We start from the raw sequence: 72,089 nt of genomic DNA, 5'->3' as shown, positions 1-72,089 counted from the left end.
TTTTTTTACAAATAAAGATTTTTTTTTTGGCTCCCAAACTACGGAACCGATTTGAAAAGTTCTTTAATTCCTAGAAAGTTACTGTAATATAGGCTGTAATTTTCCCCCCGTGGCGCGTGTGAAACCGCGGGAAAACAGCTAGTCTGAAATAAGGAACTACCCAGGAATCGAACAAGGAACGTCGTATTGTACCACAGCACTAACTGTAGCTCTTGCGACCATACTACTGGCCTCTTCTCACAGGACTCTTTTAAGGGTTCTGTACCCAAAGGGTAAAACGGGACCCTATTGTTTTCGCTCCTCAGTCCGTCCGTCCGTCTGTCACCAGGCTGTATCTCATGAACCGTGATAGTTAGAGAGTTGAAGTTTTCACAGATGATGTATTTATATTGCCGCTATAACAACAAATGAACTGAAAACTAGAATAAAATATATATTTTGGGGGGCTCCCATACAACAAACGTGTTTTTTTGCTCATTTCTGCTCTGGTACGGAACCATTCGTGCGCGAGTCCGACTCGCACTTGGCCGGTTTTTTCTATTTAACAAAAACAGAATTATTAAATAGCCAGTCTCCTACCAATAATCTTTACCTAAAACAATTGCTACGCCATTTCTCTCAATTAACAAAAGAAAGAACAGAGTATGGTTTGTACTGTTAATTCTTAGTCCGAACGTTTTGGTTGGTTTCCCAACCGTGACCTTGATGCTGGGCAAACAACTGTGTCCTTGGAGACGAAGATCAGTATTGTATTCGTAAACAAACTATGTTTGTTTTTTTAACTAGCTTACGTCCGCGGTTTCACTGGTATCCGGAGGGAATCACTTCTAGCGCATTAATAAACAGTGGTTGTTACGTTGTTAAACTGCCAAGTTTCATCAAAATCCATAAAGTACAGTTAGCGTAAAAATGTCACAAACATACACAATTAAATTCTTACTAACTTTATGAATAGGATAAAAGATTGGATACGATAGGAGATTCATGAGTTAAGTTAGTCTATAATTATATCTTTAAATCCTAATACCTCACAATAAAGTAAAACCGAAATGGCTGATGATAATGCTAGTAATAATATAGAAAACAAAAGCCTACCGAAACAAAACAAGTAAAAACATAAACGACCCATTTAATAGTCCTTGTCGTGAATAAATGGCGCCCAATAACGGAGGAAAGAAAGTTAGCGGAGATGCCATAAAGAAGGTAGGTCAGGCGTCTTCTTGTAGGTCAATGTACGGTAGACGTGATCACTTACCAGAACTAACAAGTAGTTCGGGTTCCTTGTCAAATCAAAACCAATCTGTCAAACTTTGGTCTTGATTGATTGGTGATTTTATTTTGAAAATGATGGGGGAGTTTCATAAAAGCCAAAGAGAGGAGCTCATAACGTTCCCCATATTTTGGCGTGCTTCTTTCTTAGGAGATTTTGCGTAGTGACATCTCCGCTAGTCATTTTGTTCTCCATGCACCCAACACAAAGCTAGGCATAGGGGAGTTATAACCTGTAACTGTAGTGCGTAAAGGGAGCAACGAGGTCCGTTTGTTACCTATTTCTTGAACCGTGAACTTTGTACTGGGATAGGGTGTTGATTCTATTGTATATGAGTGTTTGTTAAACTGGAATAAAGTACTGACGTATGTATTTCGGTAAATCCATAAAGTGATTTCTACCCGACTCAGGAATTGCACCTGGGACTCTGCTGCACGTAATACGCACAACTATTGATTATAATTAGATGATTTTGCCTACCCTTTTCACAACTATGAGGTTGGCTTCCAGTCTTCTGCATACCCTTTTCACGATGAGGTTGGCTTCCAGTCTAACCAGATGCAGCTGAGTACCAGTGTCTCACATGTAACGACTGCTTACCTGACTTCCTCAACCCAGTTATCCGGGCGACCCGATACCCCTTGGTAAGACTGGTTGTCAGACTTTCTGGCTTCTGACTACGCGTAACGACCCGATATCCCTAAGTAAGAATGAGTATAAGTTAAACTGGATTCAAAAACTTCTTCTTCTTCTTCTTAGCGTTTATCCCGTCTTGTGACGGGGTCCGCTTTCCGTATCTTCTTCTTCCACTTCGCTCCATCCTGGACATCTTCCTCTTCGAGTTCACAGCTTACCATATCTTTCTTTACGACAAACTGGATTCAAAAACTAAAGTGCAGAAATTGCTATTATATAAGACGTTTATCCCTAATGAACAAACTGTGCACTCAAAAAGATGATTTACTGCGGTAAGAGCAAATCATGTAAAATTATGATAAAATAATACTGCAGGAAGAAGTTTGTTCCGAACTAATAATAGGTGTTTCCATTAGACATAAGCTCGCTGTGTGGGAGTTAGGGTATTTATAAGACGAAGTTATTTATAACTGAAGATGGAAATTAATTCACGTAGGTTCGGCCGAAATCAACATTGGTATGGTGAGGGTCGAACAATTTCTATTAATGTGCGTATTTTTTCTTAAAAGGTATCTAAGTGCGTCATCCTGACTGTCTAGCTAGCGAATACTCATCATAGGAGGGGTCCTACCAAATTCTTTTAGAGAGAACAGCAACAGTGTGCTCTGCGTCTCTTCACATAAGTATTCTTACAAAATAAATAATGCTAAATTGGTGTCAAAGATTACTTCTAACTCTACTAGTCCTTTGTTAAAAAATCAACGATGGTTCAATTCAGAAAAGGCAGCCCGCGTGAGTATGTACGAAACAAATGACGGCCGAGCGGCAGATGACAGACATCAGCCCATACAAGTCACGCATTGGCACTCGACAGATGGTTTTGGATTATACCTTTAAAAGTAGAGCAACTATAGAACAAGCCACACATAGCTGGTCTCATTCATACTCCGAGGCTTGGAACTTGAGCAGCTTCAGTTTGATTCACAGTGGAATCCAGCGATTTAGCTCATAACTAGTATTAGTATGACTTAGTCGTTTTCTACTGTAATTGAGTTTGTTTGTTTGTTTTGATTTTAGAAGATAAAATATTGACGTACATATTTGACAATACAGTAGGTACTTGTGGTTTTATCATGCACTAGAGTTCGCTGGATAAAAATTATTCCCTATCTATGCTTTTCATCCCAATTGATTCTTTAATTTCAGCGTGATATCGAAATAAACTCTTTTTCGCATTTTTATTTGTAAGAATTTATTTTTAAGTCCTTAGTCACATATTATTGTTAAGGAATTTCACAGAATTACCTATGAAATTTTGGGGCCATAAGGCTAGATATCAAAACTCAAATAACAAATTAATATTTTATAAGCACTCTAAAAGCACAAAATTACCCCTTTTATTCCTACCAAACCCAAGCAAATCCAGCGGCTAGACATTTCCCATGATATATCTTCTACGAGCTACGATCCGAACCGATCTTCTCGCAGTCCGGGATAACAGATTGACTTTAAAAACAATTTTCATTAGGTCCCTGACAGTCCCGGGAATGGAATCCCGGGATTTTACAGACTGATACTTATTGTAAGCTCGGATGAGGATCAGTAATGTTGTAAAACGTTTTGTTGAATGCGAGTTGTTTTAATAAAAATCTTGGTTTTGTTTAATTTATGAGAGATAGACACTGATTTCGGACTTTGGGCGTTTATTTCAGAAATTAGGTACTCCGGAAGTGAATATGATGACATAATAAGGTTATGCTTAACGAATTTATCTGACAGATAAACTAAGTATAGAATTTTGCTCCACAGGTCTCGGATAGCAATATCCGGCTTAAGAGCAGACTTTATCTGGCGGATAGCTAACTATCATATAACCAAGAGACACCTTTCCGGTAACCAGTGAAACAGTGTCAACTATTTAGGGGCTACGACGCTATAGACACATTTTTAAATGCTAATTTATAAGTGCTTTATATTAGAATAACTTTATTGGGTTATGTTAGACCTTGTTTGCATGCTGCTAAGAATTGAAAGTTTGATATAAAGTATATCACTTCTGAAACACGTTTTCCTACTTTCCAAAATTGTGTTGGTCTTACAATTTCATCTTCCTAACTCATTCTTAAGTTTATACAATAGAGCTGGTCCGCGAGTAAAGGTTGTATTTTCATGAAGGTCAACTTTACATATACATTATTTTACATATATGCACTGTAACAAAAACATTGTTAACATAGTCCAAGAGCACATTTCTCGTGAAAACATCCCATGAAATTCTCAAAATTTCACAATGTTCATTGTTCACTTTAAAAATATGTATTTATAAATATGTATATATTTATGTAGCCATATGTAGTTTATCAGTTGTGTTAGCACCTAAACACAAGTTAATTAATAACTTACCATGGGGCTAACCGACCGTGTGTGAAAAGGTGTCCCGACATTATGTCCCGACATTTTTACCAATTTTCATGCTCATGTTTTTTATAAAAGCTGCACAATTTATGCGAGCTACAGATTTAAGTATATTTTAAAAACAGATAATTTTGACGACTTTACTTTCTATACAAGGGTTGCCCGGGTAACTGGGTTGAGGAGGTCAGATAGGCAGTCGCTTCTTGTAAAGCACTGGTACTCAGCTGAATCCGGTTAGACTGGAAGCCGACCCCAACATAGTTGGGAAAAAGGCTCGGAGGATGATGATGACTTTCTATACAAGGGTATATTTCGTTCATGCCCAGGTTATAAAAATAATTGTTTCATATAATATGAACATACGAACTCTTTGATCGCTCGGAAGACTCAAGCGGAAAATTTTCTAGTTTGTCATAATCAATTGTGTGGCACTAGGCGAGTAAATAACATGGCACAAAGAATGATTTCTTTAACAACGTTGTCGATAAAAAGCTTTTATAAAAATATAATTATCAGAAAAAAACAATATTCTATCAACAGTTCTTTATGTGCTTAATAATTTAAATACTTTTTTCTTGCCTTTAGATGGTCTTCCAATCTGGTTAAATGAAAAATTAAAGTTTAAGTTTAAAAACTGCAATTCCAAATAATTAAGTCACTCTTTTACCAGATGACTAAATAGATCTTAAACCTGAAAAAAAACACGATCCATAAAATAGGAATAACTAATAAAAATATACTAATAAATAACTAATAAATAATACTCCGATATCATAGCAACCACAGTCTTACTAAAATACAGTTTTAATAAAAACCAGAAAAAAAAAACTTATCATTTCGTCCCTAAGATGCGAGATTTTATCAATTATATTTCTCATAATTGGTCGACGGAGACCGCTGGGCTAGCGTTTTCGTCCCTCAACAATTCAAATTCATGAATAAAAATTACTTCACCCCTTAAGATTACCCACAAACTGTTTACTAAAGAGTCGGCCGACAGTTGGCAAAATATTTCAATAAGAAAATCTAGGTTCCAGTCAAAGTTTTCAGTCGGTTTGATACCGGTTTAATACCAGATCTTTGTAATGTGCGTACTACCTACGTACGAAGTAAGGGAAGGAGAGTGAAGATGACATAATGCAGGTAGATCAGGTGCTTTCTTCTAGGCCAAATAGGTACGGTGGGCATAACCAAAACGATTCTTTGAAAGATCTGTCAAGGATTTTTGGTATTACAAAAAATGGTCGGGTCCGAACAAGGAAGAACGAAGACAATAACGTTCTTCGTCCCCCACATACCCGCATTTTGCCGTGCTACTTTCTTAGGCGATCAAACAATCGGCCGACCAAAAGTTTCCAGTGTACGGCAGCTTCTAAAGTAAGGGGCGTGAATATTCTCGGGAAACGCGTAAACGGTTTGTGACTTTTTAACTTTATAAGTGTTTTAAGAGCCTTTCTTTTTAAATATTTCTGGTTAAGTGAGTGGGAATTATTTTATGTGGGATGAAAAGGTATTTTGGTATTGTTTTAGATAAGTGGGCGTGGGTTGCGTTGACGATTTAATGACTTTAATGAAGTGTTACCTTCCGCTTATGGCCCGTGGGAATTGTTTTACGCATCCGAATAAATAGAATCTAACTTTCTTCCTCAATAAATGGGCTTACGATAAATGAACAAAAATTGATAAATCGGGCTACATAGATGCTTGAGATTAACGCGACCAAACAAACAAATTGTGCAGCCTATGGCCGCTGTTTAAATATACATATCTATGAACTTTCTCAGCTTCTAGATTATCTGTATACCTTATCAGTAGTCAGTAGTAAGACCAAGGACTAGCAAGCGCAGCGTAGGACGTCCACCAACAAGGTGGACAGACTTATAAAGGTCGCCGGAAGACGCTGGATGCAGGTCGCCTCCAGCAGGTATCTGTGGAGATCTAAGGGGGAGGCCTATGATCAGCAGTAGAGGTCCTATGGCTGAGATGATGATGATGATGAGTAGTAAGGGCATTATAAACAGAGTCACTTTCGCATTTGCAATATATCCGTAAGGATATTAATACTTACTTCAACATCAAAAAGTCTAATATCCACCTCTCGCAGCAATCAAGCTCCCACGATATCATGTCAAAGTATAAGAATTTCCATTTGATCTGCAACACGTACGATTTATGATCACCCTGATACGTGTCACTTTGACATCGACTTTGTATTACACTTTTCAAATACTAGTTGTTCCTTGCGGTTTCACCCGGTTTACTAGGGAACTGCATCTCCCGTCTGGATAAAAAATAGTTATGTTGTGTATTTTTCAGGCTCTATCTAGACTACGTGATTACGAATCTAATGTAAATTTGGAGTAAAAGCACTATAGAAGGATTTGATTTTAAATAAATTAGTAAGGATCTTGGTCCAAAAGTAGGGAGCTAAAGTAGTAGTAATTTATCATGGCATGGCGGTCAGATGGTCACCAAACCACCGGTCGACCGCCCCAAGCTTTACTTAACCTTATTGTTGCCACGATCTTAATTCCAATGACAATTTCGACATAACTTAAAAAAAAAATATTATAAAGGTAAAAAGATATAATACTTAAGTGTAATACCTCCCTAAATAAGGTAAGGTGCAATTTGAAACTGGTAGTGTTCGGTTTGGGAATTGCAAGTTTGACGAGATACCTATCTGAATTGAATTGGGGAACAGTTTTAACCGACTCGCCAAAAAAGAAGGTGTTCCATTCCTCATAGTGATCACTTGGTCAATTTGAAGAGTGTTAAGTATAATTTAAGGGATGATTTTAAACGAATTGAACCAAACAAACCTTTTACAACCCCAAATTAGACTTAACAATAGTTGAACTTTTGGATAGTTCGAGAAATCACTATATTCTGATACCTTACAGCGCTTCACACTAGCAGGCTTATGAAGTCTTTCTTTACTTCCACATTATATCCCAATAAAACATTAGCCTGATACTGACTACTCGTTTCTTTGACGTGTAAAAGATAAAAAAGATCTCCATAACAAAGGTTTCACATTATTTTCGTTAGGGGTACTGAAATTGCCAATTTTGATGATCTTTTATACTCTGATGGTTTTTTATACTCTTATTATTGAATCATCTTTTATATAAGGAAAATGGTGAGAGTAATAAGGTAAATTACTACTGCATTATCACACTAGCTGCATCGTTACTAAAAATAATATCCAGTATTCTGATTTCAAGCAGCCCAAAAATTATGGCTGACAGCAAAAACCTTATTTTACTAGGGTTCAACGTCAACTCGGGGAAAAACCGACCATTTGAAAACAAAACAGGTAAAAATATGTTGTCCCCGACCTTATCTACGTACCAAGGCAACTACGTCCTGCACCTGGATAAAAGCCTATTTAGACCATTTGTGTCTTAACAGTATCACCTATCTCCATGGTAAAAAATATCACTAAGTATTGGTTTAGCCATTTTGAAGTGAAAACGACCAAACTCACTTTTGTCTTTATAATATTAGTAAAAATCACTTCTAGCCACGCAACTTTTTACAACAGAAAAACCTCTTCTTAAAGTCTAAAAAGCCACAAAGCTGCTGATAAAATATGAAAGTGTTCACAATTTATATCACGTAGACTGCCGTGTAAAGTGGGGGCTTCGACAGCCGAAGGATTTTACAGGAAGCTACTGATTTCACAAAGTGACAAGAACGATCGTGGCTGCAGAACTGCGAGCTGAAAATTGCTGAAATTCTAGTGTGCTATGGTCGATTTGTTGCACGAGAAAAGGTATTAAAATGACACTTTGTAAGCATGCTTAATACAAACCTGATGACTAATTTCATGGTGAAAATGCTTAAAATAAAATATTTTGGGTGTTCTCAATCTATACCTACTGTTTGTTTGTACCCATAAGAAGGCGAAACTGTTGTATCGATTTGAAAAATTCTTTCACATTTGGGCAGCTGAGCTATACCCGAGTAACTTCGGCTATATTTTTGTCAGAAATGGTAAGTAGTTTCCTCAGGATGTGAGTGAATCCACGGGGAACAGGTAGTATCAAATAAAAATTGATTATCTATTTAAAGCTTTTTTGATCGAAAGGGATTGCTTTCGACTTATTTTCGTCAACCCGTGGGAAGCTGCCTACTCCAAAGTATTTGTAGATATCGACAAAAGTTTATCGATATAATTAATAATGACGCCCATTATGATATTGATTAATTTTGACGCAATAATGGGGCTTTCACCTATTTTATTTTTGGTGGGCGAAGACCTTTTCCTTAAGTATGAACAATTAAAAAGTTATTTGCTAATAATTTTAAAACCTGCTAATTTAATTTTAAAATTCTTTGTAAACAAAGTTAATAAAGGGAAGTAAATTACGGGGAAAATATACTTTATTTCTTTTAATTGACAAGTTTCAGAGAAAATGAAATAAAGGAAAAATCAGATTAATTAAAAGCAATCCTTTTGTTGGGTATTAAGCGCCTAGTGAAGCAGTCATAGCAACTAGTAATTATTTGCACAGACATGATTGCTTTGTCTAATATTATAGGACGTAAGTATTCGTTTGAAAACTATGTGCTTAGCTTTTTCTCGCATCCCGAGAGAACTCCTTATTACATCAGGATAAATAAAAAATAGTTTATTTCCTCTCGCTTAGTCTAGACTATTCGTGTACCTAATTTTATATAAATCTGTTTAATAGTTTTAACATGGAAGCGCGACATAGGTACATTATAGTTACATACTTTTGCTTTATAAGAATTAAATTGATTTAAACAAAACCTAAATCAACGTTATTAGATAACGAAATAGTTTCTACCTAATTAAATTGAAGATCTAACAGAAAACATTATCCATTTCAAATAACTAAACTAAATAATTATTTCAGCAGGCAAATAAGTTTATCTTGATACACCAAACGTTAAGTTACGTTACTTAACGAATCCCAAATAGATCGCAACGTCATTTAAAGTTAGCGTTTATGTTCAAAACACAAACTTTCTAGATTAAACTAGAACGATTACACGGGTAATTAGTAGTTTAATTATTTTGATTGGTCCTTAGTGACAGCTGCGCTAAACTAAAATAGCTTAATTAGTGTAAAAAAGCTAAATTAGTATAAAAGTTAAGTTGAGGTCGCAGCTTCGATGGGTGACCATGGCGATCATGCTACAGTTGAAAACTCGTACTCAAATAGTACTAGTGTTTTACATAGACTACACTCCATTTTACATAGACTGCCTATCTGAATTCCTATATCCAGTTACCCGGGCAACCTGATAGCCCTTGGAAAGACCGGTTGTCAGACTTTCTGGCTTCTGACTATCTGTAACTACTGCTAAAGATGTTCAGTAAATGACGTACAGTTTATCCTGCCCTCCGAAACACGGTCATTGTTACCCAAGATATACTTAGAAACTATATACCAACTTATAAAAGTTACATTGGTACTTGCCTGACGTGGAATTGAACTCACACACTCATACTTGAGAGGTTGGTTTACCCACTTGGCCGTTTATTAGTAAGTACATACAGTCGACACGTAGGTATTATAAAAAAGGAATTTGAAGCATATATATGTTACCGTAAGATTACAAACATCGTTAGATTACAATCTATCTGGAGAGATTGTAAACTGTCGAATTATTGTGAACCGTAACATCTGATTGCAATTTAACGCATTATTTTTCGCTATATTATAATCTATCGATGAAAAATTGTGTTCCCGTAGAGTTAGGAATGAAATAGAGGTGTCAGTTAAATAAAATAAATGCTCTTCAAAAATTCTTCAAGTATTCAATTTATATAAAAATCACTCTTATAAAAATACAGTTAGGTATTTTGTCTTCAAATACAAACTAATATTTAAAAATAAAATAAAAGGGGTGCTAATTAAACAGGCTTCTTTTTAATATCATTATTCGCCCCCAAAAATGTATGTTGCCTTCTAAATTACTAAGTCAGCCACAATTAATAAAGCGTCGAGCATCTAAATAATACTATCTTAGCCACGAGTTATCTTCCACTCTAAATACAACTCAGCATGATGGTTATTTTTTGCATCTAAATTTGTAGCATGCATTCTAACAGTAAACTTCTTAAATATAATAAAAATATTTATTTACCTTCTAATTTTTTAACTCGTACCTACTGAGTTTTTTGTTTAAAATATAACACATCCCATATTAATTGACCCAGCATGGAAGTAAGCATGCAACATGCAGCAAGCATGACTTCTGTCACAGCTCCGGCGCTGCGGGGCTCCGGCGGTCCCATGCGAGCTTATCGTCGCAGATGGTTTTCACGCTCACCAGGCGAGCGCTGAAACTACCTGCGCCTCAGCTCGCAGGCCGCCTCGCCCCTCCAGGCCTACGCGGTTTTGAATTGCACTCTAGGGGTAGGGCAGACAAGACTACGTGGAGTCGGTTTTGCAGCGATTCGTTTTCGTCACTAGCTTCAATTTTTAATACAATGTTTTTAATTGAAGGTTATAAATGGCAATATGCTAAATGTGTTAGAAGATGTGTTACACACACAGATGTGTTACAAATTAAATTCAACCAAAAAAAAAACGAGCCAAGAAAAACGTTGATCTCGTTTTTCTTGGCTCCTTTTTGGAAAAATGAGGCCGAGTTAGTTATTTAGATGACAATGTATAAATAAGAAGGACAAGTTACAATAATTGATGATCTTTTATTGAAGCTTTCTAGTAGTTGGCGTTATAAAAAAGACGAATTAGTTTATTAGAGGCTATGTCATTTCCCCGTTGCTTAGTTATAAAATTAGAAGTTTAATCATGTGTCCAATAAATAATTTTGTGGCTACACTTATTATTTCCCAAATAAAAGCCTCTTAAGTAAAAAAGGTAATTTTGGCCTCAGACAATTTAAATTGGACAATTATAAAAAAAAGTTAAAAAAAAAACAATTACTTTGTCTTGTAACACAAATTAAAATTAAAAACATAAAAACCTCAAACGCAAATTAAAATAATGTTACAAAGGACAATGGGCACAAATATATGGGACCTGGTATACCCCACCAATAGGAATGTCATATATACCATTGGATAGGTCTTTTTATGTAGAACAATATTTACTATGACAGCTTTGTTGAAATGTTTGTCCGTTCTGAGATATAGATCAAAAACTGTGCAAAAGTTAGAACTAAATAATCTATTGATAACTCAAGTTTTTAAAGGAAAATCTAAGTACTACCAAGTGTAAGTCTTGTAAGTGCTACCTGCTGTGCCCGTTAGGGTCCATAATTGTTACTATTAGGTATGTAGCATTTCAACCTTTTATAACGGACAAACAATAGAACAAAGCTGTCATTGTAAATATTGTTCCAATTAAAAAGACCTATCCAACGATATATATGACTTTGCTATTGGTGCGGTTTCTCATTACGCCCAAAATCCAGTTGATACAATAAAAGGTTGAAATGCTACATAATAGTAACAATTATGGACCCTAACGGGCACAGCAGGTAGCACTTACAAGACTTACACTTGGTAGTACTTAGATTTTCCTTTAAAAACTTGAGTTATCAATAGATTACTTAGTTCTAACTTTTGCACAGTTTTTGATCTACATATATCTCAGAACGGACAAACATTTCAGCAAAGCTGTCATAGTAAATGTTGTTCTACATAAAAAGGCCTATCCAATGATATATATGACATTGCTATTGGTGGGGTATACCAATCTGCCCATTGTCCTTTGAGTCTTAAAAATTAAGTACAATTTTTTTTATAAAAAATTAAACCGTCACTTATTTTTGCACGTCAAAGAGCTGTGACACCGGGAGTTGCAAAGAACATTGGCTTTTTTGACGTTCTACCAATCAGCGCGCAAGATGCATTCCGTTCTACGCCAGTTGACAATTTGACCGCTCTACATTGATAGATTATAATATAGCGAAAAATAATACGTTAAATTGCAATCAGATGTTACGGTTCACAATAATTCGACAGTTTACAATCTCTCGAGATAGATTGTAATCTAACGATGTTTGTAATCTTACGGTGACATATACATACCTAGTTATGCTCATAGGTATATGAATCATGTAGTTACACTGCATCTTCCCTAAAAACAAAAGACAAACTAGGTACAACAAATGTCTCTTCTTACAGTATATTCTTAAACAAATACACACAAAGCTAGTTTTGATCCTGCACTCTTTAAGTTAAGCCCACCTGTTGTATTATGTATTATGTAAATAAGTTACTAACGACTCTAGTTGACGGTTGTCTGGGCATTAGGTTTTTAAGTTAGGTAACTTATTTTGTCAGGAACTTTGTGGGAGTGCAGTTGTGTTATATAGTAAGTTCTGTCCAGGAGTTAGATGTCTTAAAAAAATGGTGTAGAGAGTGGTAGTAAAATAAAAATAAGGAGCCATATAACCGATGTATGTACCAAGTTTTAGATAATGATTGTCCGATGTCCGTACTTTGAATGTAATTGTAACCTATCTTGAAATGTAAATTACAGCGTTCAAGTTAAACTTTTGTCTAATAGCAGGGAATATTTTTTTGTTTGTGTTTACCTGTGAGAAGTCGTGGTGGCTTAGTGGGTAAAGGACCAACCTCAAGTATGAGGGCACGGGTTCGATTCCAGGTCAGGCAAGTACCAATGCAACTTTTCTAAGTTTGTATGTACTTTCTAAGTATATCTTAGACACCATTGACTGTGTTTTGGATGGCACGTTAAACTGTAGGTCCCGGCTGTCAGTGAACATCCTTGGCAGTCGTTACGGGTAGTCAGAAGCCAGAAAGTCTGACACCAGTCTAACCAAGGGGTATCGGGTTGCCCGGGTTACTGGGTTGAGGAGGTCAGATAGGCAGTCGCTTCTTGTAAAGCACTGGTACTCAGCTGAATCCGGTTAGACTGGAAGCCATGACATGATTGGGAAAAGGGTCGGAGGATGATGTGTTTACCTGAAAGCTCCGAAACTATTGAAACATTATTTCACTGTTGAACATAGGCTATGGGAAGAAGTTCTCCTTGGGCGTCAAAACAAACAGTACCTACCTACATATGTGTAATGGGTTATATAGGTAACACTGATAACTAACACTGATATACATATGTATTTTCCAGTAGCTCAAAAGATAAGTGCATTCAAGCAAACTAACAAACTCTTCATTTCTTTTACGTTAAAGAAATGTAGATTACACCGTCAAAGTCAAAATCATTTATTATTTGTACGTCAAAGGTGCAATTCAAAAACATCTAAGCAAAACCAAGTCTTTTATATTTTCATACGTCTCACAAATACGACTATTTCAAACAAAGCGAGACCCACCCAAAACAGCATTAAGCATCATTTACTTCTGTGAAAGGAAAGTGAGAAGGTACTGAGCTCGAGAAAAACGTTGACACGTCGAGGGCTCTACAGTCCTGCAGCGGTAGAATAGTGTTGGGAATAACTGCGGGATTTTTGATGATTTGTGGTAATCCCGGGGTGGTCACGTGAACAAAACATGTTTTTTGACTCTTTAGCTTGACTATTTGGTAAATAGATTAATTTGAGTGGGTCACAAATAATCAACCAACAATTTTGTTGCTATTGTGACGCTGTAAATTGTAATCTTAACCTATAGAACCACGTTACGTGATACGTTCCCAAATGCGGGTGAAACCACGGTAAACAGCATGTGTTAACTAAAAAAATCTTATTCCCTCCAGGTTGGTACATCTTTTTGCATATTGAAAGATGGCTTATACAATATATTAGATTCGAATTAATTATAAGTAATTGATAGGCAAGGTTGTTCTCAATTAGCTAACTGATAGTGGTAATTAGTCAACAAAATTGAGCCAATTTCATTGACTAGGACGAGTTGATTACCCTAATTTAATTATTGCTTTTTGGTTAGTCAATAAATGTATCTGTGATATAAAAATAATACGTGTCTTAATAGTCATGATTTATTTACTCGAATAATCAATGTACATTTCAAAGCAACAAATCCTCAAAAACTGTACTAAGTAATAAAACAGTCTGCCTAATGAAACTAGATAATGTCAAAGTTTAACTCCAAATCCCGGTTTAACTCCCCCTTCCCGGGATTCAGTGAGTTAAGCCCAACACTAAGTTCCCGGCTAAGGGCGGGACGCAAAATGGTGCACTCTTCCCCCTTTGTGATACACGGAGAAAAAGTAGTACATTTTATTTTTTTTTCTTTCATTTTTTTTTCGTTTATTTTATCTTTTTTTTATAGTAAATGCTATTAGATGGAGCCGCTTTCGTTTCAAAGAGAAAGTTGTGGATTTAGTTAGGGAACACTTTATTTATTAATGCAATTGTGGTTGTTTTAAAAAGTATTTCTTTGTATTTTGTGATGACGAATTTACATTGGGTGTAATATGTTCAAAACAATATTGGATCAACTACTATTTAGATAGATAGATAGATATTCTTTATTAGGTACACCAATTTTACATTTTTGATCTTAAACTAGGTAGTTAAAGTAGGTGACATAATGGGCGGTCTTATCGCTTTAGTCAATATCTATGGAAAATTACAATGAATGGTAATGTGTAAAGGTAATTACGATAAACTCTAATGGCCTTACTACAAAAACTTTAAACCCTGTTTTACAGTTGTCTAATAAAATTTTGGCTGCAAAATGAACCATATGTCAACGTCATAATTTGAATTTTTTTTAGACAAGGCATAAACTGACGTTTAAAAGTTTTTGTGGTAAGACGGTAAAAGTTACACTGAAGTCGCTGAGAACTACCTCCAACAGTAATCTAGTAATCAATACGAAATTTTAACAGTTCACTTGAAATACGATTCTTACGAATCTTCACTTTTTAGCACTTCGGCTGGATGATTTCTATCTGACATCATAACTTAACCAAGAAAAGAGAATTCGAAATTTACTGAAAACCTCTCTTCTTCGCGCTACTAATCTATGTTCAAAGAAGTGCTCCAGAAAATTCAATACTCACCGAGGCAGCATTGAACATAAATAGAATCACAATACCTGCAACGGCGAGCTCTCTTGACCTACCAGGCTGAAGGCAGGTCACAGAAGGTTTGCAGAAGTCTTGTTTGTGTAAGGGGTGTCTGTGAATGGTTCTAGAGTCAAGTAACGTATTCATGTTCATATTTTATCGTATTGATATATGTTGCGGAGAAAGTAGTTATGGTTTTGGTCCTGTGCCTTCTCTCGTTCGGTCTTGCCCCATCATACAGTGAGAGTGAAGGAGTGAAAATGTCTTCTATATATTCTTTTATCTTGCACAATTGAGCTGTCGTCGGTATTATTCAGGACACAAACAGCAGTTGACATAAATAGTCGTCTTGTCTTGAAAAACAATTCTCAAAGCATTTATCTGGTCTTTTCTAATCTATCCGAAAGAGATATTTTATAAGTTACTAGGCATTAAGAAAATATAGGTATGTTGATAGAGAAAGACCACTTTATTAAATGATTTTTCTTCAATCAAGGATTGATTGCTGTAGCAGCAGAACATGCATGTCTTCTATTGAAGTTGTTATTCACCGCGTAGTTGAACTTCTGCAATTCACCTGCAATGCAACAGGTGAGACGAAGGGAAATTTCCTTTTTAAAATTCATGAGACGAAATTGTGGATATAGCTGTCGATAATATTACAGTGTGATCAGCTAGCTGCTTACTTACCAAAGCAAATGTAATAGCGTTTGATTTTCTTCAAGACAAATAGGATTTTGCTTCGATGAAGATAGAAACAATGGATTTTCGTGACAACGAAGGTAGGAGGTTGATAAACTTGGCTTTTATGAAAATGTATTTGAAAATCGTACCAATCTGGAATTTCTATAAAGGAATAGTATAAGCTCTGTGCTGCCAATCAGACTATTAAAAACAGAATAAAATCAGCGAATTATAAGCCAAACCTATATTACAAACATTTTGCTGACAACATATCGCATCAAAAAAGTTACCCGTGACTTTGAAAAAGTTGAAAAAAATGTGCTCACGAAGCTCATCAGCTCATTTGCAACGCCAGCACCCAAAATGCAGTCTCAGTTTCAAGCAGAGCTTTACTCGAAAACTAAGGTTTAAAGTAACTTAAATATATTTTCAGGTTGAAGTTTCCCAGCGAGTACTCAGAGAATATTACGGAATTTGCGATGCAAAATACTTTCATACGAATATAAGGTTCTAATTAGAGGAACGTTTAAAAAGTCTTCAACACTTAAACCTTGAGCCTTCTTCGTATTAAAAGACGTTATGGAATTTTTGCTACTTTGAAAATTGAAGTTTGTATATGTACCTACTCCTATTTAAGATGAGATTAGAAATACATCAATATTGTAGGCTTAAAACTCATCATCTGCCGAGCCTTTTTCCTACTACGTTGGGGTCGGCTTCCAGTCTAACCTGATGCAGCTTGAAGGATTAAAACTGTCACTATAAAAAATGATGATGAAATCGAAATAGGAAGAAGTAAGTAACTAAAAGAACGATTATTTTTCAATAACCATTCTTAACAAGGTTCGAATGTTCGAGGAACTGCATTAAGCGGTCACATAGGCAGTCGCTTCATGTAGAACACTTGTGCATTCAGATAGACTTGAAATCGACACCAACATAAATATTGGGAAAAGGCTAGGCAGATGATGAGCTGGCTAATAAAATGCCCATAACACTTAAACAAAATATAACTCAACCATAATATTTCATTCCAAGCGTTACAAAAAGGCATTTAGAAGCATTTGCCTTGCAAAGCACTGAACAGAAAACTTATGCATATTTTTGCAGTTGCGTTGGGTGCAAGTGCACAACGTTTTAGGTCTCTGCTGAGTGGAAAATGCTAAATATATTTGGTGTGAAAGAAATGTTAGTTGTTGGGAAATTGAGCAGCTAATCTTTTGAATTATAAAATGCTTTAGAACAAACTGCTAAAAATAACAAGTTCCTTTATTATAATAACGTAGCTAATATTATGTCATGTCGGCCCAGTGGTTATAGATCTTACCTCTGAAGTTCGAGTCTGCGGGTTCGATCCCATGTAAAACAAGCGCAAATGTAAGATGCAATTTCTTTAGTATATCTTTTAACAATGACTTTTGAGAGACACGCAAACATTGTTTAAATTATTGTATGTCAAAGTCGTTTATTGAAACTAAGCAAATTGGATGAACACTTTGTCACGTCAAAATTACAAAAGGACAGCACCCCCAAAACGACCCCCTTTCACCACTTCCTAGTGTTATGGCTGGAAAGACAAGCAGTGAAGAACAAACTTCCCAGTAAGTAACTGTCATAATATTTTCCCAAATTCCAAATCTATTAACACTAAACGTTACAATAGTAGGTACAGATGTATTAAATACCTTCGCATATGCATTATTAATATACCCCGCATCGTCTAGACATCCCTTTGAGCTGAGATTTAACGAGAAAATGCCTGAGAGCAATTATAGGCTCCGCTTAACCCTGATACCGATGCATTGTTGGTACTGAGGAATGCATTAATTTGGAACAATGGAATGTATGCAAAATTAATGATTATATTTTAGATGTTTTTAAGATTTGTTGATCCTTTAGAAATTAATGCTGATTTTTTTATGCAAGCCGTGAGTTCCTAAAAAAATCTTGTTTTATATTTATTTTGTCAATTACAATACAATTTTGTCGAAGTCCAAGAAAAAAAACAAGGCGGCTTCGCCCGGGGTATCACCTATTTACATACCGAATTACAACTAAATCGGTCCAGCCGTTTTTGCGTGAAAGAATAACAAACATACATCCATACATTCTCACAAAGTTTCACATTTATAATATTGGCAGGAAAGTAGGATATATTTTCTTCAGGATTTTTTTTTCCAGGAACACAAACAGTATAAATAAACATAATTTCAAGAACACAATTCCTCATTTCATCGTTGAAATAAGTACACACAAAAACTCAATTACCTCTCAAAGTCTCATCTCCGTAACTTTTAATTGAACTTACCGAAATAAAATATTTATTTTTACAAGCAAAACAACTGGAAAGATGTGCTTAAGATAATTTGCTGAAGAAAATGAGAGAAACTTGTGTCGAGCACATTTTTATGAGCGATGTTGTAATGGTTTTTATTTATTGTATAACAAGCCATAAAGTATTAATGTTAAGAGTTTTGGTAGTTAACTTTGGTACTTAAACACATGATTCCGCTTGTCTTTCTGAAGAGTATTAATCCACACTGATTCAGTAGTTTAATAAAACAAGAAAATACAAAACATAAGCTACCAAAGTTTTATGTAGTCTTAGCAGTGGGATACATAAAACGGCCACCTAAAGTGACTATATAAAATAATAGTCTAATGCCCATTTTCACTAACAAATCCCTAAATTTAGGGATTCCCTAAGAGCATTTACGGAACCCTTAATAAGAAATTCGTTTTCACCAAAGTTTAGGTGTCCCTTATACATAGTTATTTATGTCAAAATTGGGAGAGCCCTTATTCTAAGTGGCACTTAGATTAAGAGATTGTTGGTGAAAACGGGCATATCAGTCTGGGCGGCTTACCAATATGCTGACTAACAAATCTTATCATAATACTAGACCATGTCAGTGATTTCAACCGCATCTCGTTTGAACTACCTCGCACACACGGATAGATAGCTGAAAACTTAAGCTATATTACTGCCGAATTTGGCAGTCCAGCTTTTGCGTGAAAGAGGAACAATCACCCATAAGTTTCGCATCTATCAGATTACTAACATTACCCAGTTCCACCTAAAATCTTTTCAATACCAAATCATAACTCTCCTTTCTCGTAGTTGGTCAAAAACTCTAGCGTACTTAAGTAAAATATCGAATAGACCTTAACCAAAACATGTAAATTGGAAATAATGACATGTACCAATCCACTTATGATACTGTCAGACGCACTTATTCGAAAATCTATTAATAAAAATATAGCACCAACTCGTTTGGTAGTCGGACAGGCTCTTGACGAACCAAATTGAATATTATTCGCAAATTGAATCCGTTGGTACCTGTCAACGAGGTTCATATTTAGTTTACCACTACTATGCGTACTCGATTCTTCGCTTTGAATGGTCTATCTTACGTAATTGGGTTAGGATAGGTTAATGTTTTGTTTCACCGAGTCATACTTGTGTGACGACTAATGAGCTTTCCTGAGCTTTACACATACAAAGACAATGTGCATGTACGCAAATGTACATGAACACACAACTATAGCTCGCCCGCTTTCGTGAAATAAATTAATATACCCATGTCTTCACCGGCTAATTTAAAATAACTCTGCGAATTTTCGCCTTTTTTACTTGAGGGAATTTGATATAGCTACTCTCGTAATTGAAACTTTCTTGTTAAAAAGAAACTTATTATAGACGTTTTCAAACATTTTAATCTGTCCAGTAATTTAATTGACAAACAAAAAAGACATGCAAGGTTTTAATGAACACGGTCATTTCTGTCAAACCTTACATGTGAATATTAGACGTAAGTCTTTTAGATAAACAACTATAAGTACTTGGAATATGCCTTATCTATTACTAGCTTTCGCCTGCGACTTCGCCCGCGTAGAGTTCGGTATATCGCTTTTCCAAGAGAATTCTTCAAAAATCCGGGGTAAAAACTATCCTATGTTCTTTCTCGAGGTCAAATCTATCTCCGTACCAAATTTTATTAAAATCAGTTCAGTGGTTTAGACGTGAAAGCGTAAGAGACAGACAGACAGACAGAGTTACTTTCGCACTAATAATATTAGTAGGGATTTCAGAAACCAAATACAGCACCTTTTAAAGACAATTTCGACTTCTACAAACGTAATCTCACTACACACCAATAGTAGGGTCCATGCCCACTTCACACGGTCAGGGAACAGTAAAAAGTCCTCTACATCAGCAAGATTTTATGTCCACTAGCTTCACCAAGTTTTTGCATTGCATGAGGTTTTATTTATGGGCAGAATTCTTGTGTGAGACGACATGTTTTTTTGTAAAGAAGAGGATTTTCTTGTAAATATTTTTGTTTAGGAGATTTGTGTATGTGAGGTTTTAAGTTTGGTATTAGAAGGTAAGTGGTCTGAGATGCCATATAATTATTAGAAAAAATAATTAAGACCAGTGTTCAATGCCTGGATAGAGTGTTTTCAGTATAATTTGATGATCATTCCTGACGGATCGCGGATTGTAGAATGTAAAATAGCACTTCTTCCATTTGCGAGAAAACTTTTTTTAGAGAAAATGGAAGTAAGTAGGACTATTTTTTTTTCAGAATATAGTACTTTCACGTGGGACAGAAAGACTCGAACATAAGCATGTGAAAGACATGTGTGCATTTATTAGCTGTTTTCTTACTTTTTGTCTAAAAAACACTTGAAATAAAACGAATCTCAAAACTCAAAATAGTGACGAGTTTTATTCAAATTGTAATCAATATACAATTACTCTTCTCCACCAGACAAATAAATACAAAATACTTTGCACCAAGTCCTCTGAGTACACGAATCCAGCTTCAAAACACCACAAATACAGACTAAAGTTAACAATACATAGTCATGTCAAGCGATTCTAGATAAGACCCAACATTAGACTGCCGAACGATTCCTTTGGGAGCGCTAACATAAAATGCATAGCGAGGGAGCCCGAATGTAAATTTGTTAAGAGATGCCATTTTATTAAACTTGATAATGTGTCATAACTTTTAAAGATGTCTGCGTCGATAAGTTTTAATGCTATATAACTATCAAACGTTTAATTATTTTACTGAAGAGTAGAAATCTTTTCTCAAACAGACAAGGAATGAGTATCCATCAACACGCTTGTTCGAGGCGGATTGGTCAGAACTTTGAAATTACCTCAACCAAGCCTGTTGATTGATGCTCATTCCTTATCTGTGTCGTGATGTCCTCCTAGCCGATTATAATCAGCCACAGCGGCTGTTCCCATGTAAGGAGGTAAGCCAGCTTCGCAGTACATATTACTTATAGTGCACAAGCATTTGCTTGGACACAGGTGCACTCACTATTCCTTCACTCTCACAGCGCGATGGGATGGCAATCCGACACCACCGGAGAGAGATGCATGGAATTACGTGATCTAATCTTATTGTCAAAGTGATTAAATGAATGACCAAGATAATTGAAAAGTAGGTATAACACCATCCTAAAGCTATGTAGGTGTGAATGATAAACACTACACAAGGTAATAGAAAATTAAATAGCAATTTAAACTTGGTAATAGAATCGTCTTGCTATGTCGACAAGGAGGTAGCAACTCCTCAGGGAGAAGGAGGTAATCATGACGCTTAATCACCTGAGGTGACGCTTAGGACTTCAAATATTACATAGTACTTAGTAGGATATCTATCGTGAGGCAGAAACATCTAAGGCCCAAAACTGATATTATAAATTTTAAAGAAACGGTAATTACTTTGTTACATGAAAATTAATGAAAAGGCTGTTGTGGATCTTGGACCTTAAACTAATATGCAAAGAAGATCCATAATTGCATAAACAAAATAATATGGCGTAGTGTAATAAGCACCTGAGTTTGAATACGAGTACACGTGTTCAATTCTTAGTCAGGAAAGTTACTTTTTTCAGTTCTAGTGAAACTAGTACTAGTGAACCATGATGGAAAACATCTTGAGAAAACCTGGAATTTGAAGTCTAAAATCGGCAGTCCACTACGAGTTAGCGTGGTGATTATCGCTCATTTCTTCTCTTTTTGAGAAGAGGCCTTGTGCCCTGCAGTAGGATACATAAACAAAACACTATCGCATGCTTGAGGCATGCTAGCTAACTTCACAGCAGCAAAGTTATTTCAGTAGTGTAACACGATTTGTATAAACAAGTTATGAATTCAATTTGTTCAAACGTTCCATGTTTTTATATGCATACGTAAACCCGCTAGGGAGCGCCACTGTAGTTGGCAGTAATCCTAGGAGTGCGAGAAACAATATAAGTTTTTTTATTATTTTTTCGCTCACCGTCACGTTTTTGCGTTAGTTTTTTCGAAAGGCGCCATCGGGAAAACTGATTCGATTTCGGAAACATGGAGTTTCCTGCAATTTTGCTCATATTTTGACCGCAATAATCTACTAATAACTTTTTCAACTTAAATTACACATTTATCTAATTATAACATAAACATAAAAAAATACGTATATGTATGTCTTTATCAAATCAAAATACTTTCAACGAAAAATTAACGCACTTCTTACATTGAATTTATAATTATTAGCTAACAATACTGTAAATCATTTAAATTCACCAATAAATCCAACTTCTTCCAATCCAAATATTTTCAGCACACTCGCCTGGCTTAATACACTCGACGCCAAAAAACTCTAGTCCCTGCAGAAAGTCTAAAAATAAATATAATATCACTCACCACCGCAGCCGAGTCGACAATTGCCCCTCATGAATTTTAAAAAGACATTTTCTTTGACGTAAAATGCGCTTAATCTTCAGAGAGGTGTAGGGGAAAACATGAAAGTTATCAGTAGAAGGAGTTTTAGTATATTTAGCTTCTTTATTTTACAGGATTTTTTCAAATATGGGGTAAAAGTTAATTGTTCTTAATCCTTACAAATTGTATGTCATCGTTTGTTTAATATTGCCTAATTAAATCTTTGTTAATAATTAACATACCTTTATATGGTCCAAGCGATAAAAAAGAGTCTTTACTAATATTATAAAAATAACATTGTAACTCTGTATGTCCGTTTTTAGCGATTTCACTTAAAAACTATTGAACCAATTTAAATGATGCATAGATATCTACACAGATACTACTGAAAGACTAAAGAACTCAACCTACTTTTTACACAATTACATGAACAGCTAGTAACTGTTCTATTTCATTGTTTGTTTTCCCAATTCTGTACAAATAAATGTATCTAATGCATTTTCCTCCTAAAAAACTACCAGCCTTTTTAAATCCATGTGATTCAGTGCAAAAAAAGGGAACACAGATAAAACAGTCACCTAATTCCGAAGTCAGCGATGCAGATTTGCAACTCTTTTTAGTATTTTGGCTGTGTCTCGTGGAATGGTAATCTCTGGGATAATAATCTTCTGGCACGACATTTGACAGTGCGGGGGTGGGTGTCGATGGAGTGATGTCGATGTTTTGGTAATTTATTACTTGGCACCCAGGTTGATAATGTTAGTGTACTTATAGATAAATTTTGGTGAGTTTTCGTCATGTTAAAATTAATTCAGGCCCTGTACTTAACAGCTGTGTAAATTAAGATTGAGAATTTTAGTCTGTTGTGTCACTATTGAGTTTTAATTTTTTTGTTCAAAAATTTACATAGGTATCAATACCATCTAGCGCCCTCAAAGACCAGAACTTATCGATGCGTTGCCTTATTTTGGTAATCAATAAAAACAAGAATCACCTTTAGATTCTCATTTTTATTCCAAGATAAACAGTTTCAATTTCACACCAATGTATCTTTATCGATACACCCATACATCGTACATCACTAGGCAGGTCTCATCTGCTACACAGGCGGGAAGGCATCCGTTTCACTAATGCACTGGGTCATTCCTTTTTACATGAACTAGTATCAACTCGTATTGTGTACTCAGTTTGTTTGGCCTCAAGTGTATTGGGCGTTTTGAATGTAGGTAGGCAGATGTGGTTATGAAAAGAGTTCTTGTAGATTTTAAATTATGTATATTAATGTTCTACAATTTAATTTGTAAAAATTAAATTACATGTTTATTACAAACTTTTTTATAATAAACTTTTTACAAAAAAATGGAACCGATTTCCAAAAAACCTAAAAAAAAATTTGATGCATCGGCCTAAAAATCGGTATCTAATGGCAATTCTTAAGTTTATTTCGCCCCCAACTTATTTGTCACTCAAAGCCCGTCAAAAGACCAAAATTAATAAACATAAAACATAATCTTTTTTGTGCAGTCGGATAAAAAACATAAAAAAACTAGCAAGCCTACTAATTCATGACTTCATAATCTTTTGCCTATCCAAAATTATATAACATTGCGGTAATACGACAGATAAACAAATGAAATGCAAATAAAAGCTTAAAACTGCATCAATCAGTCAGAATCGCATGAAAGTGAGGATATTATAAATTCATTCAATTTTAATGTGACACCACCACATTGTTATGCAAGTATTAATGGGGGTTCATTCAATAGTTTTGTGGATAAAAAATATATGGTGCTCTTAAGTCTGCATGAGGGGCAATTAACCATAGGTAAACAATTACTTAAACAAATAAACTATTGGTTACGATTAATCGTCGTTATTGTATTTACATAAATCGATTTTTAGGGTTCCGTACCCTAAGGGTAAAACGGGACCCGTCCGTCCGTCCGTCTGTCACCAGGCTGTATCTCATGAACCGTGATAGTTAGAGAGTTGAAAGATGATTTATTTTTGTTGCTGCTATAATAACAAATACTGAAAACAAAAATAAAATAAATATTTTGGGGGGCTCCCGTACAATTGCAATCCAATTTGCTCATTTTAAATAATGGTACTCGCTACTCGTGGTGCGAGTCCGACTCGCACTTGGGCGGTTTTTATCTTTGTACTGCTATCAATATTATTGTTAACTGCTTAATGGATCATAGGATACCCCTATTCTCAAAGAGGAATCTCATAGGAATACTTAGCACGGTCCGTCCGTGTATGGGTGAGCGATCTCTTAAAGAGTATATACGTGCACATATTTTAAATTATGGGTCCCCCCCGGCTGCCTTTTGTAAAATTTTTGGCAGTTATCAATTGGCTGACAATCAGTCTTATCAATTGACAACACGGTGCTCTATAAAACCTGTTTTCTTCAAAATCATTTGAGGAACCCACCATGAGTAAATCATCATTATATAATTCATGATAAACTTGACGGTAAAACAGTCCTCAGCCAGTAAACAAAATGAAAATGAAAGTTAACTCATATACAAACTGAGATTACTTTTTTGATTAACTACAGAACGTCCAGTTGACAACTCGTTAAATTGGGAACTCTTCATTTGTGCTTGCAAAGGCTTAGAGCGTATAACCAACTGGACACGCATTTATGAACCTTCTTTACTAGAAAAGGTTTTAAGACCACCGCCATCGTTCTTAAAGTGTTTTAGGGTGCGTCTTGGGCAAATTGAGAACGCGAACGTAAGCCAATTGAGGGATCTATGCTTCTCAGTGTGCCGTAACGCGCAACATCACGTTGCACCCTTCAAAGGAGTGGAAATAGAAAATTGCACCGTGTCGCTTGGCGCGGGCGTTTGGATCCCGATCGCTTACCTAGGAGACAACCTTATGTGTTATATGTGTGCGTCAAGTTAATATTAGTATATATGTCAATGCTCGTGTTTTACAAATTGTGTAGGTAGTTACTTATCGCATGTGTATAGATTATACAGTGGGTTGCCAAATTATTAGGGACAGTTACAAATACACAGTATTGGTAAAGTATTTGGTTTAAATTAATTATAAAAACACACTTTTTGACATAGTAAAAGCTTTAATATGATAACACAACTATTTAAGAATGATATAAAAAATATTTAAGAATAACATAACAAAAATAAAAATTAATAAAAAAATAAATGTACATGCAGAAAAATTAACTAATATTTTGTGACGTTTCCTTTCGCCTCAATGAGTGCCGCTATACGCCTGGGCATACTTTCTATGCAGTTTTTTGCACTTTCTTTTATTCTTGGGTTATGGTGCCACACATTAATAAGCTTCTCGATCAGTCTAACCTTGGTGGTTATGGTCTCCTTGGCTATTTCAGCCTTGGTGATCTCCCATAGATTTTCTATGGGGTTCATGTCAGGTGAATTTCCAGGCCAAGGCAGTACTGGGATGTTGTGGTCTGCCAGGAACTTGGTTATGCTCCTGGCTTTATGGCATGGTGCTGAATCGTGCATAAACATGAATTCTTCACCATCTGGAAACCATTCTTCAAGTGTGGGCAACAGACGAGTTTGTAAAACTTGCTTGTACTGGTCTTGTTTCATGGTTCCCTGGACGATGTAGAGGCGCCCAACCCCTTTGGCACTTATGACAGACCACACCATTACCTTAACTGGGTGTTTTACCCTCTCAACAATGCAGTCAGGGTGGTATTTTTCACCTGGGCGTCGTCGCACAAAACTGCTCTTGTCGGCTAAAATCTCAAAGGATGACTCATCAGAGAAACACACCTGAAAAAAAATTTAAAGTTGTTTATATTTTTTATTTATGCGTTCTTAATTTAGTCAACTATAAATATGGACACTATCTGACCTTACTCCAGTCCTCGATTGTCTTACGCCGGTACTCACGAGCCCAGGCTAGACGTTTCTTTTTCATGGCCTCTGTCAGCCTGGGTTTCTTAGCAGGACGATGTCCTGTCAGGCCTTCCTCTGCTAACCTACGCTGCACGGTTCTCTTGGATATCATTATTCCAGACTCCTGAACCATCTGGGTTAACAATCCAGCACTTTTTTTCCTGTTATCTAAACAGATATCGCGTATTTTCCGGTCAGTACGCGGAGTTGTGATGCGTTTTCGTCTGCAATGACCTTTTCTTTGAGGTGCTATTGGCTGATCCAGGTCCAACGAAAATTTTATTTTGTTGACTTCTGACTTAGAAACACCAGCAATATCTGCTATCTGTCTTTGAGAGTGCTTGGTGTGTTTCAGAAGCGTTTTAATTTCGCTTTTCTTTTTCGGAGTCAAATCACAACCTCTTCCCATGCTGAAAGCCAAAAAAAATATGAAAAAATAAAAATATTGCAATATGTGCACGTGAAATAAAATTTCATGAATATTAAATAGTGATACTTACATTTAAAATAATTTTCAGGCACTAATATTGAAATAATTTTTGTCTAAAATTTTAAATTCGTCTTTCACTATCACACGTCTCCAGCAAACTGTAGCACTCACTTAACTTAAAAAATTTTAGAAAATAATCCAACCATCGAAATCTCAAAAACCACTTATAATATAAAGAGTAAAGAACAGGCAAACATAAATAAAACATTTCTGTAACACCTACACCACTCAAAACTGCAGTCAAGTGCATCCAACGTGAGAAATCGACAAAAAACTTAAGTGTCCCTATTAATTTGGCAACCCACTGTATATTCAATCACATCGTTTTATGCTATAGTACGATATGATTGAATATGCACAATGAGTGACGTATTATTGCATTGCCTCATACTCATGGCGTCTCCAGTGAGTTACATGTTCTAAGTATAAAGGTGACTCAAATTGTGACTGTTGAACGCGCCTCGTTTTATTTGACTTGTTAAGATTCGCGAAGTTTTGAATGTTCTAAATAGGTTTGTTAAGCATTTTTGGGCATAAAATGAAAATTTACAGCTGTTTTTTACGATGATAAATGGGGCTGAAGACATTAGTTTTATTATGCTTATAGGGTAATAAACAAGGGTAGGTGGATGAAGTTTGAAATTCTGCGCTCATTTTTCGCATTACTTTTGTAAAACATTTTTTTTTGTTACGAAACAGCCATGCTGGCCGATTTACGTAGAAACATGTATTTATTACATATTTTTCTTCTAGATCTCATATATAAATATCCCTGTCTAACTGCATTTGTCCACACTGGAAGCATTTTAGAAATAGTCCAAACAAAAACTACATTAAAATTAATTTTAAAAGTGTTTGAGGAAAACAAAGAAATATAAGGCTATACATAGTATACCTTCAATTTTGAAATATTGCGTAATCTAATATATTCTAGAAGATATCAGGTTTCTGAACAGGTCATATAGGAATTTCTAGGCAGACCGGTTCAAAAATGTTCACATTTCCTAAAAAGCGTATTTGTTTAAGAATAGCGTCGCGACCGACTATTCTGGCTCTTTTCTTTAACGAGATCAGTCATCTACGCAGGATATATTATAATGCATAAGTATAATACTATGTCTGTCTGTATGTCCGGAGTAAAGTCAAAAAGTACTGCACAATTTACTTCAAAAACGCGGACCAAGTCGCGGGCAGAAGCTAGTTAACAAAAATATAATTTCACTGTTAACCTTTGTAACAAGACAGCCACATTGATAAGAATAAATAATTACATGGCAAATATAATTAGCAACCACCTTTGCCCTCCATAATAAGTACCTACCTATTAAACGGACCTTCACAGTACAGGGTTTTTTTAGGGTTCCGTAGCCAAAATGGCAAAAACGGAACCCTTATAGTTTCGTCATGTCCGTCTGTCCGTCTGTCCGTCTGTCCGTCTGTCACAGCCGATTTACTCGGAAACTATAAGTACTACAGTGATGAAATTTGATGGGAATATGTGTTGTATGAACCGCTACAAAAATATGACACTAAATAGTAAAAAAAAGAATTGGGGGTGGGGCCCCCCATACATGTAACTGAGGGATGAAATTTTTTTTTTCGATGTACATACCCGTGTGGGGTATCAATGGAAAGGTCTTTTAAAATGATATAAAGTTTTCTAAAAAACATTTTTCTTAAAGTGAACGGTTTTTGAGATATCAGCTCTCAAAGTCGTAAAAAGTATGTCCCCCCCCCTCTATTTTTATAACTACGGGGTATAAAATTCTAAAAAAAATAGAGGTGATGCATGCTAATTAACTCTTTCAACGATTTTTGGTTTGATCAAAGTATCTCTTATAGTTTTTGAGATAGGTTGATTTAACTGTAATTTACGGAACCCTTCGTGCACGAGTCCGACTCGCACTTGGCCGGTTTTTTCATAATTAAATCTGTTTAGAAGTGTCTTATTAAATATTTTTTTCAGAGCTCCAGAGCTAAGATGACTTAGATTTCACATGGTTTTATAGGTATTTTGAATCTTCGACGTAAAAAGCAATACCTATGCCTGTCTCTTGCCACACACCCTTTAAACACATGAACCAATCTAAATTGCTTTAGGTACTCAAAGTTTTTTAAGAACGGTTTTCTTAGGGATTTCATCAAAATCAGTTCAGAATTATTGACCCTCCACTTACATACTTTACAAGTTGGGTTAAAGAAGCTGGTCAGATTTATGTTTCAACTTGGTTTAGGTTCAAAAAGCTTTTGTGCAAACACAGTGCAATAATAATTTTAATGTTAGTGTATAATAATAATTATACCTTATTGTAAAGATAATAATATACTAAGAACAACAGTCTAGGTAGTATTGTGTTATGAGTGACCAAATGACAATTAAGTACTGACCTACCATTCAACTTATGATTATATTCAGTACAAAGTCTTTTAGTTTGCTAGGAAACTGGTCCAGTTACCGATATACTACTAGGAAGTAGGTAATAAGCTGTACCTACACAATAACGTTATAAGTTGAAAGTGTTTTTGTTTGTAAGAATGATAATTTAATATACATATATTTTATTTTCTGATATACGGTTAAAATTAATGTACTCTGAAATGATTATGACTATAGAATAAACAATATAAGGCCCAGACTCCACCAAAGCAAAGCGGAACGAATCAAATATTATCTTATACCTCTCCCACAGTAGTAGGTATCTATAGGATAAATCCAAGCTATTGAGACTTTTCTTATAAAAGACAATCTTGATCTGGATAAAACTTAATCCAAATTCTTACAAGTAAATTTTTGACGCATGTGACTAAAGCAGTGTCCAAATTACGTTAAGCAAACGGAAATATAATATGTACATACAAAAAAATCTAGATTAATTAGCGACACGAAAAATTATTTTGGGTCCTTAAAATTTTACTGCTAAGAAAATGTTATATTTTTTCCAAGGATTTCCATTTATTTAAAAGTCTATCTAATCTGTGTAAACAGGTAATAAGAAGTATCCATTTAATACCGAGTGCCGTGGTCATTGAAGGCGGAAAACCGAACAAATATTTGCTTCCCAAGTGTACTTGTACGATAATGTTCACAGCTAGATGCTAGACATAGATTATGTTGTAGATGCGACAGTACTTTGGTCTTAGAATATTAGAAAAGCCTTCAGAAAATTGTGGGAAAAGTTTCCATTGGAAATCTATGGTTACAAATAATCATCATCCTCCGAGCCTTTTTCCCAACCATGTTGGGGTCGGCTTCCAGTCTAACCGCATGTAGCTGAGTACCAGTGCTTTACAAGGAGCGACTGCCTTATCTTAACCCAGTTACCCCGGCAAATACAAATAATGTTAAAAATAATGGTTACAAATTATGTTAAATCATTTTTTTTAAGGATTTGCTAATATTTTTTTATTGAAATCTGTCGCAACCATATAATTTCTTTAAAAAAATATATATTTAAAGTTATTTAAAACCATAGAATTCCAATCAAAATAAGTGCTTTACAATTTTCTTATACATTTATTTTTTTCTGAAGTTAGAAATTCGACTTTGTGATATTTATTTATTTATTTGGATTTCCAACAAGAAATACACATTACAGACAGGTTTTAGGAACAGATATTATTGTGTAGAGTTTTGAATTCTTCCTTAATCTAGACACACGGCAGTGTGTCCGCCAAGTTCGAGCAAAAAAAGCGACACACCGGCCGTGGGTATATTACACGAACCATTTCGGGCCAAATTCGACCCCCCTGTAACTCAAAATCTATTTTATTTACGCGTATCAAATTTCTAGTATCTGTTGAGACCCCCTCACTTATCTAAAATACAAAATTTCATTAATATACCTATTGTAGGTCTTGAGATATTGACGTCAGAAAATCGCTATTTTTACTATACACTCACTGACTGATTCACTTATTCACTTATTCACTGATTCACTGACTCACTCATCAAAAACCTAGACCACTTCCAATGGTCGTATTGACTTGAAATTTGGCATGGAGGTAGGTCTTTATGTCAAGGTAAAGGGAAAAATCAGAAAATGGCCAAGTGTGAGTCGGTTTCAAAATAATGAAGGTGTAAAATACTCAGTGTAAATTTATACCCCTAAGGAACTAAAACGAACTAAATTTATCTATATTTATATAATATATCTTCGAATGGTCGTACCGATCTGAAATTCGTTACAAAGGTTTGTATTTAGTCAAAGTAAAAATCTGAAAACGGCCAAGTGTGAGTCACTTTCGAAAATAACGAATGTGTAACTTTGATCCACGAACATAATATATGATAACATGTCATGTCAGTCAGTTGGTAAATCTAGTCCATTTAGTTAATCTAGTTCATTTCTTTGTAAGAAGCATAGTGCATATTTAAAAATCTGAAAGATAGTATAAATGAGACATTTACTTAACTAACTTAATCATAAGAAAAAAATAAAATAAACAGCCTTACAAAAATAAATGAAATCCCACCCAAAACAAAAATGTGAAAGACCGCCAAGTTCGATAATATGGGAATGCTTCGCCTATAAAAGAAGTGAGATCTGAATAAGTACCAAGTTCCATACACATACCTCAGTTAAAAATAGTTACTTTTTAATGATGATTACTTGGCAAGTTTTAATAGAAAATTAAATACTTGATTCATTGCGTTTAGTAGGTTTATAACAAGGTGTATGAAAACTTGCCAAGTAACATCATTAAAAAGTAACTATTTTTAACTGAGGTATGTGTATGGAACTTGGTACTTATTCAGATCTCACTTCTTTTATAGGCGAAGCATTCCCATATTATCGAACTTGGCAGTCTTTCACATTTTTGTTTTGGGTGGGATTTTATTTTCACATCATTTAGTTTCCATTGTTTATTAAAATTTTACAAACATAAATAATTAAGCAAAAAACACATTCATTTACATGTTTTTTTCACCTCAAAGACACAATAGGCATTTTACCCGCCCCGTCGCTTCTGCGGATACTCTTTAAATCTTTCAAACGAGTGTCAAGTAGTTCGGTCAACATTACATTTACGATCTTAGTGGACATCAGTCGCATAGGAATAACCACGTAATCCGGGTAAGTGTATAAGTATGTTTTTTTTGAAAGTATTTTTTGTGGAAAATTCTTTAAACTATTTTTAGTAGTAGTTTTTTGGCTCTTAGTCATAACTGCATAATTTATGTTTTTGTATTCCTATATTTGACATTAATTTTCTTTAAATTAAGTGTATCAAAATTTTCTGATTTTCCTATTTTTTCCCCTTTATTATTATTAGAAATATATGTATTAGCAATTTTTGGCAAAAATCTCTTAACAAAGTTGTTTGCCATTTTATGAATGTAAGGCATTAGTGACTACTATTAAATTACTGACGGACAATTTTGTAGTCTAACGACCCTGATATTTAATCCCTTAAATGATACTAACCGATTAAAGCACATCTCCATGGCAAACTCCTATAAGATGTGGCTAAGCTTTATTTATTTACATAAATATATAAACTTCACGTCTTTTTTATAGTAATTGCTATAATTAAGGCGACGAATTGGTCAACAATAATTCCATAACCGGCACGCGCATCTAAGGCGCCAAAAGGGGTCGGAGCGTCTGAGCGGGGCGAGGATAACAATACGCGCGCTAGCTTATAACTAAAAGTCGTAAGCGACAAAATGGTTTTGTAATTTTATTATTTAGAAATGATAATTTGATAAAAAATCCTTCTACAATTTTAAAGAGTATGTATATACTCAATTACTAAAAAAGTTAAGAGGCTTAAATCGGTCCCGTTTGCCCATAATATGTGAATCTCTTTTTAAAAAGAGGTATGTTTGATATATTTTTCTCTGTTATAAAAGTTACCTAATCATGTTTCTACGTCTAACAAAATAAGGTTTATATCATGAACTTTCAGGTAACTAAGTTGTATTTTGATCCGTTTTGTATTTACTGTGAAAAATTGAGATCCTTGGCGCCAAAAATTCCAATTCGTCCTCTTAAGGAGATCTGACTCGTGCTTGTTCTACATATAGGACATACGACTGTAATAATGTAGGTAGTATGTGTATGTACTCCTTTACTAACCTTCGTTACTTATAGAAAGTACGACCAGTATGCGGAATAAATAGACCGCATTTTTTTTTTCTGTTCTGTGATGGAACTTTTTAAAACTATTCACCTATAAACATGACGTCCTCTATGGCGCAATAGTCACCAAGCCGGACTGCCGAATCTGAGGTCCCGGGTTCGATTCCCGGTTCGGTCGACATTTGTGTGATGAGCATGCTTGTTGGCCGTGGTCTGGGTGTTATGATATGTATTTATAAATATGTATATATGTAGCTATATGTATATATGTAGCTATATGTAGTTTATCAGTTGTGTTAGCACCCATAACACAAGTTAATTAATAACTTACCATGGGGCTAACCGATGGAGGCCTATGTTCAGCAGTGGACGTCCTATGGCTGAGATGATGATGATGATGATGATGGGGCTAACCAACCGTGTATGAAAAGGTGTCCCGACATTATTTATTTATAAACATAAGTTACATTATCTGCTATAATTCGGGTTTGTAAGCATCCATGCATCCGTACATTTACTACATTACCATTATAAAGCTGAAAAGTTTGATTAAAGGCGATGCCCGGGCTGCGGGTTGTTCGAAAGAGATACCGCGGCCCTGGTACATAAAAGGCCTATGACGGAACACGACGGTTTTTAGGTCAGTAAGAGTCTGACACTCCCTCACCGCTGCTAACCCACGGCGGGAGGGGTCATTTGATGATTTTTGACGTCGGGAAAAAAAAAAAAAAAAAAAAAAAGATGATCTCATTTATTATCAGCCTGATTTGAATAATAATTTCAGTATTGCATAGCCTAGCTATCAATTAAGGCTATAGGTAAGCCACATTACACTCGGTGTTCGAATCAGTTCCCAACTGAAACCGCGAACTGTAACCAATGAGGGTTTTCTAAAATGGCGTCCACGAGGTGGCAGCACCGAGTCGTCAGGTCCAGGTAACTGTCAAAGTGCTTATCTTTACTATGAATAGTGAACGATTTTAGTGTTTTTTTTTTTTATTTTATAATTAAAGCACTGTATTATTGTTTTACTATTGAGGTTGAGTAAATAAAAAAAACTAAATCATATTGTGTTAACAAATTTTTCAACAAGCTTTTCCTTAGTACCAGTGACTTTTGCACCCTCTCTCTTAGCTCAATTTTTAGTTCGGAAACCTTATTCTGACCTTTACTAGTTAAATAATCCCTTATTAGTTAGTTAGTTAGTTATTAGTAATAAGACCCTTATTAGTTAAATAATCTAATCACTATTAAAGTATGGACAACAAACTAAATAAAACATTTGGTAAAGATAAAATGCCTACCCAAGTACAAAATTTTCCGAGGTTATTGATAACCAACAGACGTAAACGTCGACAGAGAATATTTATAATACGTAATGAATTCACAATTTTTTGACACAACATCTAATGATCTAAGTAAACTTAACAATGTAATATCGTCATGATACTGTTAACACTTCAATATGTGTTTGTTTTACAAACATCCGTATGAAGTAATAGTTCATATGACTTGAAACAAGTATAGATCCAATACGATTTTAATACTAAAGTACCTTTGGTGTATGCATATAGAAGAGCTGCCTCGTTGGTCTAGTTGTCGCAAGTGTGGCTGCTGAGCACGAGGTCTCGGGTTCGATTCCCGAGTCGGGCCGAAATCGCTTTGTGGGTTTTAGAAGACTTTCACAAAGCAGCCCGAAGCCTGGAAGTTGGTGATTGATTCACCCGTGCATCGGAGAGCACGTAAATGTCGGTCCTGCGCCTGATCTCTTTCCGGTCGTGTCGGATTGCCGTCCCATCGGGCTATGAGAGTGAAGGAATAGGGAGTGCACCTGTGTCTTCGCAAATGCTTGTGCACTATAATATGTCCTGCGCAGTTGGCTAATCTCCTTACATGAGAACAGCCGCCGTAGCCGATAATCGGCTAGGAGGACATCATCATCATCATCATCATAGAAAAGCATTTATGAAAGTAGTTAAGATAAAGATAAAGATATTTATTATTGCAAATTTATACGGGTTACAATGATGTTGTTACATAAGGGTAAAAAGATCCGCCATATTTTACCAATTGGCATGCAATATAATATTAATAAATCAAAAATCATTGAACATAGGATTAAGAAGAAGAACAAGGAAAAATATAATTAGGAATAATAAAGTCTTGTTCATTTATGAAATCTAAAATATTATAATATACTTTACTCGCTAAAAACTTATGCAGTACATTTTTAAAAAGTGGCAATGGCAGCGCTCTCCAGCTCTTTGGCAGTGTATTAAATATAGTTGGAGCCATACAGAACACACTCTTGCGCATAAGGGCTGTCCCTGCAGACTGAAGGCATATCCTTCCATTGTCTCGTCTGTCTCGGGGAATCAGTTCGTTTTGTAGCTTGAAACGACTGACGTAGCTTGAAATTACGTTAACAAGCACTTATAACTAATTGTAATGTTCCATCATCTGCCTAACCTTTTCCCAGCTATGTTGGAGCTGGCTTCCAGTCTAACAGTCTCACCAATGTAGCTGAGTACCAGTGTGTGACATGGAGTGACTCCCTATCTGACCTCCTCAACCCTAGCCATCCTTTGGTTGTCGGACTTTCTGGCTTCTATTGATCGTAATTATGTTAAACTATAATTTTTTACCTGAAAGTTTCAAGTATCTCCATAGCCACAGTCTGCACGTAAATAAATAAAATAAAAAATGTTCTAGATTAAATTATGATGGCTAGCGTAGACTTTACACGTCATAATGACGACTCAAAGTCCTGCATCACCTCGTGGACAGTACAGTCAGCTACAAAATACATTTCAAAAAATTACAAAATGATAAAAACACAAAATAACATTAGCTGAATACTAAAATCTCAAGTAAAGTAGATGTGCTCAGAAACTCTTCAATGTCAAGATTTTCTTTTGATACATTAGACATATTTAAATGTTTACTGAGAAGCTCCAAGCTAAATCATAGTGGCATTGGTCGATCAATCGTAGGTTAAGCAACGAGGGTCGGTTCATGGTAACCATCGGAGTCGTTATATGTAGGTACTCTAAAGACAGAAAGTCTGTCAACTAGTCTCATCAAATTAGGCATCATGAAAAAAAAAAAGATTTACATATATCATGTTATAGTCGTGGTGGCCTAGTGGGTAAAGAACCAACCTTTCGAGTATGAGGGTGTGGGTTCGATTCCAGGGTCAGGCAAGTACCAATGCAACTTTTCTAAATTTGTATGTACTTTCTAAGTATACTTAGACACCAATGGCTGATAAAAAGGTGAAGGAAAACATCTTGAGGAAACCTGGACTATAAAGTCTGAAATCACCAACCCGCATTGAGCAAGCGTGGTGATTAATGCTCAATCCTTCTCCATGTGAGAGGAGGCCTGTGCCCAGCAGTGGGACGATAAAAAGGCTGTAACATATCAGGTTAAAACCAAAGACAATTCTAAGCGTATGATGATTGTGTTCATGGACTTTTGTCGCTGACTATACCTGTTACCTATGTACTATATACGTAGCCATAGTTATAGTTTGTACGTATGCCACGGTCAAGCTAAACGGTTTGTTTGTTTTCTAACTAACGTGAGCACGCAAATGTTTGCGATACATGCCAAACAATTCATGTAAGGCTGGCTTTACATTTGAGCTGTGTCTATGATAAAAACAATTGATTTATTTGAATTAAAGTTTGTCAGGATTTAAAATTTTATGAAATTAAGTATGTATTATGAGTGATTTTTTATAAACTTTAACCTGGAAAACCTTGTCAAGTAGGTAAATGTACAGTCAACCTTAACTAAGAATGACTGACAATTTGTGAGTGATAGGTAAGACCCAAGGAAACGATACAGGATACTTTTATCCTAATCTGGATACGGTATGTAGTTCCTTCCCGTATAAGCAGGTGTTTTCGTAACGAAAAAGTTTTCATCATTCAATAAGTAACATCAATAGATTTGAATATTGTCTTTAGTAATTTATTACTCTTCACATAAAATTGCAATTTGTTTGATGGTTATTACTTAAAAACTTCAAACTGTACAACAAATAGCAGCAATAACTTAAGAAAATTAAATTTGTCCCATCAGTATGATCTCCCCCTTACAACTTAGGTGTACAACAAGCATTACGTGAATGACATCAACATATCGGATCATGTTGTCCCACTGTGCGACTTGTGGGTCAAGTTTGTGAACACATATAGACCATCATGGTCATCATTTGTACCTACCTTATTAATACCTATTCTTGTTGGGTCTTGAGGTTTTTCTATAGAAAACTATTTAATGAGGATTTCATTATCTACTAGTTTCTGCCCGTGGTTTGATCCATGACCCGCAAGGGATCAATTTCCCTTACATGGATAAAAAGGACCTTAAGTATAGGTTCATGATTTGGATTTGGAGCTATATTACATATTTCCAATTTATATAAAAATCATCAAAAATCCATTCATATTTTCGTGTTTATAATATAAGTAAGATTAAATCATCTTCAATTTTTCACCTAAATCTAGCATTTCATCTTTATTTTTATAGTTATTACTGTTCTCAAAGCATCTACAAACTCATTTGTCCGTCCGTCTGTCAGAGTATCTGCATATGGAGTCGTAAATAACATCTATTAAATACTAATACTGATCTAGAGTAAAACCGCAAAAAGCAACTAGTATTTTAACAAAGATTTATGCTTTAGCATGTATGTTTTTTTGCCAAATAGCATGTTGATTCATAGTTTTAATCCTATAATCTTTATTCTACACACGAAAATGGGTGTTTTATAAAAAAACAACAGTTGCGAAAACTTTGCGACTTTTCCTTATCGCCTTCTGCGTAAATAAAATTATAATACTTACCTTGTTTTATAAGCACTTGCAAGTAAAGCAAGGTGAACGAGTAGTCATGGGTTAAGTGCAATGCGCTATTGTTTATTCTATACTAATGTTATGATGCTGAAGTGTCTGGTTGTTTCTTTGAACTCGATTATCTTAAGAAATACTGGTTTGAATTGACAATTTATTTTAGTGCTTAGCCCATTAAATTTATTGAAGACTAGCCGTTTTCCCGCGGTTTCACCCGCGTCCCGTGGGCACTACTGCCCGCATCGGGATAAAATATAGCCTATGTTACTTGCAGATAATATAGCTTTCTAATGGTGAAAGAATGTTTTAAATCGGTCCTACTGGACCGATTTAAAATTTTTTAGAGTTTATCCATTACAACCAAACAAACAAACAAAGTTTTCCTCTTTATAATATTAGTATAGAAGATCATAATAGGCTTTAGTAGCTAGACTAGCTAGTCCTTAAAATGTGTTTAGTGGGTAGAAGCATTATTTTCTCCGTGGCTTATTCCCTTACATTTAATTGAATAATAATGATTTTTATTCATTTTTAAAATATAAAGGTTTCTGAAATGATAAAATATGATCTCAAAGTACCAACCTTTATTTTTCTTATGGCACAAAAATCCCTTATTTTTATGTGACAAAATAATAATGCAACAAACCATTGAACTTTATTATTTTTATTACCTACGTTTTAAAACAATGACATTTATAACAAGGCTAACTTGTATCATTATGTGTTATGTTTGCAAGATAATAACGCATTGTGCATGACTGGGTTAAAATGTATACCTACTAGGCTTAACCTTAAGTTTTATTTAGTCAAAAAATATATAAAATCCTTTTCCCAGGCCAGCACATGCCAAAGTTCGTATCGGTTTTGGTTCAACCGTTTTAACATGAATGAGTTACAAACAAATTCACATTCGCATTTTGTTATATTAGAAAGGACTATCTTCTGCTAGCGGTATCACCAGTGTTTCATTGGAACTACTGCACGCATCCAGATAAAAGTGCCCATATTCTAGACAAATTTAACATCTAACACTGAAATGTTTTTCCAATCAGACTAGTAGTTCCTGAGATAAGCGTGTCGAATTAAACAAATTAAATTCCTCAGCTTTATAAATATTAGTATAGATTATTATATCTCCATCCATTATGTATGTTTAAAAAAATCTTATTTTTTTTACCAGCAATTGACAATAACTTTGTTTCACAAATAAAACCTGCACCAAACAATATTATCCCTGACCGCGTTAAATAACCTCACTTCAAAATACCAGGTCGTTTGTTACCAAATTGTAGCAAAAACTTTGTGTCCAAAGATAGATGTGGCAAAACTTCGATAAGAGCTCGGTTTCCTTGAAATATCCTAATGATAAGGGTGAAGGGATGTTTCCGTAGTCCAATCAAGGAGAAACGAACGATTTATTGTAGGAAGTACGGGTTACCTTAAAAGGTTATTTATATGTAAGGGTATTGATACTGTCCTTAAGCGAGGACAGTAATTGTAACGCTCTGTGTTATGTTAAATTGTAGCTTCCTTCTGACATAGTAAAAACACTTTTTCACTTATTCAAAACACGGACATGCGGTTTGTGTTTTTAATTTAAACTACCGTACCTACAGTAAAGAAGACTTTTTAAGAGCTCTGGAATTCACGAATAGATTTAACAAAAAAAAAATCTGTGTTAGAAAGCCACAAAACTATCATGTGTCATAATTATATTTTATACAGATACAAGAAGAGGTATCCAGGGGATGTAGGTTAAACCGCGGGAAACAGCTAGCACGGAATATACCTATAAGATCTATATTTTATATCATCATGCTGTCACTTGATATAATTGCGTTTCTAGATTACATAGAACTAATTAGTTACAATGTATTAAATAAACCATCCTATAAACTTGCTCGATTTTACTCACGCAGAACCACAGAAAAAAACGACTACTCTTCGTAAGCAAAACGATCCGTTTGTTGTTTAAAGGAACTAGAAATTACCGCATCTTAATCACAAAACAATGTTGATCTATGATCCTCCAAACTTTAACCCATATTCAAGGCAAATTAAGGAGACAGGTATTCGAAACCACAGCACACCTATGGACCACTAAACGACTTCTAACCTCAAAGTCCTTTTACTGAATAAACCAAGAATTTTAAGGACCAATTTGCACCAATTTCCTTTATTTGTTATCCATCCAAATCGACCACAATTTCAACCACACACTGAATTCCCAAAGGGCTTAAATGCAAGCTTTTAAACAAAACAATGTGAACTCTAAAACTTCTAAACTAGTTCCTAACGTAATTAAAATTTGAATGCAATTTAAACTAGATTTCATGAAACTCATTGCAAAACAGATTATGTGGGAATTAAAGCATTTGAATAAGTATAGAACGTTAATGTGATTTTATTCACAATATGCATATACATAGTCCCTACTAATATTATAAATGCGAAAGTAACTTTGTCTGTCTGTCTGTCTGTCTGTTACGCTTTCACGTCTAAACCACTGAACTGATTTTAATACAATTTGGTACAGAGATAGAGTTGACCTTGAGAAAGAACATAGGATAGTTTTTATCCCGGACTGCCTCGTTGGTCTAGTGGTCGCAAGCACGGCTGCTGAGCTCGAGGTCCCGGGTTCGATTCCCGGGACGGGCCGAAATTGCTTTGTGGGTTTTAGAAGACTTTCACAAAGCAGCCCAGAGCCTGGAAGCTGTGATTGATACACCCGTGCATCGGAGAGCACGTAAATGTCGGTCCTGCGCCTGATCTCTTTCCGGTCATGTCGGATTGCCGTCCCATCGGGTTATGAGAGTGAAGGAATAGTGAGTGCACCTGTGTCTGCACAAATGCTTGTGCACTGTAATATGTCCTGCGCAGTTGGCTGATCTCCATATATGAGAACAGCCGCCCTAGCCGATAATCGGCTAGGAGGACATCATCATCATCATCCCGGACTTTTGAATCGAATCGAAACGCGATACATATAACCGAACTCTACGCGGGCGAAGCCGCGGGCGGAAGCTAGTAATAATTAAGTTCCTGGTTCCTGGTTTTTGGAATCGAAGGTGCATTTCTGAGAGCATTTATAAAAGTCTTCATTTTTTAAATAAAGTATTATTTCTCGAAGTGCAGTTGTAGTTAACTAACAAAATCACTATGGTGCGTTTAGACCCAAAAAAGGAATTAAAGGTTAGAACAGTGGTATTTTTTCGTGATGCTTCTTTATCAAATTATTTAAATGTCAACAGATGCAAAGATTTATTTCATCAATTTTGTTAAAAAATTTGATAGGTGGTAATTAAACGAACTCTGGGTCATGTGGTTAATATTAAGGTACCTTGGTATGCGTTTCCCAATGCCTATCTCCCTATCTTACTCGTATTTAATTATTTCGGATTTAAAATAAAGAATCGGTTAAAACCATAATTCCCGGATTGATATTCGCAAATCGCACATACTTTTCGGTACTGTGCCATCTACAATTACTGTGTTATTAAAACCATTTTTTTTTTAAGTAACCATGGGGTTTCTTGCACGTTCTTCTTCATAGGAAGCTACTTTTAGAATAGGCAATTAGAATAAAACTTATTTATATTTTAGCCGTTAATTAAGTGCTTATAAATGCCTAAATTAAATAAAATTATTGGATTTTTTCTTTAAAATATTATTTAAAACTAAATTATGTTTTTTCAGATCATCACAATGGAAGAAATAGAATGCCATCCCCTACTCCAAATCACGCCAGAAACAGTCAAGAAGGTGAGGCAGCTATGTGACATAGATGACGTGAAGAGGATCAATGAGTCACTGGATATAGTGGAGGAATGGATCAAGAAGCAAGACCATTTGGCTGAGGGGGGCAGTTATCTTTGTAAGTTTGTTTTTTTGTTGTAAAGTTGTGATTCTTTTATTGTATGACTTTTAACTGAAAAGAGGTTCTTAGTTTGACCTGTATTTCACGCGCGATTATCTGACGTTTGGTTGAACCTACATAGATTCGGTTTTGAGCCATTGGTTTTAGCATAGTATTTGTCAGACGTAGGAGAAGGTATAGGTTTTTGGTATATTATTGAAGCCTATTTTTTTCCTAAGGTGAAATTATTTGACTTACAGTTTTTAACTCACTTGTATATTATTGCAGTAATTTGTTTTTTTAGACTCTCATGTAATCAGGAAGTTTATAGGATTTTTATTAGGATATGCTTACCAGCTCCTGCGAAACACGAGCCAAACCACGGGAAAAAGCTAGTTAAAGACAGTAAATCACAAAGACAGATTCGAAGTCATATCTCATATCACTTCAGACAAAAAATTATAATCAAATATTCTATCTTCATTTTCAGGCAGATCCCTCTTGGAGCGAGTATACCTCCTATCAAAGGGGTCAGTTGAAGAGACCAAGAGGAGGGTAGAAAGACTGCTGACATCACGAGGTATGATGCCAGAGCTGGTGATGAACAGAACTGTCGAGGAGTTTGAAGCTCAATGGGAAGTAGTGTGAGTATTATTGTCTTTTTGTTTTTTTTTTTTGGTATTTGTGAAAATAAAGAGTGATAGTCTCATAGTTTGGCAGTAATTAAATAGGATAAATATTAACAAAAATATAATTCACTCTATTATAAAGCGTGATTTTAAAAAGTACTGGGTACTCAGTATCTACCAGGTTGAGACCATATTTTAAACATTTTGTTCATTTAGATAACCAAATAATTGATAGTAATAAAAAAAACTGTAGTCTCTTAAAAGGTTTATGAACGCAACTTGACATGTTAAGATTTTAAGAAAAACACTCGATAGCTTATAGTCAAAATGTTTATTTACTAACACATGAAAACAAATGATTGAATGAAACTATTCAATGTAACGGCTCTTAACATTGTACTAACAAAAAGTACCGTTTCATTTTTAAGGTTCAATGACCTGTTTAGTAAAAGATTTGTCTGTTTAAAAGTGTTTTCAGTAGTTGCTTTTTCGTATTTTGTTTATTCAGTAATCGTAAAGATACCAATAGGTTGTAAAAAACAGTGGTAGCATACATATATTTCTTTTGTTTTCAGCAATTATGTTCCTCTGCCGAAGCTGCATCCAGTAGACCAGTCGAGGGTGATGGTGACACAGTTCCTCACGGAAAAACTGGATCCCTTCAGCATATTGACTTACTTTAGATATTGCTTTTTGGTGAGATATTTGTGATTTTTGGAACAAAAAAATTATGCGTTTAGCTTATTGCAGATTTCTGTGAATAAATAATGAAAGTAACATTATCGAGCGAGTCAAGAAATGGCTAATTCGCTTGAAAGTAAATTGGTAAATAGCCAATGTATATAAACTAACAACAATTTGGGGTTAAAAATAAAGCCTTCAATTAATCTATTTGCAAAGTTTAGTTTCAGCGCAACATTTTGCATTCAAGATTTTTTTTTTGATTCCTAAAAAATATTGTTTTTATTTGAAACGAAATACAAATTATAAGTACTATATTATGTTTTCACCTTCAGATCGGAGAATACAGGATAAACTACGACTACACTACTTCAGAAAGATTCGTTATCGATCTCACGAACATACACCTGGGCCTGCTTAGTAAACTTAATCCTATTGTTATAAAGAAAGCCGAAGTATTATGCACTGTAAGTATTAAACAATCCCTACTTATAATATTTTATTCGTAGAATTAGAATTATTTGTGAAAGCAGCTTTGTCCGTCTGTCGCGCTTTCACGATAAAACAATTGAACCGATTTGTATGAGGTACATACGGTAGTCAGATCTTGTGAAATGACCTCTAAGATAACTTTTTACCCAGCTGCGGGAAGTAGTTATAATGCCGAAAATAGCTAGAACCTTTTCTTATAAAATGAACTGACATGACTCTTAACAATGTAATATGCCTAGTAACTTCACCAAGGCAATGTGACTTAAAAAATACGTTGCTAGCAAAAACACGGCTTAATACGCCTTAGTTGCTATACCAATTTTATATCTATAATTAACAATTAGTTACAAGAGGTATTTTAAGTTATTAGAGGCAAGCCTCTTAAAATTAATTGCTAGGGCAATAACTAGATAATTACTATGATTCTAGGCAGCCATTAAAAAGTTTAATGGAAAATTCAATATACATATTCAAAACTAACTAAATACATACCCTTAGCTACATTAGTTCTTCCGTGTTTCGGAAGGCACGATATATTGGTGGGCCCCGGCTGCCATTTGAAAATATTTGGCAGAAGTAACGGGTAGTCAGAAAGAAGCCAGAAAGTTCGACAACCAGTCTTACCAGTCTTACCAGTGGTATTGGGTAGCCTGGGCAACTGGGTTGAGGAGTTCACATAGGCAGGCGTTCCTTGTAAAACACTGGTACTCAGCTGTACTCGGTTACACTAGAGGACGACACAAACATAGTTAAGAAAAGCTAGGCAGATGCCCTTAGTTGTCGTCAAACTTAATGACGACTTGCACCTAACTTCAGAGCATAAAGTACATATCTCCCAAAACCCAACTATAATTTAAAATTATTTTTTCTACTCACAGGAAGGAATCGGCACCAAAATCAAAGGCATCCACATTTTGAACGCTCCACCATTCATTGACAAGCTGGTCTTCCTTCTCAAGCAAGCTCTTCGTGAGAAGGTGGCCAACAGGGTTCATGTTCATAATAGCTATGAGGATTTGCATAAGCATATACCTAGGGATATGCTGCCTAAGGACTATGGTGGTGATGAGCAATCCGTTTCTAAATTATGTGGTAAGTTTTCATTGATTCCTAGTTATTTTAGTTAACTGTCCCAACAAACTTCGTATCGTTTTTAAACCTTTCCTGGACCTCTCAAAAGAAGCCAAATCGGTCCAGCCATTCCCGAGTTTTAGTCAGACTAACGAACAGGAAATAATTTTTATATACCTATAAGATGATAAAGCTGACAAGTTGGTTGGTTTGCACGGGCCAATATCAGGAACAGCTGATCAGCTGATTAGATCTGTTTTTTATTGCATAGCTAATCAAAATTTATATCTTTTCAATTACTAATCGTAACAAAACTGAAAAACTGTTCCTGTAAAAGGTTTAACTATAAGTAAATGCAGAGAATCGACTGCCTTTTAACAGACCCCACAAAGGAGGAAGTTCTCGATTTGGTTCTTTATTATTGACGATATTATTATAACCTAAAAATTTATGATATGAGTAGAACAATCTTAAAAGCAACATTTAATAAGAGTTGTGATGTTAATGTTTATTTTTGTTTTCAGATCAATGGAAAGAGCAACTAAGAACAGAGGAAGCCAAGAAGAAAATAAAAAGTTTAGAAAAAATGGTCAGTGACGAATCTAAGCGACAAACTTCAAAGTTCAATGAAGAATACATGGGGATGCCTGGATCTTTTAGAAAATTAACTGTAGATTAAGTTAATTTTAAGTGTTTTTTCAGCCTGTTGTACCTAATATTTTCAAGTTAAGTAATGCTCTGGCAAAACCATTAGCAGAACTTTCTTCTTTGTATATATTTTTTTAAATAAAAAATATGTTTTTCGTATTATTTTTATGAGACGCTTTTGTGGAAGACAGTCAAATCTTTTTAGTGTTCTAGAGTAATCCAAAGGTAACTGGGTTAATGCTTATTGTGCTTCAAAATAATGTTCTATTTATTTATTTGTGTGGTCTGAAAATACCTGAAAATAGTCATTTGATCTGGGAAACGTAGATTTATTAAAAAATAAACTTAATAAATTGTGTAGGTAAAGGTAGTTGTAAGATGATTTTGCTTTGTAAAAAGGTGTATAAAATAAGATGAATAAAAAGATATAAGAAATTATAGATGTTTTTTTTTTCCATCCAAGTCAAATTTTATTTATTTTCATATTTACATGAGGATAAAAATCTATCCTAGTGAAAACCAAAAAGCATTAAAAAAAATCATCCCCATCGCTATCGACTGCGAGCGTGCCCAACAGGCTGGCAGCATTACCTCGTTGGATGGTCATGCTGATCCTTGTCCGAGGTAATAGCCCTTTGGTCACGAGAAGCGTCAACCAGCCGCCTAGAAAGATCTTTAAATTGGATGTGTGCATTCGGACCCATAAATTTACATCATAACATATTATTTTACATCATATACGCATATTGCCGTTCACAGCTGAACCAAGACCTTGCCCAGTGTGCGCCAACCATCCCGGTCATAGACCATAGGGTGAAACCGCGGTCAAAGCTAGTACTGCATAATCACCGTTTAGGATTAACAGGGTGTTCGAAGTGTTGTGGATATGGACAGAACGTCCAGCAGTTTTTGTGTAATAGAGGAACAAACATACATTACGGTAGACTGTACATCAGTGTAACAAAGGTAATTGTCATGCACCTTAATTCTCTAGTAATAAGTACGATTTTCCTATAAAACTGTTACCTGACCTGAAGTTGACTGTACATACAAATTGTGTGAAAAGATGCAGTAGTTCTTTTTTTTTGGTTAAATAAAAAATGAAAAAATTTGATATCTTTTCATCCTATGGTCGTTATATGAATTATTTATATTGTAATTTATGGAATATCTATTTTAATTGTAATCCAATAAAGATAAATAAAGACTAGAACTACCTAGGCGGTCCCATAATGAACTGGCCTGATATAGTTCTAGGCGACATATCGCTACATGTTATGTGGCATTAAAAAGTACGTTTATCGTGTGCTTAATATAAACAACACGCATCGACATGAAATGCTTAGTTTTAGTTTAGCAGGCATTTGAATGACGAGAGTCGCGTATTTTTTCCAAATGTCGAAAACTGAGTATCGAAGTCTCATAAAGTTTCTGTTTAAAGCAGGTTTATCCCCTGCGCGAATAAAAGAATGAATGGATGGCGTGTATAAGGAGTCTGTCCCCTCCTATAACACAGTGAAAAATTTGGTTAAAAAGTTTCGCCTCGGGAGAGAAACCGTCGAAGACATTGGGTATGACGGTTGGTCTGTGGAAGTGCTCACTTCCGAAACAATTGCTTCTATTGAAGAGGAGGTTCGGAGTGACCGCCGTTTGAAGATTAGAGAAATTGCAGCTAGTCTTGGGCTCACTAAAAATATTTTTCATCATGCGCTCCATAAACATCTTCACATGAAAAAAGTGAGTGCAAGATGGGTAACGAAACTTCTTTCAGCGGTACAGAGACGGGCGTTGCGTTTCAGAGTTTTTGGATCTTTGTGGAGGAAAATTCAAAGTTGTGATCGAGCGGCTAGTGACTGGTGATGAAACTATGATTTTGTATTATGCTCCACAAAGCAAGCGCGAGTCAATAGAATGGCGTTATAAGAATTAAAAGTCCCCTAGAAAGGCAATAGGCTGCCTTTTTTGGGGTAAAATTGTGATTTCTTTTATAAAGGTGAAAAAATGTTAGTTCGCAGATGTTACAAGTGTATTGGTATTCATTTTGATTATATTGAAAAATAAAATCGGTTTCGTCTCATTTCCTCCATTAGTTCATAGTTAGGCCAATTCATTATGGGACCGCCCACGTACATAGTCTTAACGTCATAGTTGTGCATAAATTATATAAAAAAAAAACTTATTTAAATTAATATTACATTTTTTATTATGAGAAAATGTCGTCGAGTGGGCAAGGAACCAACCTCTTAAGTATGAGGGCGTGAGTTCGATTCCAGGTCAGGCAAGTATCAATGCAACTTTTCTAAGTTTGCATGTACTTTCTTAGAATAACCTAGACACCAAGTAGGTACTGTGTTTTGGATGGCACGTTAAGCTATAGGTCCCGGCTGTCATTGAATATCCGTGACAGTCGTTATGGGTGGTCAGAAGCCAGGAAGTCTGACAACCAGTCTAGCCAAGGGGTATTAGGTTGACCGGGTAACTGGGATGAGGAGGTTAGATAGGCAGTAGCTCCTTGCAAAACGCTGGTACTCAGCCGCATCCGGTTAGACTGGAAGCCGACCCCAACGTAGAGATTGCGAGCCTTCTGCGAGCTGCGCGCGTGCAGTCACTGCAATAGTTTGGTGTGCCTCTTTAGCGCAACTCATGCAAGGCTCGTATAGAGCGCGCGAGCGGCGCGCGATCTGCGCGCACTCAGTTCTCGCCCTTACAGTTCCGTATACTGGCTCAGTACTATGTAGTAGCTCTGAAGATGTCAGACATCGCGCGCCGCCTGCGCGCTGATCGCGTACGGCGCTTAGGTCGCGCGCGAACTGCGCGCGGGCGGCGCAGAAGCGGCGCACGAACAAAAATGCACGCGCGCAGCTCGCGGGCAGGTCGCAAACGGCTCGCGAGCTGCACATTCGCCAGATGTGGACGCACCCTAATGTTCTAGTATTTACGTCAGAGTTTTTGAGTTTGTTACGGTACAGACAAAGGTTTCTTCACAGTTCGAGGAAGTAAGAAATGGCTCAAAAATAATGCGTGCTCAGGTACTCTTGTAAAATCATTATTGTATAGAAAAGTATCATACTTACTACAGGTTTTAAACTCATCCACCAGAAACTAAGTAGTCTTTCTATTTTTATTAATATTTAATTGCAAATCGATCCAGCAGTTCCTGACAGTGTTCCTGCAGTGACTGAATAAGCGCGTTCAACCAACCAAACATACAAACTCTTAAACTTTATTATGTGAGTTGATACACATATAAAGTAGCTAGTTTTTTTGTGCTTTGAATTCATATGTATTATATAGCTGATCCATTGTATTTTCCGGCATTAGGTTAATAACATAATATCTCTTGACAAGATCAGTTGTGTCTCTCGAATAGGCTCTATAAACTCCTGCGCATCACTGACTAAAAGCTAAAAAAAAAAAAAATAGATTTTTGATTAGAAAAAAATAGTTAAATACCTATAAAATATTGTTAGAAGTTTTGTAAAGAAAGTCAAATTTTAAAATATTCTAGATTTAATTTTAAAAAATGAAGTTAGAGGACACGCCCCTTTTGAAGTTCAGATCAGATACAGTTGTGGAAGTTGCAGACTTTTGAAAACTGGATTGCGAAGCAAAATCATTTTACTAGAAAAGAATTTGGTAAGTTTTCGTTTCATTTTTATAGCTGTTTCGCGTGGTTTTCGCTTTTCTTGTTACTCGCCTATACTTGGGGATAGTCTAGCTTCTTCAACAGTGAAAGAACTTTTTAAATTCGTTCAGTACTTTCGGAGCCCTTGAGGGTACAAACACACAATAAAAACATTCCTCTTTAACATCTCCTAAATATATTTTTTTAACAAATCTCGCACCGAACTTGGTAAATATTTTTTAACCGACTTCCCAAAAAGGAGGAGGTTCTCAATTCGGCCGGTATGTTTTTTTTTTTTCTATGTATGTACATCGATTACTCCGAGGTTTATAGACCGATTTACGTGATTCTTTTTTTGTTCGACGCGGCCAGTTGCCAGTTGGTCCCATAGTCATCAGGTCAGGATCTGATCATGGAAATCCTAAGAAATTGAGGGCAACCTTCGAAAGTTGTAGGCATACATAGGGTAAAAACTTGACACTTAGGTGTATGCTTGAAAGCACTATTGAACAGTGAAAGTTTGGAGCTGACCTGATGATGGAGACCAAAGAGGGTCGAGGGAACTCGACAACTGAATATGTAAACTACCTCGTGTTTGGGCTTATATTATTTTTATTGACGAGACCTTTGCAGCAGTGAAGGTTTGGAGCTGACCTGATGATGGAGACCAGAGAAGGTCGAGAAAACTCGACAACTAATTATGTAAAATACCTCGTGTTTGGGCTTATATTCTTTGTATTGATGAGAACTTTCCACTTATATGGATAGTGACAACTATGCGGATCACTGAAAAGCTGTAAATAAAAAACTTTTTTACAAAAAAATTGAACCGACTTACAAAAACACTAAAAAGCAAAAAAAAAACTAATTTTTGGTGCATCGGCCTAGAAGGCGGTGGCAAAATTAACTTAGTACCATCCATTAGACACCGACTTCTAGGCCGATGCACCAAAAATTAGTTTTTTTTTGCTTTTTAGTGTTTTTTGTTAGTAAATATTTCCTCTGAAGCTTCTGAGCAGATTTGAAAAATTATTTCACTGTTGGTAAGTTAACCTATCTCTGAGTTACATCGGCAATAATTTAGCCGGGTTCGGGAAGTTTTCTCGCGGGGCATGGGTAAAACCGTGAAAAAAATGTTAACAACTATTGTTTGCTAATTGCAGCAAGTAATTGATCTGAGTTGCATGGTTGATTCAATGCACATCCAATTTGACAATTCAGTAAAAACAATTCAAAAAACACGACTATGCGTTCGGGTCTATCGGCGTTGTGGATTGTCGAGATGTGAACATATTAAACCTTGTTACTAAAATCAACGTTATGGACCTCCGTAGTGCTTTGGCTGTGTTGATAGTAAGCTACTCTATATATTTGTCGGAGATAGTCAATAGTACGGTCACTGAACGAGACGCAAGCGCGCCCTCTGGCGGCGTTTCGGGTGAAACAACATTTTGGCGCGCTTGGCAGAGTCGTGGTGTTCAGCGTGGCGTCCGCGGAGCTCACTCTCGGTTGAGTCTTGGTCGAGGCTTCGTCGAGTCTTCGTGGAGTTGTCGCGTTACTGCCTTTCGTTACGTGTAGTGTACCTAGTGTTATTGCCTAGCGTTGTAGTACCTAAACTTATTGTAAAGTCTTTTGATTTTTGTTTTGCAATGGTTCTTCTAACCTAACAGACAGACATGTGTTGCTGGGGAGTTTGTTCCGCCACTTCTTCTCCCCAGCCAAAACACATAGGAAGTGGCGAAGGGCGGGCGTTTTGGGGGCTGTCTTTTGTTCTGACTAATTTGAATAAACGTTTGAGTTTTTGAGTTTGTTTGAGTTTTGAGTTTCTTTAAGTTATCTCTTTGCTTGATTACCCTAACTGATGTCGGACGATAGTGCCATACTGATGACGCCTCCGACATATTTTAATTTACATTCTAGATTTAAAAAATATATTCAGAAAATAGAAAAATAAGCTATTCATTTTAGATACAGAGTAATAAACTATATATGTCAAATACATAACTATATGAGAATACTGAAAGATTTGTTTACTAATCTAAAGTTTTTATTTTTTGGAAAAAATCTGTTAGTAACTGATCTAGACACACGGCAGTGTGTCCGCCAAGTTCGAGCAAAAAAATGCGACACACCGGCCGTGGGTTATATTACACGAACCATTTCGAGCCAAATTCTACCCCCCTATAACTCAGAATCTATTTTATTTACCCATATCAAATTTCTAGTATCTGTTGAGACCCCCTCACTTATCTAAAATACAAAATTTCATTAATATAATATCTTTTGTAGGTCTTGAGATATTGACGTCAGAAAACCGCTATTTTTTTTTTACTATACACTCACTGACTGACTGACTGACTGACTCACTCATCAAAAACCTAGACCACTTCCAATGGTCGTATTGACTTGAAAGGAGATGGCCAAAAAAAAACCCAGAGTCGACAGAAACTTTACATGTATCATTGGATTCAGTATAATGTGTGGATTTAAAAAAGTATTTCATATCATCCGAAAACCATGGGGTTCTCTTTTTATAACGGTTTTTCGATCAAGAATTTAGGTTATGAAAAAGTTTGCCTTTACTATTTGCTGTTCTTTAGACGTTTGGGATTTGCAAAATTATTTTTTTGTTTGATAGGGTATACTTCCCAGATGTTCCCATAGTCGTCAGGTCAGGATCTGATGATGGAAACCCTGAGAAATCGAGGACAACTTACGAAGTTGTAGGCGTGCATAGGGTAAAAACTTGACACTCAGCTGTATGTCTATAAGCACTATACAAGAGTGAAGGTTTTAAGTTGACTTGATGATGGAGAGAAGAGAAGATCGAGGGAACTCAATGACTGAATATGCTAAACTACTTTTTATAAAAACACTGGCTTCTGGGCCGATGCACCTAATAAGTTTTTTTTATTTTTATTATTTACCTTTGCCAGTTTATGAAGGTTGCACATAGCTGGGAAACCTCTCCAAGAAGATAAGGTCGGTGTTTAATCTTTTCTGGAGTGGTTCATGTCAATAGTGCAATGGGTAGGGGTCAAAATCAAGATCTTTTAATCTCCAGGCAAAGTCTGTAACTATGGAGATATTAATATTGGCTTGTATAATGTTAGTATACTTGGTTTTTTATGTGCCTTGATGTAAATGATCTTAAAAATCAACATAAATTCAACATAACCTATTTTGTGAAAATATGATATAGCTCCTATACCCCATGGATTTCAGGCTGGATTTTTTGGTACCATCAAAGGTCTATCATAATGAACCCATTGGTACCCCTTTCGTTGCTGTCGATTCTGGGTTTTTTTACTATGAAAATTTGGCCATCTCCTTTGGCATGGAGGTAGGTCTTTATGTCAAGGTAAAGGAAAAAATCTGAAAATGGCCAAGTGTGAGTCAGTTTCAAAATAATGAAGGTGTTTTATACCCGGTGTAAATTTATACCCCTAAGGACCTCAAACGAACCAAATTTATATATATTTATATAATACCTATATCTTCGAATGGTCGTACGGATCTGAAATTCGTTACAAAGGTTTGTATTTAGTCAAAGTAAAGTAAAAATCTGAAAACGGCCAAGTGTGAGTCACTTTCGAAAATAACGAATGTGTAACTTTGATCCACGAACATAATATATGATAACATGTCATGTCAGTCAGTTGGTAAATCTATTCCATTTAGTTAATCTAGTTCATTTCTCTGTAAGAAGCATAGTGCATATTCAAAAATCTGAAAGATAGTATAAATGAGACATTTCCTTAACTAACTTAATCATAAGAAAAATATAAAATAAACAACCTTACAAAAATAAATGAAATCCCACCCAAAACAAAAATGTGAAAGGTTGCCAAGTTCGATAATATGGGAATGCTTCGCTTATAAAAGAAGTGAGATCTGAATAAGTACCAAGTTCCATACAAATACCTCAGTTAAAAATAGTTACTTTTTCATGATGTTACTTGGCAAGTGACGACCTTGATGGCGCAATGGTTACCATGCCGGACTGCCGATCCTGAGGTCCCGGGTTCGATTCCCGGTTCGGTCGACATTTGTGTGATGAGCATGCTTGTTGGTCGTGGTCTGGGTGTTACAATATGTATTTATCAATATGTATACATGTAGCTATATGTAGTTTATCAGTTGTGTTAGCACCCATAACACAAGTTAATTAATAACTTACCATGGGGCTAACCTACCGTGTGTGAAAATGGTGTCCCGATATATTATAAATATTATTATAAATAAGTTTTAATAGAAAATTATATACTTGATTCATTGCGTTTAGTAGGTTTATAACAAGGTGTGTGAATTTTTTTTTTTTTTATAAATCCCATGGGTAAAATGATTTTGACGAATATTATAATTTTCATTTTATCTATACTAATTAACAATAATAATTTTTAATAAAATATCTTGACTTAGCGCACGAGGTTGTCGCCATGTGGGATGTCGACACGGCTGTTATTGTGCCGATTGTTATTACGGCCAATGGTCTAATAGCAAAGAGCCTCGACCAACACCTCAGGAGGCTCTCGTTGGGCGGCTGGATCAAGGGATTGATTCAGAAGGCAGTACTCCTTGATACGGCGTGTATTGTGAGGAGGTTTCTGTCTCTGGGACCCTAACCACCGGTACCTTGGACCCTGTGCCCGATATCGGTGGCCATCTATTTTTTATATTTTTAAATGTTTTTTTTATTTTTTTTTGTTATCTAATATTTAAAAATATAAATAATATGTTGAAAGACAAATAAATGCACTAAAATAATTGTTTTATTTTTCAGGAAGGTTACGCTTTAAGAATAAAAGCGATCTACGTAGTTTCAACATCAAAAGCAATTGACGCGTTTGTGACCCTACTGAAACAAGTTGTCAGTCACAAAGTGTCAGACAGGATCTATGTGCTCAAAACTGTTGAAGCTATACATGAGTTTGTGCCTAAGGAGGTCCTGCCCAAAGACTATGGTGGGGATCAGATGACGCTGAAAGAGGTATGTTGGCCGATGGTATGTTGGTCGATTTTTAACCCACTTAAAAAATAAATTACAGTTAAATCAACCTATCTCAAAAACTATAAGAGATACTTTGATCAAACCAAAAATCGTTGAAAGAGTTAATTAGCATGCATCACCTCTATTTTTTTTAGAATTTTATACCCCGTAGTTATAAAAATAGAGGGGGGGGGACATACTTTTTACGACTTTGAGAGCTGATATCTCAAAAACCGTTCACTTTAAGAAAAATGTTTTTTAGAAAACTTTATATCATTTTAAAAGACCTTTCCATTGATACCCCACACGGGTATGTACATCGAAAAAAAAAATTTCATCCCTCAGTTACATGTATGGGGGGCCCCACCCCCAATTCTTTTTTTTACTATTTAGTGTCATATTTTTGTAGCGGTTCATACAACACATATTCCCATCAAATTTCATCACTGTAGTACTTATAGTTTCCGAGTAAATCGGCTGTGACAGACGGACAGACGGACAGACGGACAGACGGACATGACGAAACTATAAGGGTTCCGTTTTTGCCATTTTGGCTACGGAACCCTAAAAAATACGAACGAACGAACTTTTTATGAAACACAAATTTAAACATGAAGAAATGAAAGATCGACAATTAAAAAATAAAAAACCGGCCAAGTGCGAGTCGGACTCGCGCACGTAGGGCTCCGTACCATCCAAACTAATATTCTATATATACATATTTATGGATATCGAGCAAAATTGAGCAAAAAATCACGTTTTTTGTATGGGAGCCCCCCGAAATATTTATTTTATTCTAGTTTTCAGTTGTTAAAGCGGCAACAGAAATACATCATCTGTGAAAATTTCAACTCTCTAACTATCACGGTTCTGAGATACAGCCTGGTGACAGACGGACGGACAGAGGAGCGAAAACAATAGGGTCCCGTTTTACCCTTTGGGTACGGAACCCTAAAAATAAACGAAAAATATTTTTATGTAATTTGTGACTTCGCACATACAATCAAAATGGCAGACAAAATTACTTTTAAAAAACTACCTTTTGGCTAGTTTATTACTAATCGTTGTCACGGTTTAGACAACTGTAGGCTTATTAGATTAGTTTTGAAATCAAACTTTTATTCAACTAGAAATTGATGTATGCCGATAAGTATCAGTCCCAATAATAATGAATAAATGATTTTTGTTTTCAGAAAACTGGAAAAGAGTTCTAAGCGAGAAGGAGAACGTGTCGTACTTCAGGAGTATGTTCAGAGCGAGAACTAACGAGAACTATCGCCTGACTGCCGCTTACAACGCCGAGGTGTTGGGCATGCCGGGCTCTTTTAGGACTTTGAATATAGACTAGATATTGTTGTTTATAGTTCATTGATTGGAAATGTGAGAAAATATGAAATTAATAAATTGTTTTGTTTTTATTTTCACACTAGCTTCCGCCCGCGGCTTCGCCCGCGTAGAGTTCGGTTATATCGCGTTTTCAAGAGAATTCTTTACAAGTCTGGGATAAAAACTATCCTATGTTCTTTCTCAAGGTCAACTCTATCTCTGTACCAAATTTTATTAAAATCAGTTCAGTGACGTGAAAGCGTAACAGACAGATAGACAGACAGAGCTACTTTCGCATTTATAATATTAGTAGAGATTGATTGGAAATGTGAGAAAATATGGAATTAATAAATTGCCTACTTAGATTTACAAGGAGGTAAAATGTATGTATGTTTTTGATTAAAAACATATTTTTTTTCTTATTTTCATCAATTCTAATCAGGTTCCTACCTGAACCTATCAATCTCTGAATTTCGATGCAACTGCTCTCCCCGTGTACCACGACAGCAAACTTACCTGAGTACTCCAATTTCCCGACGTGTATTTTATGCTATCGTTGTATCACCAAGTACAACGATAGCATAAAATACATCAAGTTAATCCCACGAGATCAAGGTATTCAATACTTATTTGTGAAAAAAAACTAAGTGTTTTTGACTCTTGTCAATTTTGAGCAATGAAAAATTTCACAACTACCAGATCTATTTACGAAATAGTACCAAAATTTATCAACATTCAAAAAAATGTATACACTTCTGGACACATCTATTGGCCCACCTTGTATTTTCAGTTTCGTTTGGTCCTAACTAAAATTTTATATTAGGTCAAGCAAAAAGTTTTTATGCAGTTTTGTACCTGGCACATTCACAATTTGATTCAATAGTCTTTTTTTGAATTTCGAACACAGAATTTAAAGAAAAAAAAGAAAATTTGAAGCCTGTTTGTTGATATCAAACAAGCGAACACTAAGAAAACTTTGTTTTTATTGGTTTACTTGGATTTAACCCCTCTGCTCGACAAGATTTTGACATATGACTTTACCGTTGATTCGGCGGGATATTTTGAATCGCGACATGGAAGTCAAAAATTTGTACTAACTTTCAACACATGAATTCTAAGTCCGTAATGCCTGATCAGAAGTATTTTAACTATAACTTTAGAGCTCACTTATTTGACAACAACGTGCAAAGGTCAAATGGGGTCAGTTAATTCAGAAAAAGATAATAATTACGGTGTTTTTAAGTCTATCGAAAAGTTAGGCATTTCAAATTTGGTGAAAACTTACCAATAAGTAATCGCATCACTTTCTCAAACACAACACAAACGTCATATTTATAACATTTTCAATCCGTTGCAATACATTTCGTGCACTTATTTATGTTCAATAACTAAAAAATCAGCACATAAAATACACAATAAAAATGAACAATTTACAAGATCAGTCAAGTCACAGACAAGTAGAGTTTGGAATGGAGTATTTTTTTTTTTCAATCAGCGGTGTGCATTCGATACCTAAATCGGAAATTTATTATAAATAATCGAATACCAATTTTATATATACCTATTTTTTAATAGCAACTTATTTCAATTTTATTTATTAATTTTAAATTATAGGTTCAATTTGTTTTTGTTGTTAAGAAAAAAGATATTTAAGTTTTTAGCATTAAATTTTTATATGTATTATTTATTTTGGTGTTGCGTCATTCGTAATAATTTTTAACTTTAATTGAATTTTTATTACCTATTACGGAATTTTAATTTATTCTTATATTATTTCTCAACAATTCTAACATTTTTGTTTCGGCGGAGGGTATGCGGGTGTTCTGAAATATAATGCAATTTGTAACTACCAAAGGTATGTACTTATTTGATGATGAGAAACAATAATAATAATTGATTGATTTGCCCCGCAGGGCATCTGAGGCGGATGACGGGGAGTAGCGACCCCGCGGGGCTATATATCCGAGTGCTCCAGGGAGAGTCTGTACTGTCCCCCATCTCCGGCTTGCCGGAGTGAAGCATGACGGGGGAGAGGTCTCCCGCCTCTTGGCTTGCCTTCACCGGCCGGTCAGAGTGGAGTCGTTAGAGTAGGGTTAGCAGCCCGCTCGGAGGGTAGGTGCCTCGTGGTAAGTGGCGAGTGGGCCGGTGATGCTGGACCCACAGGGAGCGCGTGATCTGCGTTTAAAGTCCGCCGAGGTATCCTCACCCTTCAGCCGCTCATGTACCTGTTGCCCTCTTGTTGCGATTTAGCGACTGATTCCCGGGGGCCCAGTAAGTGAGTTGGCGAGTCTCCACCTGCCATTTTTACGTGTATTTATTATATTGTTATCGGCAGGTGCCATAGTTCCCGTAGTTTCCCCATTCCTAGTCCACTAGCATCCCATCACAATAGCCCAAGTAGTTTTCATCCATAGTTAGCAATAGTTTAGCACAGAACCGGGCATTGTCCTTGGGTACATTTCTATAGTGTATACAGGGATAATCGTCGGTTTTGTGTCACCATTTCATTAAAGTTGTCTCAAAAGGGCTTCAGCGTGTTGGCTTCGGCCCCACGTTCGCCTTCCAAAAATCCGGGACTCTGTAGTCCCGTGGTCGGTTAGAGACATAATAATTGATTGATTTTAAAGTCACCAAATATTTTTAACCGAATCCCAAAAAGGAGGTGGTTCTCAATTTGGATGTTTGTTTTTGGTCGAAAGGGTATATTCCCCATATTTGTTATTAGGTCCAGGATCTGATGATGGAAACCTTGAGAAATCGAGGGCAGCTCTCGAAAATTGTAAGCATAGATAAGGTTATAACTTGACACTCAGATGTATATCTGATAACACTATGAGACAGTAAAGGTTTGGAGCTGACCTGATGATGGAGACCAGAGAAGGTCGAGGGAACTCGACAACCGTACTTCTCTCGTCTCCATCTCCTTCACTGTTGCAGAGGCCTCGTAAATACGAATAATATAAGCACAAACACGAGAAAGTTTAAATATTCAGTTGTCGAGTTCCCTCGACCTTCACTGGTCTCCATCATCAGGTCAGCTCAAAGCCTTCACTGTTGAATAGTGCTACCAGGCCAACACCTGAGTGATAAGATTTCAACCTATGTATTTCTGCAACTTTCGAAAGTCGCCCTCGATTTCTCAAGGTTCCATCATCAGATCCTGACCTAATGATAATGGGACCACCTCGGAAGTACACGCTATCAAAGAAAAAAAGAATCATCAAAATCGATAAATAAATGGCTGAGTAATCGCGTAACAAACATACAAAAAAAAACGGTCGAATTGAGAACCTCCGCTTTTTGGGAAGTCGGTTAAAAATAAGTCGGCGGCGGCCATCTTTCCATCTTGGACCAGCTTTCGATGAACAGCGAACTATTGTCCCCTTCAAACAATAAAATCGTCATAAAATTTTGCGATAACTACACCTAACTACGGCTCTCGTCAAATAGCTTTGCCGCTCAGTTAAAAAGTTGGAAGTAACGAATCGCCATTAAGTTTGGCAGATCTACAGGAATCCTGCACATAAAACACCCGAAGAATAAGTCTTCATTTGCCGTCTTCAGAAACCCTAAAAACCGAAGATTTTTTTTATTCCGGCTACAACGTATTTTCTACCACTGATTTTCTAGCATTTTTTTCAAAATAAATTAAGTCATTTTACTTTTCCTAATTTATTTTCAGATTATGGTAAGTATACAAAAGTGCAATTTAGTAATATTATAATATCAAATAATATAAAATTATTAAATCGATTCTTTATTTTAACGAATCGGATCATTCGATGCAAAACTTCTATCACCGTCGCCATCTTGTCTATGCGTCTTCAAATTTAAAAAAACAACTAATGTAAACAAACATGGCGAGTTCGATCAGAATTCCCGGTAATTACGATTGGATTTTAAAAAGGTATATTTCTAACGGGATGCTAAATATGAAAGGTTTGAATGCGTAATAATAATTTAAATTTGTTTAGTTATTTTATTTAGTACTCACAAATGTGGTTTGATTGGAAAGAAAATAAATATGAGCGTAAATAATTAGGAAAGTGTATGACTGATTCGCAGACCCCAATTGGGGTCTAAACCGAGCTTACGGTGACATTGATGTTCAGACCCCGATTGGGGTCCGCTACGGATTTGACGGTTAAATTCTTGAAAAAGTGATTGATATCTTTGGTTTTACAACAAACATTACTTATTCTTAACATTAAGGTGAGGTTCTATCAATAATGTATGGATACTTCACCTAAAGTCGCCGCCCAAGCTGTGGCACTTATTCAGCCCAGGCACAGCCAAAGAAACGTGAGTGCTCAACTTAATTTAAGTCGATCTGCGGTCCGAAATGTTTATCGGAGGTACCTAGAGACTGGCGGCTTTGTTCGTCGCCAAGGAAGTCCACGATCTCGGGTCACAACTGACAGGCAGGATCGATTCATCGTGACGACCAGCTTGAGCAATCGTCACCTTACCTCCATTGAGATACAAAACCAACTTTGCGACTTCCACGGAGTATCTGTGAGCGCTCGAACTGTTCGGAGAAGGTTAAAAGAACGCGATATGGTACCACACAAACCAGCTAATGGGCCCAAACTAACGCGAGCCCACCGAACAGCGCGCCTTCATTTCGCACGCAGTCATTTCAATTGGACACAGCAAGATTGGAGTCGTGTACTCTTTTCTGATGAGTCTAAAATCGTGTTACATGGCAATGACGGAATGAAGAAGGTCTACCGACGTAAGGGAGGGCGTTTCGCACAATGCTGCTTTGAAGAGAGGGTTGCTTATGGCGGTGGGGTGGCCCATGGACTGTCTAGGGCGGTATATCCGCGAGCGGCAAAACTCAACTTGAGGTTGTTACAGGACCACGGCTGCCAACATTAAATGCTGAAAGGTACATTGGTGAGTGCTTAGAACCTCACGTGATACTATACGAGGACTATATGGGCCCAAATTTCCTTTTTATGCATGATAATGCAAGAGCCCATGCGGCCGGCATCGTCAGGGAATATCTTCAGGATGTGAACATGACAGTTATGGACTGGCCAGCCAGAAGCCCAGACATGAACCCCATTGAGCACATGTGGGACGAGCTAAGAAGACGTGTTAGGGCTCGTCAGCCAGTTGCCCAGACGATGCAGGAGTTGAAAACTGCCATAGAAGAGGAATGGGAGATAATCCCTCAAAATTTCATGGAGCGGTTGATAAACTCTATGCCTAATCGTATGAGAGCTGTGGTAGATGCCCATAGAGGCAACACGCGTTATTAAATTAAACCTTTATTTGATAAAACATGTTTTTTATTCAAAAATCAATTGCCTTTAACAAGGCGCATATCCGACTTGTTAGGCGTAGCTCCATGTCGTATGGTATTCTGAATTCAAATTTAAAACAATACTATCGAAAAAGAAGGTAAAATGTATCAGGTTTAAAACTGCATCAACAGTTTTTGTTCAATCTAGCAATCATATTTCGGTAGGGGCCATCGAAACCTAAACTCTAAGGTGGGCCAATAGATGTGTCCGGAAGTGTATTTCAATTCTCTTTCTAGGATGACAATATCAACGGTGACAACAAAAGGGTTGAAAAAAACCTATAATATTGACAGTAGTACCACGGGCAGTTTTTTGTTGCCCGTGGTACTACCAGACCGGTTGGTAGTACTACGGGAAGAAAAAATTGCCCGTGGTACTACTGGTAGTACTATTGGTAGTACCACGGGCAACAAACGGATATTACTTATACAAACTCTTGCTAGTCGAGCCTAGTGACGCCACACATCAACCTGCCACACATTAACATCTTTATTTCGGCAACTTGGATGATATGTATGTGCCTTTTGGTTACAGCCCATGTTTCGCTGCCGTATGTGAGGACTGGTCTGATCGGTATGATGGTTTTGTAGATCAAACCTTTGAGCTTGGCCGGCATTCTTCTGTCACATGTCACACCAGTTAGGTTAGGTTACCTACTTTTCACCATTTTAGCCATATTGGTTATTAATATCTTAAAATCAAAAGACGGCCAATAATCAAAGTTTTTATTAATTTTTACATTACCAGTTTAATAATAACAAATAATAATTCTAGTCGACATTTAAAGTCCTAAAAGAGCCCGGCATGCCCAGCACCTCGTCGTTGTAAGCGGCAGTCAGTCGATAGTTCTCGTTAGTTCTCGCTGCGAACATACTCCTGAAGTACGACACGTTCTCCTTCTCGCTTAGAACTCTGTTCCAGTTTTCTGAAAAAGAAAATGATATATTATTAGCATCCGCTAGAGGTTTCATCCTTTTCATGAGGGAACTACTTCTTGCCTCCGGAATAAAAAGTTGCCTTAATGTTATAAACTATATTATTGCCATAAAGAAAGTTAAGTAAAAGCTACCTTCGTCTTTATAATATGTTAATGAGATTTATTTATATTTATTTATTTATTTTGGTTCACCAACGATTGTTTACACTGATACGGCTAAGATAACATGTAATGAAAATTTAATGTAGATTACTCTAAAGATATTCGAGTCTTACCAAGGGGTATCGGGGTGCCTGGGTTAGGTTAGGTTAGATCGAAGAAGTCAGATAGATAGTCGCAAAATGTAAAACACTGGAACTCAGCATTTGGTTGAGCAGCATAGATAGCAGGGAGAGGTTACGCAGATGAAGACTAGAGCTATTCAATATAAAAATTGCTGCTACAAATACGAAAAAACATACCATTCGTTTCTTTCAGCGTCATCTGATCCCCACCATAGTCTCTGGGCAGGACCTCTTTAGGCACAAACTCATGTATAGCTTCAACAGTTTTGAGCACATAGATCCTGTCTGACACTTTGTGACTGACAACTTGTTTCAGTAGAGTCACAAACGCGTCAATGGCTTTTGATGTTGAAATTACGTAGATCGCGTTTATTCTTAAGCCATAACCTTCCTGAAAAAAGTATTTTGAAAAACCAGGTTTGTTATTTTATAAAAACAAAAAATATTTTGATAACAAAAGACTACGACAAACTATGTAGTTACTTTAAATTAAGTTAAGCTGTACTCCGTTCCGTTTAAGTAAGTAATTAAAAAAGAAAAAAAATCTTGACATGATTTTACGTGTAAAAAAAATTCTGCTCAAAACAAAAATTCAATTAAACTTAACAATTATATTGTTTTGACATTGAATTTTAGTCGCATTTTGTTTTAAGGTGACTTTTTAAACAAAAGTTATATCAAGGCTGTTTACCTCTAGTGTCTACTGAAAAGAAGTATAAGTGAATACTATGTATAAACCTCAAAAAGGCCGCTAAGCTGTACTTTCATCATCATCATCTCAGCCATAGGACGTCCACTGCTGAACATAGGCCTCCCTCTTAGATCTCCACAGATACCTGTTGGAGGCGACCTGCATCCAGCGTCTTCCGGCGACCTTTATACATAAGGACGTCTGTCCACCTTGTTGCTGTTCTTTGGTCTAACGTTAATTAGAAAACCTGTTATTATACCTTAACAAACAATTTTTTTTTGAGTTTTTTGAGTTAACTTACCATCATCACAGATAAGGCATTGCGAAGGTCAATAACGTTGACCTTAGTAACAAAGCCTAATATGTTCACATCTCTACAATCCACAACACAAGTGTAGCCGAATGAATAGTCATGTATTTTCGCGTATTCACTCATCTGGAAATGTTAAAATAATTCATTTATTTATTTATCCTTCTCAAAATCAAAGATCGTTTATTTAAACTTGGCTTCAAAACAGCAGCTTTCGAACGTCAGAAATTTTCAAAAAACAGACCCCCCAAAACGCCCGTTCTCATTCACTACTTCCTATGTGTTTTTACTGGGAGGAAGAAGTGGCAGTTACTTGACCTACCGATACCCATTTCTTGGTAAGACTGGTTGTCAGACTTTCTGGCTTCAGACTACCCGTCACGACTGCCAAAGATGTTTAAATGACAGTCGGGGCTCACCAATGAGGGTTTTCTAAAATGGCGTCCACCAGGTGGCAGCACCGAGTCGTCAGGTCCAGGTAACTGTCAAAGTGCTTATCTTTACTATGAATAGTGAACGATTTTAGTGTTTTTTTTTTTATTTTATAATTAAAGCACTGCATTATTGTTTTACTATTGAGGTTGAGTAAATAAAAAAAACTAAATCATATTGTGTTAACAAATTTTTCAACAAGCTTTTCCTTAGTACCAGTGACTTTTGCACCCTCTCTCTTAGCTCAATTTTTAGTTCGGAAACCTTATTCCGACCGTAGTCCATAATAAAATCAATAACACTTCCAATATAACAGAATTTCAATAAACAATAAGTTCGGACCCTACAATTCCATACTATTTGACAGCTGTTTGGACCTGACGCATACGAAGCGCCGCCTGGCGGCAGAAAAAGTATCGAAAACCCTCATTCAATGTGCCTTCCAATACAAGGAAGAACTCGTCATGACAAGATGGTCACCCTCCACGGTCCGACCGCGCCAACCGTTGCTTAACCTTATGGTCGATTGAGTCTTGTGGCTATTAATTAGTCACGAGCCCCTCATGATTCCTATTTAGTGCAGCACCCCCCACTTTCCAAGTATATCTTGGACACCAATGACTGTATTTCGGATGGCACGCTAAACTGTAGGTCTCGGCTGTCATTGAACATCCTTGGCAGTCGTTCCGGGTAGTCAGAAGCCAGTAAGTCTGACAACCAGTTTAAACAAGGGGTATTGGGTTGAGGTCAGATATGCAGCTCCTTGTAAAACACTGCTACTCAGCCGCATCCGGTTAGACTGGAAGCCGACCCCAACATAGTTGGGAAAAGGCTAGGCAGATGATAAATAGAAACTTACCATTACAACAAATCTACTATAGTCTAGTAATAATTCTGAATCAATGTTGGTTGAAACTATTTTGGCTATGTACGCCCGGTAGTTACTTTTTGTCAGGTCAGGCATTGTTCCGTGCACTCTGAAAAAATATGTAATTCACATAAGTAGGGTAAGTCGGGGTGGCCTAGTCGGTAAAGAACCAACCTCTCGAGTATGAGGGAGTGGGGTCGATTCCAGTTAAGTACCAATGCAACTTTTCTAAGTTTGTATGTATATGTATACTTTATATATAAGTATATCTTGGACACCAATGGCTGATAAAAAGGTGAAGGAAAATATCTTGAGGAAACCTGGACTATACAGTCTGAAATCACCAACCCGCATTGAGCAATCGTGGTTATTAATGCTCAATCCTTATCCTTCTCCGTGTGAGAGGAGGCCACTGCCCAGCAGTGGGACGATAAAAAAGGCTGTAACATTAGTACGTTTACCTAATCAAAGCGTTTGTGAATGTGTAGGTATGTCTATTAGTTCTTCACACTGAAACAGACAGACCGATTTTGATGTTTAAAGTGTCTGGGATTGTTTGGATATTCTGTGTTTTTATTTTTATTAAAAAGAGCGGACACTCAAAGTATTCAAAACTTAAAAGACATCCTTTTTAACCGACTTCCCAAAAAGGAGGAGGTTATCAATTCGGCCGGTATATATATATATTTTTTTTTCTATGTATGTACATCGATTACTCCGAGGTTTATGGACCGATTTACGTGATTCTTTTTTTGTTCGACTCGGAATAGCTGCCAGTTGGTCCCATAGTCATCAGGTCAGGATCTGATGATGGAAACCCTGAGAAATCGAGGGCAACCTTCGAAAGTTGTAGGCATACATAGGGTAAAAACTTGATACTCAGGTGTACGCCTAAAAGCACTATTCAACAGTGAAGATTTGGAGCTGATCTGATGATGGAAACCAGAGAGGGTCGAGGGAACTCGACAACTGAATATGTAAACTACCTCGTGTTTGGGCTTAAATTATTTGTATTGACAAGACCTTTGCAACAGTGAAGGTTTGAAGCTGACCTGATGATGGAGACCAGAGAAAGTCGAGGGAACTCGACAACTGAATATGTAAAATACCTCGTATTTGGACTTATATTCTTTGTATTGATGAGAACTTCCCACTTGTATGGATAGTGACAACTATACGTATCACTGAAAAGCTTTAAATAAAAAACTTTTTTACAAAAAAATTAAACCGACTTCCCAAAACACTAAAAAGCAAAAAAAAAACTATTTTTAGGTGCATCGGCCTAGAAGTCGGTGGCAAAATTAACTTAGTAACATCCATTAGACACCGAATTCTAGGCCGATGCACCTAAAAATAGTTTTTTTTTTGCTTTTTAGTGTTTTGGGAAGTCGGTTTAATTTTTTTGTAAAAAAGTTTTTTAGATGAGGCTTTTTATGTTCATGTCATAAAATAACTTGTTGTTTTTTTTTATTAAAAATCCTATTTATTTTCGTTATGACTCTTACGGCCAGTTTGTTCATCAAAAGTTAATGTTAAAGTAATGTCTAAAGTAAAAGTAACGGTCAAATACGTTTTTTCAAGGCTAAAGTGACAGCAAAACTAATAGAAAAATTGAATTTGACCGTTACTTTTACTTTAGACATTACTTTGACTTTTACTTTGGCTTTAACTTTTGATGAAGAAACTGGCTGTTATTATCTTCGATTCGTGAAAAATCTTAAATGTCAGTAGGTATAATAATAACAACATAATGTGGTAGTGATTACTTACATACATACAGAAATGTCAGTGAATTCATTTTTAACGTCACATTTGCTGAAATACGTTGGCAGCAATGTCTTCAGAGTACATAGTTTGTCTAGAGTGCGCTTCGCTTTCTCTAGAGACCCTTTCGCGTGCACTATGGATGTTTCCAAGAAATGTCTATCTGGAATGAAAAAATAATAGATTTTTAAAGTATTTTGAAAATACATGATGTTATTTTTCTATAGATATTATATCTCTTGCATATAGTCATATCATATCAAAAAGTTAGAGTTACGTTACGTCATTACGTTAGAGGAAGTCTGAAAGTAGCGCCAGTTACAGAAAAGATGAGAAGTAGAAGGTTGTCATGGTATGGGCATGTAATGAGGAGGGATGATACGCATGCAACAAAGTGTGCGCTAAGTACGAATGTAGATGGATGGATTGCTTAAAAGATGACATGAATAGGAAGGGAGTGTCAGTATAACGAGTGACAGGGAAAAATGGAAGAAGATGACATATTGCGCCGAACCCAAATAAAATTGGGAACAGGGCAGGAGGAAGAAGAAGTAATAAATACTGGTTTTATCCTACGGTGACATGCCTTCAACACACTACTTCTATAAGTATCCGGAAAAAAAATGCATAAAACCATCTTAGGTTCTACTTAGCTTACCCGCTAATCACCATCTAGATTGGACCAATTCTTGTCAAGAATTGCACTCAGAATGACTTAATAACATGTTTTTCTTTATAATAATTACTTTTAATCATTGCTCGTGAAGTTGATAAAATGCGCAACACAGGAGCGTAATTATTTATATTATAAAGTGCACCAATTAATAGGCATTTAACACAGCCTTGTTATATAGGTAAATATCATCATGCTCATCATCATCCTCCGAGCCTTTTTCCAACTATGTTGGGGTCGGCTTCCAGTCTAACCGGGTTTAGCTGAGTATCTGACTTCCTCAACCCAGTTATCCGGGTAACCCAATACCCCTTGGTTAGACTGGTGTCAGACTTACTGGCTTCTGATTAACCATAACGACTGCCAAGGATGGAATATCCAAATAGGAAATATAAAAACAAAAAAAAAACTAACTAACTGACACTGAATCGAAGTCCAAAAAACAGAATTGAGAACGTAATACAATTGTAAATTACTGATATTAATGTACAAGCGTAACTAAAACTTACCAAATTCCTTCCTAGTAAAATGATTTTGCTTCGCAATCCAGTCTTCAAAAGTCTGCAGCATCTTATCAATAGCATCTTGATCCAAATTAAGTTCTTTCCTTACTTCCACAACTGTATCCGATCTGAACTTCAAAAGGGGCGTGTCCTCTAACTTCATTTTTGAAAATTAAATCTAAAATATTTGAACTATGAACAGTCTTTACTCAGCTGAGTCTAACAATCTAATATTATGTTTAGTCAATAAAACCTTCAAGTAGCAAGCTAAAAAAAACTGGTTTGATAATAGTTTTTAGAGATCATTTAAGGCAATACTTGTTTTGAAATAAATTATAATTTTATTACTGACTTTTTGTTACGTTGTTCAAAGGTTTAGATGTGAATCAGAAACTTGTTTCATATGACAACCAGTCTTGTCAAGAGGTATTGTGGTATTAACTTGGTGTAGGTTCAACATAAAGTACCTCTTCGTTATAATTATGATCAAATTAACATCACAAAAAAAGTGTTTTTTTTTATACTTATATGCTAATATAATAAATAGGAAATGCATTTTTGTTTGTTTGTTTGTACCCTAAAGGCTCCGAAACTATTGAACCGATTTTCAAAAATTATTTCCCTGTAAAAAGCTACACTCTTTTCGAGTAACAGGCTATGTTTTATCCCGGTACGGGCAGTTACTCCCACAGGATGCGGGTGAAACCTCGGCAAATCAAATTAACGTGATATAAATTTGTGATTGGAATAACAAGATGGCACTATACATATAATACATGTTCTGCCCTCGGAGCTGCCATCTATGAAACAACTTAAGTATTTTTATCGACTATATCAATGTGTCGATTCAACGCAACAAACTTCTATATTCAACCTTGAGTCTTCATTGAATTGACCAAAGGCTGTAGTCGGTAAAACTTCTAAAGTTATTCAATAGACGGCAGCTCTGTTGACATGGTATATCATTGTTGTTTTTTGTAGTAAACAGTATAAGTTAATATAATATGGAATTTCAAGTAATTGGTGCTATATGCAAATATTGAACAACCTTGGAAGTACCATCCTTGTACCATCCACTGTCTATAGTTGAATTAAGTGTAGGTAGGCTTTTAACTGTAAGATGGAATATAAGACCGAGACACTAGCAAAACTATAGAATTACTCTGCTCAGGGATATTCACGGAGGACAAAATAACTAGGGTATATTACTCAGGAGAAGGAAACTAAACCTGCCCTCCGCTTTTGTAGAGTCCCGACCTTATGATGTGAGCAATTTCTATTGCGTTTTTAAAACCATTATGCATGAAGAAAAATTAAAAAATATGAAATGTTAAAGTTTAAGACACCGATAAAAAATTTCATTCAATTTTAAAGTGTTGACGACCTCGATGGCGCAATGGTCACCATGCCGGACTGCCGAACCTGAGGTCCCGGGTTCGATTCCCGGTTCGGTCGACATTTGTGTGATGAGCATGCTTGTTGGCCGTGGTCTGGGTGTTATAATATGTATATTATATGTAGCTATATGTAGTTTATCAGTTGAGTTAGCACCCATAACACAAGTTAATAAATAACTTACCATGGGGCTAACCGACCGTGTGTGAAAGAGTGTTCCGACATTATTTATTTATAAGGATTTTTATCAAGTTAAATATAGGAAAAAACTAAAAATAAAACACCCATCGTCGATTGAATTTTAGTCTAAGATTAGTGTAAATAATTTATTTTCCGAGTGTTCGGTATATTAATTTAATTTTATAAACCATGACGAATTGGTTCAGACAAAACAAAGTTATTTAAGAACCTTTAAAATTTATCAAAGTTGAGAAATATAATTTCCGTATTTTGGGGAAGGTACCTAGGATAAATTGGTGGGTCCAGGCTGTCATTTGAAAATCTTTGGCAGTCATTACGGAAGGTCTAGTATGCAGCCTCTCCATGTAAATTGTAAAGCACTGGGGCTTGATTCTGCCAAGTTAATAATGTGACAATTGAATAACAATTGAATCTCAAGAACAGTTTTAACCTCAGCGGGCATTCTGCTAATATTATAAGACCAATCGTATTCCAAAGACATTTTAGTGACTTGCCATTAGTCTGCCATTAATCGAAAAAAAGGAGAAACACGTCAATTTAAAAGAAAAATAACGGAATGCCACATACGCTTCAATCGTAATTGAGTCGTGATTGGATCTTAATTGGATATCAATCGTATGTCGCTTGAGTAAAATTTGCAGAATGAAGCCCCTGGTACTCAGCTGCATCTGGTTAGACTATAAGCCGACCCGAACATAGTTGGGAATAGGCTAGGCAAGTTAGAATAAGCTAGAAGTACCTATTACATCATCCAACAATATTTCAAGTGTTTACTTATTTCGAGTTTCATCAGTCAATATTCCACGCTTATTTACTATAATGCTTGACTTAACTCGATTGGTTACGAGGTTCCAATAGCTCCGATGACGTCATTTAATTGAATTGTTTTTAACAAAATATAATTAAAACTGAAGATTAGATTAAACTTTTATGGATTTAGTTAACTTGTTGTTTTCGTAGGATATACCTAATACACGTGTATTATTATGAAACTAGCTGTTGCCCGCAACTTCGTCTGCGTGGGCAATATAGAATCGTCAAAATACTACTTATCCCGTAGGTGCATTCTTTCACGTGACAGTATAATTAGGATTACCACTTAGCAGTCGCATAGATTCATTGATCAAGGTTGTATTGTGGATGTGACCATTCATCTAAACAAAAGAAGTAAAGTTTGTGACGTTGTGGATATCTCTGGATCTAGTCAGCGAATTTGGAAAATTATTACGTATGGTGCGTAAGTAATTCTCACAGGAAACAGCTAAAATCAAGGTATATATGCTTTGAGTCTGACAAAGCTGTCATTTGTACATTTTCTGCAGCTGCTGTGACTAATCAGAAGCCAGAAAGTCTGTCAGTCTTACCATGGATAATGTCTTGTAATGTGACTAGATTGAAGAGATCAGATAGGTAGTCGCTCCAAGCAAAATATTGGTACTCGAACAGATTCGGTGACTGGAAGCCAACACCAACATAGTTGGGGAATAGCTGGATGGATGATGAAATGAGTCATCATCATCAGCAGGCGCATAGGGTAGGATAGTTTCACTACAGGGGAGAAACGCTTGTATGACGGGGATTTTCTGTGCACTCACTCACTATGTTAAGGCTCCCTTAAGTCTCGCCTTATATGAAATATGCCTCCGTTTGTATGAAAAACACGCACAGTCCAACACACTGAAAATGCATTCATGCGCGTTCATGCGGATCACGCGCATACACGCGGAGAAACATGCACCCCCGCGCGTAGGTGCGGGGCGAGACGCACACCGAATCCCGCAGTGCCGCGCGTGATTTTGAATGGGCGTGAAGTTTATATTTAAAAATGGATCTCGATGAGAGCCGCCGTGCGTGAATCTACTAAACGCACTTACGCGCGTGAGTGCGCAAAAAACCCGCACGATGATGCAGATCTGGACTCCCGCAGGAACGCGCGTAGGTGCGTCGACACGCAATATGCAGCGTGATGCGGGGCAGTGTGAAGATCACCTTACGGAAAATACACAACTCCATCTATTGAAATAATAATTAAAGAATGTAAATGGTAATTTATTGTTTTATTTACCACCTCGCTCCTTTGACAAATTTGATGTATTTTATTTACCACAGATGGAGATACTTTAACCTGTACTGTTTTGTCAAACAGATTGCGTGTCGTAATATTTTACATCTTGAATTCACTAAATTAATCATATCTTTTGATAGAGTGAACCGATTTCGATGAAACAAAGACTAAGTAATACCCCAAGTTACGTAGAATTTTTGTATATAAGCATTGTCTGCATTGAATTCGTAGATTTCACGTGATGCGCGCACAAACAATCACTTACTACAGATTTATTATATGTATAGATTTTAGTATCGGGTAATCCCCACGTAATTAGATTGAGGAGGTCAGATAGGCAGTCGCTCCTTTTAAAACACTGAAACCTGAATCTTACATAGTTGGGAAAAGACTAACTATAGGGTAGTAGAAGGTAGACAATTATAAAACTATAGTGTGAATAAATGTAGGTATTTTTTTTTTAGCTAAACGATATATGAGTCTGCACCATTTGTTTGTCACAATATTTTAATTGGCAGAATTAATAATTCAGTGGGTAGGTAATTAAGATAAATTTTAATGTTATGGTTATAAATGATCTAGCCTGTTCCCAAATCAAACAAGATTATAAAATATCCGGTTTTTTGAATGCATTTGCTGCGTTTATGGCCTCCAAAGATCAGAACAGTCATCAGATACCACCTTTTACCTAATACTAGTTTTTAAGTTCATTGGCTGCCAGAATGTACGAAATAACTTCAGACTTCTTTTGCTTGGAATCCCTGCGTACTAAAACTATTTCGACCACGGTGGCTGTATTTTTTGTTTGTACCCTAAAGGGGTGTTTCGGATGGCACGTTAAACTGTAGGTCCCGGCTGTCATTGAACATCCTTGGCAGTCGTTACGGGTAGTCAGAAGCCAGTAAGTCTGACACCAGTCTAACCAAGGGGTATCGGGTTGCCCGGGTAACTGGGTTGAGGAGGTCAGATAGGCAGTCGCTTCTTGTAAAGCACTGGTACTCAGCTGAATCCGGTTAGACTGGAAGCCGACCCCAACATGATTGGGAAAAAGGCTCGGAGGATGACTCTTTCCGAGTAGCATGGGCTAAATTTTGCCCCGGTACGAGCAGTGGTTCTTACAGGACGCATGACTGCAAGCCGATCCTAACATATTATGTAGTTGGGAAAAAGAAAAAAAAAAGAAGAAATACATTGCACATCAGCAAAAAGAACTAACTAGAAACTAATTACCGAACTTTATCAAGTTTTAAATCGGTTTCCGATGTAGACACACCTGGCGAACAAATGTATC

The 72,089-nt window shown here is 36.1% G+C and overlaps 3 protein-coding genes across 3 annotated transcripts; 2 read left to right on the top strand and 1 right to left on the bottom strand.

The window, feature by feature from the left end:
• Positions 1-32,036: 32,036 nt before the first annotated feature.
• LOC124639755 lies at positions 32,037-45,857 on the top strand. Its single transcript, XM_047177221.1, has 7 exons — positions 32,037-32,175; positions 41,742-41,919; positions 42,392-42,545; positions 43,106-43,226; positions 43,547-43,678; positions 44,582-44,795; positions 45,299-45,857. The coding sequence occupies exons 2-7, from the start codon at positions 41,751-41,753 to the stop codon at positions 45,451-45,453; spliced, it is 945 nt and encodes a 314-aa protein (XP_047033177.1). The 5' UTR covers positions 32,037-32,175; positions 41,742-41,750; the 3' UTR covers positions 45,454-45,857.
• Positions 45,858-50,283: 4,426 nt separating this feature from the next.
• Positions 50,284-55,385, top strand: LOC124639887 (alpha-tocopherol transfer protein-like; the record flags this gene model as incomplete). The annotated part of the gene is made up of 3 exons (XM_047177396.1): positions 50,284-50,400; positions 53,831-54,038; positions 55,225-55,385. Coding segments are annotated over 3 exons (486 nt in total), but the record flags the coding sequence as incomplete, so codon positions are not given.
• A 6,042-nt stretch (positions 55,386-61,427) lies between these two features.
• On the bottom strand, positions 61,428-67,638 carry LOC124639486. Its single transcript, XM_047176874.1, has 7 exons — positions 67,490-67,638; positions 67,144-67,315; positions 65,968-66,124; positions 64,189-64,306; positions 62,889-63,023; positions 62,074-62,287; positions 61,428-61,600 (listed from the first exon to the last, which is right to left on the bottom strand). Exons 2-7 carry the CDS (start codon positions 67,298-67,300, stop codon positions 61,446-61,448), a joined length of 936 nt encoding a protein of 311 aa, XP_047032830.1. The 5' UTR covers positions 67,301-67,315; positions 67,490-67,638; the 3' UTR covers positions 61,428-61,445.
• Positions 67,639-72,089: the final 4,451 nt, after the last annotated feature.

Source organism: Helicoverpa zea, chromosome 19 (assembly GCF_022581195.2).
Source record: "Helicoverpa zea isolate HzStark_Cry1AcR chromosome 19, ilHelZeax1.1, whole genome shotgun sequence".
In the NCBI taxonomy this organism is placed as follows: domain Eukaryota; kingdom Metazoa; phylum Arthropoda; class Insecta; order Lepidoptera; family Noctuidae; genus Helicoverpa; species Helicoverpa zea.
This window is presented reverse-complemented; position numbering and strand designations above follow the sequence as displayed.

Coding starts and splice junctions, on each gene's coding strand:
- LOC124639755 (XM_047177221.1), top strand. CDS start 41,751: ATGGAAGAAATAGAATGCCATCCCCTACTCCAAATCACGCCAGAAACA. Junction 42,546..43,105: donor GAAGCTCAATGGGAAGTAGT/GTGAGTATTATT, acceptor TTTTGTTTTCAG/CAATTATGTTCCTCTGCCGA. Junction 43,227..43,546: donor ACTTTAGATATTGCTTTTTG/GTGAGATATTTG, acceptor TTTCACCTTCAG/ATCGGAGAATACAGGATAAA.
- LOC124639486 (XM_047176874.1), bottom strand. CDS start 67,300: ATGAAGTTAGAGGACACGCCCCTTTTGAAGTTCAGATCGGATACAGTT. Junction 63,024..64,188: donor ATAGTAGATTTGTTGTAATG/GTAAGTTTCTAT, acceptor TAACATTTCCAG/ATGAGTGAATACGCGAAAAT. Junction 62,288..62,888: donor ATGCCTTATCTGTGATGATG/GTAAGTTAACTC, acceptor TACTTTTTTCAG/GAAGGTTATGGCTTAAGAAT.